The sequence below is a fragment of the Tachysurus vachellii genome, chromosome 2 (genome assembly GCF_030014155.1).
Source record: "Tachysurus vachellii isolate PV-2020 chromosome 2, HZAU_Pvac_v1, whole genome shotgun sequence".
Taxonomy (NCBI): domain Eukaryota; kingdom Metazoa; phylum Chordata; class Actinopteri; order Siluriformes; family Bagridae; genus Tachysurus; species Tachysurus vachellii.
Genome location: NC_083461.1, coordinates 21,550,248 through 21,622,336, shown reverse-complemented (window position 1 = coordinate 21,622,336; position 72,089 = coordinate 21,550,248). Strand labels below are relative to the sequence as shown.

General features: G+C 39.7%; 2 protein-coding genes across 3 annotated transcripts; both read left to right on the top strand.

The window, feature by feature from the left end:
• Window positions 1-7,759: 7,759 nt before the first annotated feature.
• On the top strand, window positions 7,760-22,859 carry med1 (mediator complex subunit 1). The gene is made up of 16 exons (XM_060863808.1): window positions 7,760-7,882; window positions 8,679-8,785; window positions 8,881-8,959; window positions 12,911-12,965; window positions 13,130-13,262; window positions 13,682-13,710; window positions 13,866-13,937; window positions 14,019-14,093; window positions 14,194-14,357; window positions 15,600-15,711; window positions 15,888-16,012; window positions 16,433-16,557; window positions 17,297-17,498; window positions 17,994-18,089; window positions 18,190-18,295; window positions 18,463-22,859. Exons 1-16 carry the CDS (start codon window positions 7,798-7,800, stop codon window positions 22,238-22,240), a joined length of 5,343 nt encoding a protein of 1,780 aa, XP_060719791.1. The 5' UTR covers window positions 7,760-7,797; the 3' UTR covers window positions 22,241-22,859.
• Window positions 22,860-30,324: 7,465 nt separating this feature from the next.
• On the top strand, window positions 30,325-66,058 carry LOC132860100 (SH3 and cysteine-rich domain-containing protein 2-like). Of its 2 annotated transcripts, XM_060891175.1 has the most exons (12): window positions 30,325-30,663; window positions 45,165-45,522; window positions 46,844-46,938; window positions 50,181-50,265; window positions 50,361-50,473; window positions 50,619-50,688; window positions 51,490-51,545; window positions 52,239-52,327; window positions 53,139-53,190; window positions 62,035-62,172; window positions 64,259-64,310; window positions 64,563-66,058. In XM_060891175.1, exons 1-12 carry the CDS (start codon window positions 30,574-30,576, stop codon window positions 64,778-64,780), a joined length of 1,416 nt encoding a protein of 471 aa, XP_060747158.1. In that variant the 5' UTR covers window positions 30,325-30,573; the 3' UTR covers window positions 64,781-66,058. The 2 variants fall into 2 exon arrangements, with proteins under 2 accessions (XP_060747158.1, XP_060747167.1); XM_060891184.1 differs by having other exon boundaries at window positions 64,259-64,652.
• Window positions 66,059-72,089: the final 6,031 nt, after the last annotated feature.

Here is a 72,089-nt window from a genome sequence, read left to right as displayed (position 1 = left end):
CTTAAAAAATCACAGGACATTGTAAGCACAATGCCATCAGTATTATAAAAAAAAATGTCCTTGCTCTGTTCCCGAATTGATTGTAAAATCATACTTCAAATGTCCTTTTCTACTTAAAAGTGAAAAAAGGTGAAGTGACTTTTTGTGGTGTAATTACATAAGTGCCATCCATTTTTCTAGTCAAGTTCTGTAATCATCTGCATTATTTAAAGTTTTACTGGAATAATGTTTCTTTTCTTTTTGTAAATTCTTAAAATGTGTTTTTAAGAATATTTGTATGAATGTTACATTAAAGAAAAAGGATTTATTTGCTTTTTTAATGTAAGAAAATTCCTTTGAATTGTGAGTAAAACACTAAGAATGAATGAAGTGTTCCATATAAAAAACTAAATATTTAATTTATTAGTTTTAAGTTAAAAACTGTGGCTTTTATTATAAAATACTCCAAAATACTTAATCAGTATTGTGTAGTGTTGCACGTATTAAAGTATTTATTTTATTATTATTGTCTCAGACACCCCCTCCAACTCACCCCCTCAGTTGTTTTCCCCCTTAATTGCTTATTAAAACGCTTTTAAAATGAACTTTTCCTGCCAACTTTCCAACACATTAATTAATTGTTGTAGCCAATTAAGTGGCGTCGCGCAAATGAGCTTCAGCGCAAAAGAGTCCTGCAGGGCCCTGTCTAAAATCAGACACACACACATACACACACATGTACACACATGCACACACACACACACACACACACACAAACAGTTTCCCAGAAGTCTCATCACCGTTAAAGAAGTTAGTGAACCTGTCAGCTTGGTCCATAGTATTCAGAAAAAATGATCATCAGCAAAACAGGTTTGTGTGTTTCATTAAATTTTTCAAGAAAGATCAAACACATCAAAAAATAACTAAATAAATATATATTTAAAAAAAAAAAACATGATGTTATACCCAAACAGTTCAATCATGATGCTTTACTGAAATCAATTGTTTTTATTTATGTGTAGATAATTGCTATACTTTGTTTACATCTTTAAAATAGCTTAACAAGTAATTAATTTAATTTTCAATTTTGTGCACTTTATCTTCTAGAATAATAATAATAATAATAATAATAATAATAATAATAATAATAATAATAATAATAATAAACGTATTAATTATTATTGTTGTTGTTATTATTATTATTATTATTATTATTATTATTATTAATTTTAGGGTATGTTTTTAAAGTATATGGGTGGAACTAGACAGGTAACATTCTAACAGGTAACATTTTAAAGCTAAGCTTTTTTAAATTTAAGATATCATACTTCAATAGGACAAAGTCATCTGGCATCTGATTACTGATTTCTGATTAAATGGTTTATAATAACAAAATTGTTTCTGTTATAAAATCGTAAAAACAAATAAAGAGTTCTGTTCTCTATTCCCAGACTTTCACTTGTATTCCAAATTCCTCATTTTCACTCACTGAGCATAATGAGGTCTGAACCACGGGATGTTACACCTGCACATCACAACATTTTACTCAACTCACTTTAGGTTTCTCAAGGCTAAGTTCGTTAGGAAAGCTGTGTTATTATTTTGCCAGATTTATACTTGGGTATAAAATTGAATACTTGAACAGTTAATTACATTTCCAAGAAATCCTTGGCATTTTATTTAGACCTTCAATGTGCAAACTATGATGGTGACTTCTTCTCTCACGCTACACTTCAGTCAAATGCACTCAAATTGGCTTCCGTTCAGGTTCATCAATGTAAAAAAATATACAGTATATATGAAAAATTGCACCATTTCTTCATCTACAAAATACAACATGTAGTGAATGCTATAGCTAGTCATGTACATCTGAATTTAATGAATCTACCAGACAGTGGTTTTGAACTTGAGGAGCTCAAACCTACCTCAGTAAAATGTTTTAATATGGCAGATAAGCCAGGAAAATCACTCCATTTTATATGAAATATCATGTTTTTTACTTAAATATAATTTCTCAGTATCTGTCTGTTGACATTTTGAGCTGCTAAATAAATACTACATTTTTCAGTCAAACTTTTTTTAGAATGTCAGTGGTTGAGTTTAGCAAAAAAAATATATAGTGAATGAAATGACATCAGACATCACATGACCTCTCATATTGAGCTTCTGAAAACTGATTGGATTGTAGATGCAGGTTGGATAAAGTACATGGGCTGAAGCAAAGTTGAATAAATTGAACTGGATGAGACTTGGTGGATGAAGCTTATGGAATGAGGTGTTTCATGTGGAATGAAGTGTATGAATGAAGGTTGTATGATAATGATTGTAGCGTGTTGGATGATATTTGTTGATTGAATTGTGTTGGATGAAGCACATTGGATGATATGAGTTGGATGAATCAAGCTGGATAATTATATTGGATGAATCTAGTTGGATGAATTATATTGGATAAATCTAGTTGGATGATACGAGTTGGATGAATCATTTTGGATGATCATTTCAAACCTGGTCATTCGTTTAGAAAAAATGTTAATCGTTGAAGACTTTATAGTCATTTGATAATCCAGAAGACCCTTTGAGAACAGCAGCTGTGTCCGTTCATGATTCAGTAGGGGTTAATCAGAACATAATGGTACCCATTCATAATGTTGACACTCTTCATTTAACATTTAGAACAAATATAGAAAATATAGTCCCATTGACACAGCCTGAAGCTATCCCATAGATATCATTCGATCACCGTCTGATCACACAGAACTTAATCAGGCAATTGATGACTTTTTTTTTTTACTAGAGACAAATCTAGCACTGATAAAGCAAACAAACCATAAAAACACAGTACTCAAAATGTAGAAAAGAAATGGCTTCAAACTAAATTGGTAGTATTTCAAACAGCATTGAAGGAATGTCTCCTGAGTTATAGAAGATAAACAATAATAATTCATTGTTTCTTATTTAATACTGTAAGATAACTATGTACTTAAATCTATTAAACCACTGTCAGCTATCCAACTATAGGTCAATATCACACCTCAAATCTCCAGGTGTTGCTTTACCTTTGCAACTTTTATACCTTTGAACTTATTATTCTTATTAATGGCCTACAAAATGTTAGTGTTAGGGGTACAGCCCTCTCCTAATCTTTATATTACTTCTACTCTAGATGTAAATGGTGGCTTTTTATCCATATCTAGTTCTATGCATACTTGGTGATCCACAAGGTTGTGTTTTAGGCCAACTGATTTTTCCTTAGATAAAAATAAGATAAGAAAGAAATTTGCAGATTCCAGCAGTGAGAATCTTAAATAGAACCAGAAGATAAAACCACATCATCTTTATCTTATCCACACTGCAATAGCCCCAGTCAAAATTTCCATTTACTATAAAATATTATTATATGATCGCTTGCGCAGTACCCGAGCAAACGTTTATGATCCACCATGTCTTCTATGATCAAAAGGTCCAAGCTATTTATGGATACATTGAAAATATTTAGCCATTTGTAAATATATTTTTGTAAGTAAAGACTCATATCTGGAGGGCTCATGGGTATAGGTTTTGGTGAAATTGTATGTTCAGTTGAGTTGCTGGCCGCTTTATGTCCCAGGAAGCTGTCATGTCTGTATCACCTTCTGGCTCTTCCTTTTAGTTATGCTGACATAGCTAGTCTTGCCAGAATCCATGTTAGTACACAACATACAGTGTCCTTAACCATTACATAATAATGAGCATAACTAATAATCTGTGTTTCTCTCTGTACACATACAATTCCTGAGATACCAGTAATCCTGGTCCATCCCAGTAATCCATCCTGATGCCCTACATCTTGAAACCACTTGGAAACCACTCACTGCTACTGAGCATGTCTCCACATGGACAGCCTAAAGATACATGAGTTTGCTGTGGATGGTAGCACTTAGAATCAATTTTGTTTAGGGAATTATTTATAATCACAGTTATTAGGTGGCACCCTGGTGAGGATGGGTTCCCTATTGGGTCTGGTTCCTCTCAAGGTTTCTTCCCCATGTCACGTCAGGAAAGTTTTCTTTGCCATCACCACCCCTGGCTTGCTTATTAGGGATACATTTCTAAATATAAAATTTATATCCATATTTCAATAAAGCTGCTTGTTGTCCATTGTTAAAAGAGATACAAATATTTGTGTTGGATGGAGGCATGATGTATGAAGCATGATGTTGGATGAAGCACACAAGATAAAGCATGCTGAATGAGGCATGTTGTAGGGTGAGACATGGTGAATGGTGTGTGTGTGATGTTAAATGGAACAGTGATTTATGCTGGAATCATGTTTGATGAAGAATGTTAGTTGAGGTGTGTTGGGTGAGGCTTATTGAATGGTAAATGAAGAGTGTTGGATGAAGGATAATTATGGTGGTGTGGATAATAAAACATAAAACAAAGTGCTCTCTCTCTCTCTCTCTCTCTCTCTCTCTCTCTCTCTCTCTCTCTCTCTCTGTCTCTCTCTCTCTCTGTCTCTGTCTCTCTGTGTGCGTTAAGATGAGGTCATGATGTTGCTCCACTGCAGAAACTAAAATTTCCACTCCGGTTCACACACAGACTGGGAAAAATAAACGCAGCAGAGCCAAAATGGCGGATTAACATTCACAATCAAGATGGCGGATTGATGGAGATCTTAATGGCACACAATCAAAGACATTCTGTGCCAACTGTATAGCGGGTAGGGGGCAAGTGAGGGTTATTTACCACCAGTGAACGTGCCCCACGTGCCCATGTGCCCCCTCACACACAGTCATGCCAGCAAGGGGGGGTGAAATGCCCTCTGATTGATGGCACGGCTTCAGTCCTCCTGTCTATGTCCCCTCCGTTTTACTCAACTCGCGCCAAGTCCTTCCCCTGCTAGCTCCCAGCAGACACATCAATTACACACACACACACACACACACACACACACACACACACACACCTTAGTCCACGCTACTCTTACTGATAATCAGTTTACCTTAGCTGTTACCTTAATTCATATTTTGCACACACAAGGTGTTTCCTTACACTCGTACTGTTTGAAATGTTTTCATTTTATTTTCCCCCACATTTTCTTTCTTCTATAAGCACATCCTAGATTTTTTCTTGCATGATAAAAAATGTATAAAATATAAAAAGGATAATAATGATTCACCACTCTTGCTGATATTTAAAACCCTGGCCTGTTGTAATAAATGTATTCGTCAATGGCGCCCTCTGGTAGTAATACATTGTTAGTACAACGACAAGCCATTGTTTCGTCCAGGATCCAGGTGGAACGAATATAAACGTAAACGCTATTTTGATTTATTTTTTCATTCATTCATTTATTCATTCATTCATTCATCTTCTACCGCTTATCCGAACTACCTCGGGTCACGGGGAGCCTGTGCCTTTCTCAGGCGTCATCGGGCATCAAGGCAGGATACACCCTGGACGGAGTTGATTTATTTTTTAATACAAAAAAAGTTTAATTATCCAGAAAAAAAATCTGTTAAATAATTAAATCTTAATAAATATGTTTACTGTAAGAGAAAACTACTGGGCATAACATGTAATATAAGGGATGAAAAAGTTCAACCTGGATGGGACACTGATCTTCACAGACCACCACCACACACACACACACACACACACACACACACACACACACACACACACACACACACACACACACACACACGTACAGAAATGTTTTTGCACAAAAAAAGAAACTTAAGGTTTGTTAAGGATCATCTGTCCTTTTGTGCAATTTGTGTAATCATCCGCTCATGATGCGTTGAAATAATAAGCAAATAATAATTAATAAGAAACAAATTTCGACCCATCAACTCTGGGTAATCTTCTCACCTACCAGTTCCTTTTCTATTTACAGCGTGGCATCAAATCACCATGGCCTGATTGGTGAACAGTACGTAAAATACACTTTTCTCCATTATCAAATCCATTAAAAGCAGTACGTAAGACAATACTTGGTTAAAATCTATAACCTTTACACAACTAATCTTTGTTTTGAGAAGGTGTTAGAGTTATCGCTCATATTATTAATGTTAGCTGGCTAGCATGTTGCTACGCTACTCACTAGGATTCATTTACATTTACATTTACATTTACAGCATTTGGCAGACGCCCTTATCCAGAGCGACGTACATAAGTGCTTAAATCTCTAACATTGAATACATTAATGCTGGATCACTAAGTTACATACTTAAGATACCATGAGTTTAAAACATTTGTTCAAAGTTACAATGAAAGTGTCAAAGGTGTGTTTTTTTTTTTTTTTTTTTTTTTTTTTTTTTTTTTTTTAAATGCAAAAGATAATGAAAGTGCTAGTTGAAGTGTTTCCTGAATAAGTAGGTCTTCAACCGCCGCTTGAAAATAGCCAGTGACTCAGCTGTCCGGACCTCTAGGGGAAGTTCGTTCCACCACCTTGGTGCCAGTACAGAGAAGAGTCTTGTAGTATATTTGCCTCTTACCCTGAGAGAGATTCACTGTTTTTGCTGTGCAGCAATTTCTGTCCAAAATGTTGGATACATGTTTAAAGTTCGGTGAAGTACAGTACAACAAAACCAATAGTCACTCAGGGTTGCATCTGTAAAAGTGCATATAAAGTAATGTGTATGAGTTATACACGTTCTCACCGGGCAAAACATGACATGCTTTCATGGATCCATGCTTTTTTGTTTCACTTCCCACAGCTAATGTGTCAAGGTGTGAAATTATGTTGATACCTCAGGCACCAAAAACGCAGTTTGTGTATGATTATTACTCTGTATAATTGCATGACTCACATCACATCATATGACAGGCTGCATGAAGATACAGTCTGGGCTAGAAAGAAGTCAGCCTCACTTCTTCATACCATTTTGTGTGTATTACCACTGGGTGGTGCTGCTGTGCTGGACACCTCTAAAATACAAAATAACCCATTTAAAGAAGTACATTAACAGTTAAATATGTGGCTTGTAGAAGCCAACATTCTGTTTTGCTTATTTTTCTTAAACAAAAATGTATTAATTGCTACTCCAGCTTTTTCAAAATCAGATATGTCGTAGAACATCGGTGTCCAATCTTATCCACAAAGGGCCGGTGTGGGTGCAGGTTTTCATTCCAACCAAGCAGAAGCCACACCTGATTCCACCTGTTTAATCAGTTGTTCTTGGCTTTTAGTAGACTCTGGTGTGGCTTCTGCTTGGTTGGAATGAAAACCTGCACCCACACCGGTGCTTTCCGGATTGGACACCGCTGTCGTAGACCCTGGTCTGAAGTTTGTTGCTATTATCCGAGTTCCGGTTCTCATGGTACCGGGTCTCAAAGTAGCCTTTTTTTTCCATAGTCACCCATTATAAACTTTAGAGGTTTATAACTCAGCAAAGTTTCGAGCTATCTACACCAAACTTCTTTAGGGTGATACTCTGGACAAAAGATGACATGTGACATCTAAAAACAAAGCACAGTGAAGGGAACCTCCTCACAGGTACTCGGGTGACGTGCGTGACATCACGTGCATCCCCGCCCCGCCCACCAAAATAAAAAATGACCACAAAATGGCCACGTGACATATCAAAACACTCAGCACAGTGAGGCGAATACTCGCCTCCGAAAGTATTGGCACCCTAGCATTACCACCGACGTCAAAGTTCGTCACGACGAACTTTACAAATCTCGTTAATTACATGTTGTGTGTAATAAGCTAGAAACCCCTGGTGTACTGTATTAAATGAAATATTCTCATGTTTATCTAGCGCGCGAGTCTACGTTCTGCAACGCGACATCGCGTTGCGTCATCAGAAACGCGCCGCTTTAACGGGGAAGATGGCGGCGGCGGCGGCGGCTCTAAGAAGCGGTAGTCCAGCGAGAGAACCTCTATTGGACCGGGTCAGAGTAGAGGAAGGCACCGGTATGGAGCATAGCCGATGTGTTTACAGCATACACTCATTCGACTGAATATAAATGCGAGTTTGTTAGGCGGCTGCGCGGTAAAACGATGCCTAGTTTACGTGAATGCTAACTAGCATTAGCCGGAGTGCTAGCTAGATTAGCATTAGCTGTTTTTGTTTTTGTTTGTATTTGTCGGACATAGAAAGAGCAGGGAGCCGAATCTAGAGTTATTATGTATAGGATATATTCGTTACACAGAGATAGAGTCGTTGTGCAAACAACTGTGTACTGCATTTTAATGGAAAGAAGAAAATAAGTGAAGGGAAATGAAGAGAACACTTTGGGACACTGGCTGTTTTGGATTGCAGTGCACTTTCTTTATTAGAATGTAACATACTGGGTATGAAGTCGACTATCTTACAAATGAAGGAGCTTTAAATGTTTTTGTATGTTAAGTCTTGCAGCTGAACACTTTGGGAAGACACCAGCGGAAACAGCATGAGAGATTAGGGAGATGGACAGAGAGAATAGTTTTTGTATTGGGCATCATTTCTATGCTTTATATAAACATCAGCTTTAGGACTTGACAGCTTGAGGAAGTTCAAACTTGACTCTTTAAATCCTCTAGCGTATTTCACTGTATAAAATGAAGGAACCTTTATTTTAATCCAAACCTAATCGTCAGACTGTTGGACGTGTAGGATATATAATAATCGTTGTAGTGTTTATCCAAATGTTAGTTGTACCTGTAGAGGATTAATGTATGGAGCAGCATGCAAGGTTTTCCACTTCTCTAAGTGAATGTGTGTTTGCAGAAGCGGAGAAGCAGAGTCGTGTTTCTGCTCTTCTGGAGAGGCTGCATGCCAAACACAACGCCTCTCGGCCATGGCAAGAAACCAGCAAAGTTGTCCGCACAGCCATGGTGTGTGTGCTGTGCTATACGTCATAATTGCACTGTTTAAGATATTTTCCATGATACCAGACTGAATATTAATAAAGGCATGTGTGTATGTATAGGAGAAGCGTGGTGTGATGAATTCAGCCGGTCACCAGATCCTGCTCAACGGTTTAGAGACGCTTCAGAGGGCACTTAAAGGTGAGAGCACTAAAACATCCAGTTGTCCTCCATTTATACAATAAAAGAGGACAGTTTACATTATCAAATTTTAAAGACTCTGTAATTGTTGGTGCAATGAACCTTTCTCTAAGGAAGTGTTTGTTTAACGTGGAAGGAAGGAGTCTTCAGTGTCAGTGCTTTGTAATAGATCAGGGGTGAAACTGTTGTTGAGGGAGCGATGATGGTTATAGATGCTATAGTGTACACGATAACAGGAAGTAACTTTTCTCGCTGACGTTCTGCAAAGTTGAACTATAAGTAGATACGTTTTTGTTTGGTTGTATAGATGCATTCTGTTCTGGTATTGTGTGGCCTGATACTGTTGATTCCCCCAGAATATTTATTGAAATTGGCTTTATAGGCAGGGTTGCCGATATTTGAGAAATGCTTCAGAAAACAGAGTCGGGAAGACAAACTAAAAATCAAAACAAACGTGTAGCCAATGAGCATAAAGGGACGGGTCTGGTCAATATGTGCAGAGAGAGTGTTCAGTGCGCATGTGTGACATTAGCAGAAAGCAGTTTTAACATTGACATGGAGGATAAAGACAAAGAAAGAAAGCAAAGAAAGGCTTACGATAAGGCAAGAAGTAGGACCCGTGTTAATATAGGATCAGCTTTCCAGCGCTGGAGAGAACTGAAGGAGCGGGAAGTTGGCCGCATATTCACAGATTCGAGTTTCCAGAGTCAATAACTCCTGAGCTATATGCTATTACTACACAAATAACACCTCTTCTCTATCATAGTAATGTAGAGATCAGTGTTGTATAAAGTATTAGAAAGCAATACTTGAGTAAATGTACAAGTATCGTACTAGAAAAAGACTTTGGTAGAAGTGAAAGTTGCCTTTTAGAATATTACTCAAGTAAAAGTCTTAAAGTATCTGATGTATACTTTACTTAAGTATCAAAAGTCATTTTCTGATATTTAATGTACTTAAGTATTTGAAGTAAAAAGTAAAATTTCAGTGATTTTCGGTAGGCATAAGAGCAGGGGCGGTTCTAGGATTTCATCTTTAGGGTGTTTAGCCCTCAGTGAGAATTTAAAACAAGAAGAGTTTTATATTATATATTATATGACTACATAGTAAGCCAAACGTTATGGTATTATTAAATGGCAAAAGTGGCCAGTGAATGCAGTCATTAATAAAAAATATTCACATGACAAAGACCAAATCTATATGTTATTTTTATTTAGTATTGAATGGATTGTTTGCATTAATATTTTGTTTGTACTATCAACTCTGGTAATAACAATAGTGAAATTTCACTGCTTTTGGTTGCCGTCTTTGCGGCTTTCCGCCGATTAACATTATAGATAAACGCCTCCCAGCTCTGACTGCGCGTGCCTGTGCTTCTCCGTAGAGCGTGCGGAACATAGCGTAATGCAATCTAGGAGCAGTGATTCGCCAAACCTCCCTTATTGCAGTCGCACACATTTCTTCTGATTTTATTTTGTAGTAACAAGTAACGAAGATGCTTAGTGGAAATATAGCGGAGTAAAAGTACACATTTTATCTAGGAAATGTAGTGGAGTAGAAGTGAAAGTTGACATAAATTTAAATAGCGAAGTAAAGTACAGATACGTGAAATTTCTACTTAAGTACAGTAACAAAGTATTTGTACTCTGTTACATTACAACACTGGAGAGAGGCAGCTACAACTGCGTTTTGTTAGTAACAGCGTTTAGCTCAGGAGTTATTGACTCGGGAAACTCCAATCTGTGAATATGCACACATGCACACTGAACACTCTGGGGGGGCCCCCCATATTGACAAGACCCGCCCCTTTCTGCTCATTGGCTACACGTTTGTTTTGATTTTTGTTTTGTTTGGTGGCCTAACGCAGTTTTCAGAAGCATTTCTCAAATATCGGAGACCCTACCTTTAATTTTTATAAGAAAGACTAGGATAATGCAGTGCATTTATGAAATATTTATGAATAGATTGAGAATTGTATTCAGTTCCTTTTGCTTTTATCTGGTTTTTTTTGTTTTGTTTTTACAAATTCAAACTGAAACATTAGGCCATCCTTAAATATATTCTTGTTTGCCGTAACCCGACCGACCCTGTCAATTTAGGACCGACTCAAATTTTTTTTTTTGCTTTAAGTCAGACCGACTTGCCGGTTGTAAATTCGCTTTAAGACCGACCAATTTTTTCCGACCAACTTCAAACAACTAATACAAAAGCAATAAAATAATATTAATTATATTTTAGTAAGTATTGTAAATATATAAATTGCCTAGGCCTACATACAAATGAAGGCTACGTTTTTTTCTTTTAAATAAAAACCCGTGACGTCATCTATGTTTACACTATTGGTTAAGGGATGTCACACCATGGCCTTTGCGTTCGCTTCATCTCATACTCTCATTCACTGTCAGAGTCAACGGTTCGAGCTTGGTAATGATGGCTGTGGCTGCAGTAAACAAAATGTTCGCGGTCACCGTTCAAACAAATTTGTTTGTGGTCTATATAGCCTGCATCAAAATGAGATTTGCAATGATGCGTCCAAAGGCACGGGTAGAAGACCCAGTCAGTGACGTCACGATATGCTAATTTGTTTACATTCATACCTACGTAATCACCATCACCAAAATTGTACTTTTTTACATTGAAAAATAATATAGACCTACCTACTGACCCTTTTTTTTTTTTTTTTTTTTTTTTTTTTTTAAACTGTTACTGCAAACCAAAATATTTTTAAGGATGGCCTTAACAGTAATCCATACCTGCAAACTAGTCGCTTTTCGGCGAAATTCGCCGTTTTTTAATCAAAATATGTCATTTGTGTGAATCGTGTAGATCCGAAGAGTTTTTAGTTGGGAGGGGGCTTCTTTCAGCTGCGTCCGAAACCGCTGACTTCCATCCAATAATTAGGCGAAGTAGTAATTAGGCGGCGGTTTTGGACGCAGCGTAGTATACCATCTATCAAGCTGATGCCTCACATCTTTACTTCTAATGACTTTTTATGGCGGATGGCAAACCAACTTTTGGTGCATTCACCGCCACCAACTGGACTGGAGTGTGCAGCACTAAGCAGAGGACACCTCACGTCTCAATCATCCTCGCGTCTTTTATATTTGTGTTCATCAATTTATTAAGGTTCCAAGCAGGGGCAATTTTAGGATTTCATCTTTAGGGGGGCTTTGCCCTCTGTGAGAATTTAAAACAAGAAGAGTTTTATATTATATATTATATGACAACTCTGGTAATAAAAATAGTGAAATTTCACTGCTTTTGGTTGCCGTCTTTGCGGCGATTAACATTATAGATAAACGCATCCAGCTCTGACTGTGCGTGCACACTGCGTGTACCTGTGCTTCTCCGGTCAAATAACGCACTTTTGAAAGACTACAACGCACGCACGTAAAAGCAAAGTAAAAAAATCGCTCCTGGATCAAACTGATAAATAATTTTCTTTCCCATCCACGACATGTCCTGCATTTTAACGTAATTTTTATTGTTTATTTATGAAAGTAAAAATGATACTTATAGTTTTAGGGTGGCTGAGATGACAGACAGGGGGCTGGAGCCACCCTAAAAAAGGTCTAGAACCGCCCCTGGTTCCAAGGCACTCAAATTGTACAGAGAAAAATTATTTCCAAGAAATTTTGGTAAAATTGCTTTTTTCACTTGAAGCAAATGTTGTCTTTTCCCTTTATGTTCTTGTCAGAGTGCTTCATTTTAAGCTCTCAATCCCCCCCGGGGGGGAGGGGGGGTGTATTTCGAACCTTGTCACCTTTTTCACCTCTTCTGATTTTGCAGGTATGAGTATCACAGTGAGGATTATGTCAATAATCAAGAAAGGTTGTCTCTTGTTTACTGCTGAAGGAGGACCGTCTTATGCTGATCTACTGCACCTGCTGCGTATATGTGTATTCTTATGAATATTGTCGCATATATCAGATTTTTTTTTTATTGTTACAGTGACCTCACTGGTGTCTATGACCGATCGTCTGGAGTCCATCGCCCGTCAGAACATGTGAGTGTCCCTGTGATGTACATCTCTGCTTATACTCCACCTTCAACAGCCGGTGATGTCACACGGCCCCATCTACCCTTCCTTTCTTATGAACCCATGACCCTTTCACACGATCCTTTCACCCATGATCACACAGTTTTTCTCTCGGTTTTTTGTTCTGGTAGGTTGGGGTCACACCTGAGTCCCTCAGAGACAGAGTGCTACATCACCTCTGACATGTTTTACGTCGAAGTTCAGCTGGACACCATGGGCCAACTGATCGATGTGAAAGTGGCTCATCATGGAGAAAACCCTGCGGTGAGAGAGCAAGACAGGGAGAAACAGGAGGAGAGTAACCAGAAAGAGATTAGAGGAGAGAGAGAGAAATGTATACAGGAATAGAGAAACAAGATGAATGATGGGAAGAGAGCGATGGGGTGAGAGACAACAAGAGAGAAAGGCAAAGAGATAAGGAGAAATTGAGAAAGAGACACCTTTTTTCTTCTTAAACTCTTATTAAAAACTTAGTTTGTGATGGTTAGTGTCTCTACCTCTGTAATAATTCCATCATTAGTATGCTTAATCTAAATTATATCCAACACATCCCCTAGGACAGAGCACCACCTTGTTTCCTTAAGGACTCTTATGTACTCATAAATGTAATACTCATGTCCAGACAGTCTGACAAAGAGTGTATGTCCATTACAATCACTAACTCTTACATTTCTCTCGTGTAGAGTTGTCCTGAGCTCATACAGCATCTGAGGTAAGGAGAAATAAACACTTCCACACATCATCACCCAGCTTAATAAAGTCAGTATAAACGCTGACCGAAGGTGTAACAGTTTAACTCATTGTTCATGTATCACACAGCGATGTCTTATTGCTTTATTGTCCTGTGTGTTTGTGTGTATCTCATAGAGAAAAAAACTTTGAGGAATTCTCCAAACACCTGAAGGGTCTCGTGAACCTGTACAAGCTTCCAGGAGACAAGTGGGTCATCAATAATATAAGAAATAGGGTTATTGAATGTTACAATTTTCTCATGAATGAAATATATTGTTTCTCACAAAGCAAACTGAAGACTAAAATGTACCTGGCCCTGCAGTCTCTGGAGCTGGACCTTACTAAGATGATGCACATGTTCAGGTGTGTGTGTGTGTGTGTGTGTGTGTGTGTGTGTGTGTGTGTGTGTGTGAGTGTGAGTGTGAACATTTCACCATTTATGTTCACATTTTTTTTCTTGCAGGATAGCCATGAAGGCAAACACAGTGGAGACGATCCTGCACGGCAGTGTTGGTCTGCTCACCCCAAGGAGCGGCGGCCATCTTATGTCCCTGCAGTGCTACGTCTCACCTTACGACACTTTTGAGGAGGGAACCGGTGCTCAGCTCAACTACACAGACACAACCAGTGAGCTTTGGCATTTATACATTAAATTCCAATGCTTTTATTTGCCATATTAAATACACTCATTAAACACACTCATACTAGAACACTCAGTTCACCATGCAACAAACACAACGTAACACAGAGTGCTAACACCTTTGCATTAAGACCATTTAATCTTGTTGATCTATACTTTGTTTTTCTTTTATGTACTTCTTTATTATGTAATATTTTTATATTTTGCACTCCTTATTCTTTGCTAAATTATTTTGTTTATTACATTATATTTAATGAAGCATTTTTATGCTATAAATATTGCTTAAAATGTAATGTTTTTGCAAGTGGTGGCTACAGACAATCGTCTGTCAGTCTCCTGACTGATTTTCCTCTAGTTTGGAAATTTTTAGTGTCCTTTCCACTACTTGTAGCATGAAGTAGTACCTGCAACCCAGTCAGGTTTGCAGCAGGACCACTATCTGCTCCTTTGTGCAAGGAGGAACAGCAGGAGCACTGCCAGAGGTCTATATAATGACCATATGCAGGCTACAGGTGTGCATGTTTCTGGCCAGACTTTCAGGTGGCAAGATTGCAGACATCCTCTAGTGGGATTTGTGCTCATAGCCCAGAATTGCCGGGTCCGCCATTGGCGCACTGTTCTCTTTACGGATGAGCGCAAGTTCACACTGAGCATGTGTGGCAGATGTGAAAGAGTCTGGGGATGCCATGAGGAACATAAGGCTGCCTGCAGCTTCATCCCGTTTGATTGGTTTGGTGGAGGGTAAATGATGGTCTGGGAAGGAATATCCTTGAGCTGCAGAGACCTCCACATGCTAGCCAGTGGGACCTTACTACTACTAGGTAGCAATATGAAATCCTCATTGTCATCAATAGACGTTACACTGGTGTAGTGTGCTCTGGGTTCCTTCTAGTGCAGACAATGTCTGGCCTCGTGTGGCCAGTGTGCAGGCAGTTTCTGTATGATGAAGACATTTATGCCGTTGACTGGCAATTACATTCCCCAGACCTGAACACATTTGAGAAGGTTTGAGGTGGTTTAAATTTTTGATTTTGAATCCAGCCTTCGAGTGGGTTGTTGATTTTGGTTCCACTGACCATTGTCACATCTTATTGTTCTCAATCAATTACACAGGGTATATAAGCAAGGGTTTCAACTTCAATATTTTGTCCAAATGTGTCCAAATTACTAACACATCTGTTACACGTGTGTGCATGTAATTTAAACTTTATTTATTTTTTTATTTTTAGTCCCTCGTTCTCTGGGGGTTGCTGTGTCTGTGACTGTGGAAGGAACATCATCTATCTACAAACTTCCCATCGCTCCTCTCATCACCGGGTCTCATCCAGTGGATAACAAAGGGTAAAATCGACTTTGATTTAAATCTGTTTCATGTGAACGTATACAGCATGTGTAATTAATTTCTATGGTTTAATATTTTGTTTACACTATAAACTGTCTTTCAGTAATAATTTGTAGAGAAAACCGGGAGTCTGTGTTGAATGTATAATTCTCCTCCCACACACTTTTTATTTTAGGACTCCAACATTTTCTCCTGCGTCAAACTCTAACTGTGTCGATTTGCCAGCGTGTTTCTTCTTAAAGATGAAGAAGCCCATGCCCTTTTCACTGCCCTTCATTCACAAAATGGGCAGTGTTACAGGTAAAAGAGAGACCTGGGTCTTGCGTATGAAATATCAACAATGGGCTAGTGGGTGGAGCTTACTACTTTGTAGCTGAAGCTGATTTATTACTCTCGATGTTGTAGTCAGTTTCATGAATCAGACACATCATTTGTCTGTCGTACTATTCACAGATTTCGCCTCTTGTTTCTTCCAAAAATTTGCCTTCTGTTAGCTAAAAAGTAATGCTTTTATAGCCACCAGTTGAGCATCACATGCTAATCATCACATAACACCTCTACCTGAGTCAGATGCTACTGTAGCGTAAAACCCATTCAAGGCACCAACAAACTGTGCTACTTCTTTCCTAGCTATGATTTTTTCATCATGTCTATTTGCAAATACAATGTGAGTCGTTTTGTATGTGCAGTTGAGTAGTCAAATGGTGTTTTTTGTTGTAGGTATCCCAGTGTTTGAGTCAGTTCCTGCCTTGTCCCCATTATATGACCTCATCATTACAAGTCAGTTCAGTGAAGAAGATGGCAGCACCGCTCCAGCATCAGCCCGGTTCATGAGATTTTATGCAGTAAGTAACATATGGGTAACATAAATATATATGAATGTAAGAATTCAGTCACAAATGATGTGCCAGAAGTTTGACTGACTGATTTGACATCCAACTGAAAATTTATGAAAAAACCTTGAGGAATTTGGACGTTTGGCCAAATTACTGTGATTACATATTAATGTTGCCCATATTTTGTCTCAAATATAGTTTCCTGTAGTATTGGTAAAAAAGCATTGTAATGATGAGGCCAGTGTTTTTTTTTATTTTATTATAGACATAAAGACAGTTGGGTTTAAGATGGTTCAGAATTTCATCTTATGTTTTTTCAATTACATCTCATGTCATTTTCAATTACATGTGGCAAACAACTTAGAACATGGTACAATTGGTGACAGACCACCCAAAAGTATTGGAAGGGATATTATTAAAGTTAATATTTGGTTTAATATACTTCTCTTGCAATAACTCTCTTAAGCCACAGATTTTGGGTCTTTTCTTCTTTGAAGCTTTGTGGGTCCAAACAAAAGGTTTCCATGTTTCAGGTTCTTTAACACATCTGTATGTAAATGCCAAGAAATGAAAGCTGAAATTCAGATCTATTGGCCCAGTTATTTAAATGTCGGGGTGCAAGCATCCCTGCTGTGACAGCCCATGTGACACATACCCTGGTGTTACAAGTGCACACAGCCTTTTGTACAACTATGCGTCTATGTACCATACGGTGTCATTGTCTAACCAATTAACCTTTTTCATTAAGTCTCTGCCAGGACAGCAGCATTGCTATTTTCTGAATGGTGATGCACCAGTACAGGATGGGAAATCTCTGCAGGGATCACTGGTTTCCAAAATCCCCTTTCGACACCCTGCTCATGTGCCCGCTCTGCTGGACATTATACGACACCAAGCAGCTTATAACACGCTGATTGGTAGCTGCGTAAAAAAAACCTATATAAAAGAAGGTGAGTCTGGGGCCTCCAATAATTCACTGAACAACTTGAATGTTTATTTAGAGCCAATGTAGTTAATCACCAAACTGTAAAATGCTTTAATGAAACTTGTGACTAATATAGTGTAGACACTAGGGAGGGAAGTGCATTTTCTCTGTTCTCGTTTATTGCAGAACAGAAGTGCTCTCAGGCAACAATTCACTGTTCCATGTTTGCGAATACCCTTGTGCTTGCAAGTCACAGTACCTTGCAGTCATTTTTAATGACCGTGCACTGCATCACTCCTTAGACACGGATGTCATTGTTGCAGATTATATGAACATATGAACATCGTTAGCAACAACTGTGAATGCTTCGGCTAATGTTCCCTATAACTCTGCATGTCGATGCTTCTATTATTTCCATGCTTATACATTGCACCTATTAAGTAATATCGTAGCATATGGCAGTAATGAGCCATAATTATATAATGACATGTTCTTATATGTGACACTGTCATTTCTATAGATGCCCCTGGGGTACTGCAGTTTGAGGTCTGTCCACTGACAGACTCTAGCTTCAGTGTTTCCTTCCAGCATCCTGTGAACGAGTCGCTCGTCTGTGGTGAGCATTCATTTAATCCAATTTCAGAGTCTGCAGTCAGAGTAACTGATCACCTTTTAAATTATTTTGATTGTTTTTTCTCTCCCTGTCTATTTCTCAGTTGTAATGGAGGTAATCGACTCACGGCAGGTTGCATGTAAGCTGTATAAGGGTTTGTCTGATGCTTTGATCTGCACAGATGAATTCATTACCAAGGTGGTTCAGCGGTAAGTGCAGCAACATGCTCATATTACATTTCAGAGTGATAACGTCTAATCAAGTAAATTACAAGCATGTTTGTATATACACATGATGTATTTGGAAAATGATCAGCTGGTCAACAGAAACATTAAATAGTTGTAAAGAAATTAATTTAGATTTTTTAATTCTTCAGATGCATGTCTATCCCTGTGACAATGCGAGCTATCCGTCGCAAGGCAGAGACGATTCAGGCAGACACCCCAGCCTTGTCCCTAATAGCTGAAACTGTGGAGATTATGGTGAAAAAGAACCTTCCACCTACAGGTAGCCCTGGTTACTTGGGTATGGGCACAGTACCTGATGGGAGCAACACTGTGGGCCTGCCTGGTGTAGGGGGTGCTACTACACCTACAGGAGGCAGTAGTGCTGGGAATTTGGCTGGAAGTGGTCCATTTCAAGGCCCAATGAGCTCCCTTTTCAACATGCACAACCAAGGAAGTTCAGCTGTGGACACCATGGGTCAGATAGGAGGTCAACAGCAGCAGCTTCCACCACAGAACATCCATGGTTCAGATGATTTTAGCAAGGTGACTCAGAACCCCATACTCACAAGCCTTCTCAAGATAACAGGAAATGTAGAGCCTAGTCCCAATCCCCAGGGATCTGCCAGCTCACAGCCTCACCAGACGCCACCATCAACTACATCACCTGCTAGCAATACTAAAAATCATCCCATGCTGATGAACTTGTTGAAGGACAACCCCTCACCAGACTTTGCTACCCTGTATGGTAGCAGCCCTTTGGAGAGACAAAACTCTTCTGGTTCACCTCGCACAGACAGCCAAGGACAGCCATGTCCTGGAGGAGGCACCAAAGGCAAGAAGAAGCGACCAAGGGGCACTGATAAGGGCTTGTTAGGAACAGGGGGAGGGATGGGAATGAAACAGCAGTCTCAGCACCAGCAATTGGGAAGTATAAGTCAGCAGCACCATCACACACACACCCCTACGGAAGATGATTTCCACCGTGAGCTCTTTTCCATGGATGTTGATGCTTCACAGAATCCCATTTTTGATGTCAATCTTCCAGGTGATGGGTTGGACACTCCTCATAGTATTACTCCAGCTCCAAGCCAGTGTGGGACTCCACCATCAGGTCCTGGAATGTCATACCACCAACAGTCACATGTCCAGCCTCAGACGCAAGCTCAGACGCAGCCACCGGGATCTATAACTCGCATGGTGCGCCTCTCTAGTTCTGAAAGTATTGGTCCTGACATTAATGACATTCTTTCTGATATTCCTGATTCAGCTACAAAAGGGAGTGGCATCAGCCATGGGCAGCATCACATGGGTGGGGAAGAAGGAGGCTCCCTAGACACTCCACTAAGGGATTCCTCTAGCTCAGGTCAGGGTAGTGCAGTTTTTGAGGCTGATCTGTTTAATGCCAACAGCAATGAAAACACCTACACTGATCCAGCAGATCTGATTGCAGAGGCAGCAACAGCAGCTACACCAAATAGTGATGCCTCTTCGAGTAATTTCTTCCCAGATACAGACTTCAACCCTGAGTTGCTGCCTGGTCAGGGAACCTTCTCACATCAAAATTACTTTGACAGTTCACCCAGTCCAGAGCCAGATCTTGACCTTGTGAAGAGCTTCAGTGGGGGAAGTCAGCAGAACACACCCTCAGGTACTCCTCAGAATCCAACTTCACATGGCCGTAGCACACCTGATGCCACCCTAAAGGACCCTTTTGATGTTAGTATGGTTTTTAACAGTGGAGGAGGAAAACCTTTGCTAGGCCCAGGGCCAGATTTGGGTGATTCACATTCTCATGTAGGTGGTGGACAGAGTCCACTCACGATGGGCATAGCGGGACTAATCAGTGACTTTAAAAGTAGTGAAGTAAAGGTCAAACAGCAGCAGATGAGGCCAAAGGAAGATAATGGAGTAGGTAACTCTGGGATGGTGATGGGAGGAACAGGCTCTGCTGAAGGAAAACAGATGAAGCGCAGTCGCACACCTTCTAGTGAGGGAAAATTGAAAGACAAACCACCCAAGCGTAAAAAGCTTGATCCAGAAGGCAAGTCTCCCTCACACAGCTCTGGAGGTCGGCCCTATACCCCTCCAAGTGGAAGTGCAGGTTCTGGAGGTTCAATGAGTGGAGGTGGATCCAAATCCCCAGGCAGCTCAGGTCGTTCTCAGACCCCGCCAGGAGGTGCCACACCACCCATACCTAAAATCACAATACAAATCCCCAAAACCTTAACTGGGGGAAAAACATCTTCTCATGGAGGTTATACATCAAGTAGTTCAGCAAGTGGAAGTACTGGTGGTGCCAGTGGCACAAGCAGCAGCAAAAGCCACCATTCCCACTCCTCTTCATCTTCAGGAAAAATAAAGACGAGCAAGATGGAAGCTTCCATGGGACAAGGTAACAGTTCTAAGCTAGCGTGTACTGGGGGAAGTGGAAGTGGCATGCCATCTCAGTCCAAAAGCTCTTCCCTCGGGATGGGTGCTGCCAAACCAGGCTCTTCTCCGATTACTAAGCATGGCATGTCAGGTTCAGGTAGCAGTGGAGCAGTTAGTGGGAATAAAATGAGGCCCCAAGGAGGCAAACCACCTGGATCACTGATGAATCCTAGCATTAAGCCTAACATCTCTCCTTCACACTCTCGGGCTGGAAGTTCTGACAAACTTTCCTCTCCAATGAAACTTCAGCAGGGACAGGTTCCAGGAACGCCACCATCTTCAAAAGCTAAGTCACCGATTGGTTCTGGAAGTGGGAGTTCAGGGGGGTCAAAGACCTCTTCTGGTGGTGGGCTGAGTTCCCAGAAGCAGTTAGGAAGTGGTTCTTCTTCTGGTTCTTCCTCCTCTTCCTCTGCTTTTGCTAGCTCTTCCTCCTCATCTGGCTCTATGTCATTTTCCTCTGGTGGTCAGTCACAATATGGAGGAAGTGGTGGTGCTGGTGGCGGAGGAGGTGGAGGAAGTGGTGGAGGTAGTGGGGGGAACAATCCTAATGCCAAAGGAAAGTCCCCTAGCCGAAACAAAAAGCCTTCTCTTACAGCAGTCATAGACAAGCTAAAGAGTGTCGGTAGTGGTGGTATTGGTGGGGAAGAGTGTGAAGGAGGTGTGGAAAGTGGTGGTCCTGGCAGCAATACAGGTAGTGGAGGTGGGGGGTTACCTCCAAATGTTGGTCCTCCAAAGCGAGAAAAGGTTGAAAAAGAAGGAAAATCCAAAGGATCTCTTTCAACTGGAAACTCAGGTGAGAAAAAGATGATGGACCCAAAAGGTAGTGGAGTGAGCAGCACTGGTGTGGCTAAGATTATCATAAGCAAACCTGATGGAGGTTCTCCAAGCATCAAGTCTAAAGTAACTCTCCAGAAACCTGGTGACGGATCAGCAGAAGGTTCCATGCGCCCACAGCATTCAGGCTTGAAAGCATCACCTCTTTTCAGTGGCTCAACACCAAAGCATGACCGTAGTTCCCCAAGCCACAGCCGCTCACCTGGAAATACACCTCTGTTTCTAGACAGTGAGAGCGAGTCTGGTAGCAGTTCAGTAGCTGAGAAGTCCCATCAGAACAGCCCCAGCTCTGATGATGATCAGAGCATGAGGCCATTACAACCACCGCAGGACTACATGTCAGTCAGTCTCGGAGAGAAACACAAGAAGCACAAAAAAGAAAAGAAAAAGCAGAAAGAAAGAGAGCGGGAGAGGGACCGAGAGCGGGACAGGGACAGGGATCGGGAAAAGGAGAAAAAGAAATCAGTAATGTCTTGTGGTCCCCCTTCAATTCCAATGAAGGCAGAAAGCTGGTCCAGGTCTCCTCTGTCTTCCTCAGAACCCCCTATATCTTTGCTCAGCTCTGACCGTGCCTCACGACCAAGTCCTGTGTACATGCACACTGAGGATGATGACCTGATGGACTCTGCTCTAACAGGCTCTAACTTAGAACCTTTCAAATAGAAATGATTCCACAGGTATATTTACCATCTTTTTTGCGCACAGTATTTTGGCACCTCTATGAAGGTTCTGTCATTTTAAATGTTGAATATTATGATCATTCTTTTTAAACTGTAAATTTTTTAATGATGTCATAAGGAAAGAATGAGTCCAGACATTTTTGAATAATGGGATGATGTATGCTTTATGCTTTGTACTTCACATATCTGCCACAGTACAGGTGATGGAATACACTGAAAATCACCATTGATAAACCTGTCTAAAAGAATCTAAATTATTTGTAATAACTCATACATTTTATGTTCTTTTTTTTAATGTTTAACACCTAAAGAAAATCTGTGCTGTATTTTTAAATGATGACAAAAAAAGTCTTTTCCTAAAAAGTCTTTTCCTAAAGAAAAGACTTTTTCCTAAAGAAAAGTGCTCATTGTTTGTTAAAACCATGTCTTTTATAAGCATTTTTTTTTTTTGTTGAAACATTTGACTACATTCTTTCTTCATTGTGTCATGTACTTTTAGGCTTTGTAGAGGAGTGTAATCAGGTGGATTTCAAGTAGCATTTCCTCTCTCATATGTTAATATGCAGGTCATTACACATGGTTGAAATAAACTTTAAGTACAAGTGTGGTGTGTTTGGGCATGTTTGACACCTCCACCAACAGAGGACACTATGGTGTTATATTTGTATCTTTTGGACAAACAATTTTAAAATAATGGCTAGAGAACAAAACATCTGAAAGCAAATCTCACCCTGAATAATTGATTCAGATTTCATTAAAAAAATTTTTTTTTATAAATAATAGGTTTCTCAGAATAAAGCCCATTATATTTCAGTGCGGCTTTATATTTATCACGGCTTAGAAATAATAAGAAATATTCAGTTTTTATTCGTAACTTTTCCATGGTATATGTTTATATCATTACTACATTTTTAGGAACAAACAATTACAAATATTATTGAAATATACCGATGTATTCAGAATCTTGGCAAAAACAAACTCAAATATGCAATATAAAATAGATGCTAGAACGTAAAGGTTCTTTACGTAAAATGCATAGACTGCTGAGTATTTCCTGCGTTCATTCTCACTTTCCTTCCAGAATCAATTATATCACTACATGAAGATTTATTATAAAAATGTTTTTACACCACCGCTGTGTTGTTATTAGCTGAGAGCAGCAGGGATTCACATTTGCTTTTAAATTATTCTTTTTTTCCACAGACTGTAAAATATAGAGACACACCGTAAAGAATGGAGCGCGTGATAGTCTAATGATCCTGTAATGAGCATTTAAAATGGAAAAAGTTACACCTTTAATACTTGTTTAACTTATAATTTCAGCTTTCTTTCTAAATCAGTACAGAAACAATGCAAAGTCAACGAAATAAAAAAGGGGCTTAAGCCTCAAGATGATAAAGATTTTAATTTGATTAATCTGTTGGTTAATTAATTAATGGATTATTACTCTGCATGGCCAGTGATGTCAACTCAATCCCACATCTAACTTGTACCCCCACCAGGGAAAATAAACACAACCATAGCCTGAAGACTTATTAAAAGACTTATTGCATTTCATCAGCATTTAATACATATGATTTATTTCATTTAATTATCACTATGCAGAAATGTCTTGCACAGAATGCACATCCTTTTTTATGCTCTGCCTTCCGTATACACCACTTCCTGGTTGCAAATATTTACTATTTTATATCACATTTCAATTTTTCATCCATATTAGCCTGATGGCTGTATTCTGCAGCGTAACAGGATGGAATTCATAACAGGATGGGATTTAATTTTTTCTCTCTCTCTCTCTCTTAAGCACATACACACATGCACACTTGAGAAGAGTTTATCAGCTTAGCAAGAGAAGCAGTCTTGTGTTAAGTCTGAAGCAGTCATATGTGTGTGTGGTGGTGGAGGATTAGGCTCCCAGCTCAGAACAGAAATCACCTGATCACTCCTTTTCTGTCAAATTTGAATAAATCCTTCATATCTCTCTCTCTCTCTCTCTCCTTCTTCTTTTTCCTCTTCTTCTTAATCTTTTTTAATCTCACTTTCTCTGTGTGTGTGCTAGTCTGTCTGTCAATTTCCCCATAGCTTTAGTATTTTAGTACCATTTCTGTCTGTCTGTCAGGAAGTGAGAACATGAAAAGGCAGAGCATTTCACATGATCCCACAATGTTGTTTGCTTTCTTGTTGTGGTCAAGTGTGTTCCACCTGAGAAACTTTATGCCTTTGCAGCAGTGGAATAAAGTGGGTCGTCCCTCCTGGTCTCTGAGAGGACATGGACTGTACTCAGTAACAGTAGCGATCAGTTTAATGCTGTGCTGGATTAACTCTGACCCTTCCCTCCAAACCTCACTAAACCCATCCATCACAGCCCTGTGTGGTGTCAAAGCCCATTCTGATTCGTGATGAGTTGCATGTGCTGAAAATAAACCTGATTAGCGTGACCCGTATACAAATGTTAAATTAATCAGATGGCATGTGAACAAACAGGCAATTCATCATGAAGAGCAGAAGTGCTACACATTTCAAAGACCCCTCTCAGCCCCATGAACCAAATCAGCATCTGAAATTTACATTTTAAATGAATGCTGCGTGTTGACGACACAAGCTGCTTGATTTATTTGTTTCATATTAACTCATTTATTTATTTACACTAGCATATTTTCTAACCGCAGATTAAGTACATTACGTCTTCTATCTTCTGCACTATCACTTTTTCGTTAATCCAGATGAGGAAAACACTTCACAATTCCAACATATCACTGGTTGTTCATTTACATTTACTTGCATATCCTATGCTTCCAGATCTCTTCCAGATCCCATGGGTGTTAATACTGGTACCTGCATTATGTGTTCAATCTTTTTAATAATGTAAATATGTGAATTCTATACCATTTTCTAGGGAATCATATCATGCAGGTTCCTGGAATTCTATTTTCCCAGGGCTTTGTGTAAACTCTCAAATAATTCTAATGCCTATAAATGTTTATTAAATAAGTATGGCTATTGAGTATCAGTGTAGCGGCACAATAATCTTAAAACCGCCAAGGAGCTGAGTGGGAAGCAATAAAATCGTGATATGTTAATTGTCCTGGCAGTTTGCTGTTTATTCTCCATCCATTTGAAGATTGTTTCAATATACTGTAGCAATGTATAACAGTGATTTGTTCAAGGTCAACAATACTGCTTCTCAATGAATATATTATTACTACACAGTGATTATATGGTCAACCAAAAAATATGTGCTCCTGCACTCACCCCTATGCTTCTAAAGCTACACACAGGTGTTTTAACCTTACATAATTACTAACGCCCCTATTCTCCCACGGTCACATGACATACACTTAACATGGCTCCTACAATCGGTCTACCCATTCCTTATCCATAATCCAGATCTCCCGTATCATACAACAGCTACAAGCACAATCTTCCTCTGAAATATGTAAAGCCAGACAAAATTGCTGCTTCACAGAGCAGGGTAATACACTCAGAGGAAAACTATCTTCTATCTGCTCTCTTCCACACACAGACTAATAATAGACACACATGATTGGCTAGTGTCACTGTGATTGACAGGGAAAGAGAGTATGCACCTCCCACCCAGAGAGCACTGCGATCTTGCTTCTTGTCTCTCAGCCAATGCTGGCTGTTATATCATCATGAGAGTATAGAGCTCTATAAACAAAGAATATTTGTGCAATATGGTTATTAGACACAGCAGGTCTTGCTAGATATCTTGATAGAAAATGGCTGCCATCCAGGTCTAACCCTAATTAGACATGAATTCTAGCATTTGAATGTGAGATAAACAAACAGCCATTCAGGGTTTTACTTTTCCTGTATAGTGAGTCTCTATATCCAAAGAAAAGTGATAGACGTATACAAGAACGTTTTTATGAACAAATTAAAATGACCAAGAAGACAGCAGTGAAAATTAAACAACCTGCCTCTTGGCTTTTATTAGCTCATGCGAGAGTAATTGGTATAATCACACACTCAAAGCCCATCTGAGTTTTTTCCACTGTGTGATATCTGAGAAAGGGTAATGAAACACGGCTTCCCTGCATCCTGTCACCGTATCAGTGTAAAATATATAATATATAAAAGAAAATATTTTCTTTAATATATATATATATATATATATATATATATATATATATATATATATATATATATGTACAACCTATATATATGTACATACACATACGTACACTAATGCCGTAAATGTATGATATTTAGAAAATATTATACAATGATTAGAAAATGATAGTGTGATTCTCTCTTATTAGATCTCTCCTGGAATTATTTACTCTTTTGTTCATGTATAGATTTAAAAACTAACCAATATTAAATGATGTCTCTCTATCTCTGAATGCTAAGAGTAGAGTTCACAATAAGCATTAAACTCATTTATCACCATACACCTCAGAGAAGCCAATTTGTCTCTCCATAAATATGCATCATAATATTCGAGACAAGATTCTCTCGTGTCGCATCGTAATCTTTAAATCGGACAGTGAAAAAAATGATGTAAGAACCGTCTAAAAGGAGGGCATGTGGTAGCTTAGTGATTAATGTATCAGGCTACCAGTCAGAAGGTTATGAGTTCAATCCCAGGTCCACCAAGCTGCCAGTGTTGAGCCATCATAATATTTGAGACAAGATTCTCTCCTGTCGTGTCATAATCATTAAATCCGTCTGTGAAAAAAAACATGTAAGAACCGTCTAAAAGGAGGGCATGTGGTATCTTAGTGTGTAATGTGTTGGGCTACCAATCGTAAGGTTATGAGTTCAATCCCTGGTCCACCAAGCTGCTACTGTTGGGCCCCTGAGCAAGGCCCTTAACCAGGGGCGGTTCTAGGCCTTTTTTAGGGTGGCTTCAGCCCCCCTGTCTATGATCTCAGCCACCCTAAAACTAAAAGTAAAAAATGTACGCAATAAAATTTTGTCGATGGAAAAGAAAATTATTTATCAGTTTGATCCAAGAGCGATTTTTTTTACTTTGCTTTTACTCGCGTGCGTTGTAGTCTTTCAAAAGTGCGTCATCAGCTGTCTGCTTTATTTGAACGGAGAAGCACAGGAACGTGCAGCGTGCACGCGCAGACAGAGCTGGAGGCATTTATCTATAACGTTAATCGGCGGAAAACCGCAACCAAAAGCAGTGAAATTTCAATTATCTTATTACCAGAGTTGATAGCACAAACAAAATATTAATTCAAACAATCCATTTAATATTAAATAAAAACGAATATTTATTTTTTTTATTATTAATGACTGCATTAATTGGACACACTGTTTGTAGAGAATGCACACATACATGAACTGATTTGATTCAAGACTGGCATCATTACATCATGCATAAAATTTTGGTGTCCACTTTTGCCATTTTAAATAATACCATAACTTTTGGCTTACTGTGTAGTCATATAATATATAATATAAAACTCTTCTTGTTTTAAATTCTCACTGAGGGCTAAACCCCCCTAAAGGTGAAATCCTAGAACCGCTCCTGCTCTTAACCCTCAATTGTATAAACATGAGATAATGTAAGTCTCTCTGGTATATAAGGGCGTCTGCTAAATGTAAAAGACCAGGGGTCGCATTTATAAAACTGTGCGTAGGATCCCTACTAAAAGTTTACGTACGCCAAAAAAAATTCCGATTTATAAAACCGTGCGTACGCACTCCTCTAAGCAATGTTCCCTTTATAAATCACAGATCACCCGCAGATGTGCGTACGTGAAATCCCGCCCTGTACACGCCCATTTTTAACCATAAATAGTCAATGCAAATCACTGCGCGGGCACGAGAGTGGACCTCGTTATAATGAGTTTCCTCTGGGCTCTGCGGGTTTAAAAATGGGGTGAGGAGCCAGCGTCTCAGGGGGGTAGCTACTGTCGCCTGCAGGTTATAATTATATTAAAAGCAACATTGTTATAATTATATTAAAACCAAAATAGTTACAGTTTCTACTTTTTAATATTGTTAAACTCACCAAGAAGCCAGCCATCACGTACTGCGCCTGCATTTAGTCTGTTCCCTACACTGCTATGTGTCAAGATAAAGGAATCGTGTTGAACCAGGCCAGCGTGGCACAATGTTTGTGAGGGTCATGTTGGAGTCACATATGATTTGCACATTAATAGAATGCACATGCTTTCTATTAACATAAGTAAATTAATTTTCAGATGTGAACTTATAGCAACATGAGCGCAGTCAATTGCGCCGATTACATTTGGGAAACCAGACATTGCTGCAAATTGCATTTTAATTTCGGCCTGTTCTCGCATAGTGTAGGGGAACCTGACGTATCGACTACCCATATTAAGTATACCATTCAAAACGACAGATATTATGGCACTCAGGGACGGCTGTGATATACCAGACCTATAGGGTGAGATGATAGATTCCAATAGAATTATTTCATATACAAAAAGGTCTTAGAGACAAAGTTGAGGATTACTTATAGTTTTTTTTATATAAATAATTTACCTGTCTGCCAATTCCCACTGGAAACAGCCGGTTGCCAAGAACCCCAGAGTGGTGATGACTTGTATTTGGACTGGGATGGCATGGTTCCGGCGTGTTGCCCTCTCTAATACTGGACCCAATTCAGCACATAGATCTAAGAGCACAGCTCTAGGGAATCTAAATCGGCTTATTAGCCAGTCATCATAATGGGCCAGGATATCATCATGGTCCCTGAAAACTCGTTCTCTCCTTATTCTGCCATTGGCGTAATCCTCCAACAGTGCCTGCAGTGCCATCATGAAGCATTACATACCCGGGTCACCGGAGCATTGATATGTTTCTAGCAATTAGACTGATCGTTAACACCTTGACAAAATCACAGAATTAATTTGTGGGCGAAAATTTAAGACGAAAATGTTGTAGTGAACACATGCTTCTTCATGACGGTTTTGAAATGAACACCGTAATAGTTAGGACCGATGATGAGTAGCGATTGTGCTTCATGACTGTATTTGCAGACTTTGACATTTTATGATATATGTACATTAAGGAAAATATTTCGTTTTTACATAAAAGGGTATTTCATGCTATTCTGTATCACATGTAGTCGCGCCGTCTCCTCCTGCGCTCCCGTTGTGGACAATGAGACTGTAAGGCAGCGCTGATTATTCATTCATTCATTCATTCATTCATCTTCTACCGCTTATCCGAACTACTCGGGTCACGGGGAGCCTGTGTCTATCCTCAGGCGTCATTGGGCATCAAGGCAGGATACACCCTGGACGGAGTAGCGCTGATTATTATTATTATTATTATTATTATTATTATTATTATTATTATTATTATTATTATTATTATTTTATTTTTAATACATTTTGAATTACGTTTGTATTTTACTAGATGTATATAGCCTAAAACAATCGGCACAAATAACACTGTTGGATTTAATCTTCATGATAATGTGGATATAACGTAAGAAATGGGGTGAAAATTAAATGTCATTAATTCTTATAATCGTTCTTCTCACATGTATTTTCTACAATCTAACTTCAGTTCACGACCTCACCATCTGTGTCGCCAATTCCCTTTGTCTCCAGAATGTGCGTACGCACGTCTCAAAGTTTGCTTAAAGGTGCGCACATTTTCCCGTCAAGTTGTTTTTTTATAGATCACAACCTTTGCGCGAAAACTGGCGTACGCACGTTTCCAGCCCCGTTTTGTGCGTACGCACGCTTTATAAATGAGACCCCAGGTGTTGGAGTGAAATTAGCCTGTTTAACAGTATAATTACATTGATCTATAGGGTATGAGTGTGACATAATAGTATGCTAGTTTTAGCAGATTAGCAAAACCCATGTTCATCAAGTAAATAAGTCCGTATTAAGATACACACTGTCATGATTTTTGTCTTTATTACATTAGCAGCCTGGTTTTGGACAGCAGTTATTGGTACCTCATCGTTATCCCCGCCCTATTTACCAACGTCACTACACTATTGCCGATCGTGTCCAATAGCGTTGAGGGTGCGTGCTGAAAGTTCTGAGAGCGCGAGAGCATCTGAGTGAGGCAGAGTGGACGCAGGTGTGCGCGCGTGTATGTGCGTGGACGTGTTTTACATCTTTAACGTGAAAGAACGTGACGTTTTGTCTGGTCAGAGGATGGACCGATAAAAAGAAAAAAGAAACGTAACCGTTGTTCTTTTGTTTTGGGTTCTTTTTAAGAAAAAAAAACAAAGAGTGTCTCGCGCACAGACCCGGTGGCTGGTGACGTTAGGAGGTGAAACTGCGTCAGAGCGCACGCGCGCGTCCTTTCTGTTACATAGATACTCTGTAGTCTCGCGTGGGGGAAAAAATGATGACAGAAAATGGCGAGAAAGAGAACGGGGATCACCGGGACCTGCAGCGTTCACCGGGTTCCGGTACAATCCGCCCCGAATCCAAGGTAAGGCAGTGCGCGAGCGCCACGCGCGTTTCGGTTAGAGCGGATGCGCGCGCGTTGCCAAAAATGTCTCTACTTTTTTGTTCAATTTTGTTTGTTTATTTTTTATTTAGCGTCAGAATATTAAACTAAAGACTGAACAAAAATATGCAAACGACCAGGCAAACTAGAACACTGAGGAGAATAATAAGAGTTTTTAATGACTGATCAAGATTACAGCCCAAAGTAGCAAAGAGTAAAAATAAAATGATATGAGTGTAGAGAAAAGAATGCAAAAGTATACAAAAGATCATGCACATAGTGATGGAGCCATAAACGCAGGACTGGAGCGAGAATCGAGAAGAACCTGCGATCAAGGGACTGAAGAACTGAAGGATAAAATGTGAATAAATCAGTGTTTCAGGAATAGAGTTTTTTTAAGTAGTAAAGAACGATGAAGATGTTTGAAAATGTTTCTGTGACATTTTATCGGTAAATTTCAGTGGAAAGTTTTGTGTTTTGGTGTTATGCGATTAAAGAAAATCACAGCCAATTTAAGAAGTAAACGAAAAAACTAAAAAAAAAAAAAAAGGAATTAAAGTTCAAATTATCCGTTTTCTTTTTCCCACAAAAATCCTATTTACCACACATTGTCAAGTGATCAAAAATATGAGCATGTCACTGACAGGTGTTTCATGTTGCCCAGGTGTGTCCTATTGGATTAATTGATTGATTGATTGATTCATTGATTGATTGATTCATTGATTGAGCTCTAGGGATTTACCTGCATTTGTTGTTAAAAAGTATAAACTGCCATAAAGATCAGAGAGCTGTCTATTAGAGAATCGCAAGCCATTGAGAAACTGAGAAAAGGAGGAAAATCAATTAAATCAATTGCATAAGTACAAATACAAAGATGAGCTACACAAGTCCTGCATCAAGTCCAGGACAAACCTCTGCCAAATCAAAGGAAAATCTAAAGTGAGGAGAAATAATGGATCTGTCCATGATCCAAATATACAAGCTCCTCAGTCAAGCATGATGGACATTGTGTCATGTCTTGAGCTTGCATGGATGCTTCTGGAACATTGTAACTGATCTTTGGTCATGATGATAACTTTATTGATGATGGTAGCAGCAAAATGATTTCAGAAGTCTACAGAAACATGTTGCATCCAATCTAATTGGGAGGAACGTCATTGTGCATCAAGACGATGATTCAAAACACACTGGCAACTAAACAAAGGACTTCATCAGAGAAAAAATGGAAGTGGTTTTACACTGGGCAAGTCAATCACCATACCTTTACCCAAATGTGCAGCATTTCACCTCCTGAAGAGAAGAATTAAGACCCGCAAAACAACATAATCAATTAAAGGGGCTGCAGTACAAACAAGGAAACGCATCACAACAAAAGAATGAAACATTTTTTGTGAAATTAGTGGGCTTTTGGTTTGGTGCAGATATTACAAGCTAGGCATCTGAAGCCAAATATTAAATGGTATTTTATTTACCTTCCATTTTGTTATAATACCTTTGCTTACCTAAAAATGGGGTAAGCTTTAAAGCTAAACTTTAAAAAGTTTAATTATTTGTACAGTGTAGTTACTACTGGCAATGGAATAAGTAAAAGATTAAACAGTTGATCTGCCAAATTCCTTTACTTTGTCATTTATTTTCAAATTATAATGGGGCCTACTTTAGTAAAAGGCTGTTGAACGTGTTTAGTTTCTGGAAAAACTCTTCCAATGGTTATATTTTCTCAGCTGAAAATTATGAAGACCCCAGCCTTTCCAAACTGCACATGTTTCTCTTTTGCATGTATATGTCTGATAACCTGTACAAGTCTGATAACCTGATGCCAATGTTGTTTTTTTGGTCTTATTTGTTGGTTACATTTATCTTTTTACTTTTGTACCAAGATAAAATACACAACACAACAGCTGTTGTACATCCACGACACAAACCCACATAATATCAATTATACATCTGTATATATAATACATAATACATATAGTACACTAATACATTCAATGCACAGCCATGGTTCACCAATGCCTACGATATTAACTTAACTAGCTCAACTCAGCTATAGGATCTACAAAATAAATTTAAAAGACCAAGTGGAAAAATCTGGAAATGGTCTGACAGCTTGCGGGTTTATGTAGCACTGTGGTCCTGGAGGAACATTATTATGTACTGCACTAACTATAAATGTCTGAAAGGACAAAAAAACAACTTGACAACTTTGATAACAAAGTCATTTGAATGCCTGATTCTCATATACCTGAGTACTGCCACTTGTTCCCTTTCAGTTTGGTTAACAGATCAGTGGATGCTACTGTAATTATGGGAGTGCAGTTTCTACAGTATCATCTGAACATCAGTGGCACATGTGCTAGAATTCACCTTGTGGTCTATAAGTCTATAACACAAATGAATGTTGACATGTAAATGGATATGCAACTTTTTGACTAATCATTAGCAGTATGTGTGAGTGATCTACCAGCCAGCCAGTTGATCATCATAGTGTCACCACGCTTATATATCTATTCAGGAAAGGGGAAAAGAGCAATTATCTGCAGGTAGTAGAATTTTTATGACCCAGAGTGTGGAAATAATAACCTAAGTACCCTCCTGCAATCTCCTCCCACCCCATTAGCCATCAAGTAAACAAGTGTTAATGTCATGACTCTAATCACAAAGATAGCACAGAAGCATATGCAATATGCACTTCTTTTAACAGCTACAGAAACTCAGCCTTTTATAGCGCATGCATACTTATACAGTAATCTCTGAAAGCTTCTGCTGCAGCATGTTATCCAATGTGCTGAAAGTCATTGGCTACAACCTACGACCCCTCACTAAATTACACCTCTCTAGAACAGTGAACTGATCCATGATGATTGCTACTGGTCCCACACCCCATGGATATCTTGTCATGGCTTTATCACTGTCAAGCAAGCAGATATATTTCACACACAGGCAATCTGCTGAAGTGATTGTTCACAAGACAAGACAATTTTGAGAGAAATACATTTTAATACAGCATCTTGTCTGGGCTCTAACTTCACAATAGTGAGGTCCCAGGCTAGGCTGTTTCATAAGAGCAGTGGGTAAAACCGTTCTGAGATGCAGTGACACATTTAGTGCCTCATGAGTGCCTCATGAGACACCATGCATAATGCTACAGTGTGCAATAATGGAGAAAGGGTAATACTTTAGTGCCAGACAATGGACTATGACTAAGAGTGCACACTATTTGAAGAAAAGAATTCACTTGAATTTCAACGTACTGTTCATGTGCTGTTGTGTCACAGTCCTTGGCATACACTTTCCTATGAGAACTATGGGTGTATGGTTATGGTTGCCAACTTGAGGCAATTGAGGTTGCTGAGGAGTAAGCTGACATTGCTGAAATCTCGTCAGTGTTGGCAAAATAACTTGAAATATACACAGAAGGCCATAAGACCAGTGCATCCTAATTAGCTCCATTCGAGAGCAGTCAATAGTGAGTTATTTTGCATTGGCAAAGAGCTCTACCTGTGCCTTGCCAAAGCTCCCAGGGCTGCGATACCACTTTCTTGGGCACATGCACTGTCTTGACAACATGTGTGCTGCACCACTGTGTGAGACACTCTCGGTGAGGCTAATTATGTTTGGATCAGCATGTGTTTCTTCTATGTCAGGCACCATCCAAACGTATGCCACCTTGGAGAATGATGTACTCGAACATCACAACATCACGTGAGCTAGAATATGGCAGCATCTCAAAATTGGCGGAAATCATTTGAGTGTTAAGAGACACTGGGGATGCATATGTAGTTAGAATAAGCAGTGTTCTCCAGTTTTCACCAGTTTATTTGTTATTGTTAATACGATAAAGCCGTATATGGAGTGATGGAACAACAGTGAGCGTTTGGTTAGCAGCACAATTTTTGACGCCGAATGATCTGGACAGCAGACGGAGAGGAATGGAGTGATATTTTCTGTTCCCCTGCAACTTGGTGACATTTTGCATCCTTTATGATGTTTTTCTTCATGTTGCAGGGTTTTTTTGTTTGTTTGTTTATTTTTATTATTTTTTTTAGGAATCTGGTGACAGTGATGTTGAAGAAATCAGACTACAGCGCCAGGGAAAATAAATCTAATCTAATCGAATCAGATGTCTGTTTATATTTACAGCTCTCTTTTTTGGGAAGTGGACTCATCTCCTTTATCTTTTCTCAGCTCTTCCCTTCACATGCAAGCTATGTAGTTAGGTAGAATTACTAAAACCTTTTTACTAATAACACATGATAATTAATGAATAACATTTTTAATAACAAAACTGTTTGAAGCTGATATCAATGATGCAGTAACTTTTGCTTGTTCTTTTCCCCTTTTCCCATTTTTTGTGCCAAAATATGCATTTCTTTCACTAATTTAAGATCATATTATCATAATACTAATAGCATGTTGAATGAGAGTGTGTGTGTGCCCTGCAATGGGTTGGCACTCCGTCCAGGGTGTATCCTGCCTTGATGCCCGATGACGCCTGAGATAGGCACAGGCTTCCCGTGACCCGAGGTAGTTCGGATAAGCGGTAGAAAATGAATGAATGAATGACGAATGAATAGTAGCATGTTCACCTTGTGGACAAATGGGAATACTAGTGTCTATATACTGTATATACATATACAGTGGTGTGAAAAAGTGTTTGCCCCTTCCTGATTTTATATTTTTTTGCACGTTTGTCACACTTAACTGTTTCAGATCATAAACAAATTTAAATATTAGTCAAAGATAACACAAGTTAACACAACATGTAGTATTTAAATGAAGGTTTTTATTGTTAAGGGAAAACAAAATCCAAACCCACATTTCCCTGTGTGAAAAAGTGTTTGCCCCCACCCTTAAAACATAACTTATCTGTGGTTTATCACACCTGAGTTCATTTCTCTAGCCACACCCAGGCCTGATTACTGCCACACCTGTTCACAATCAAGAAATCACTTAAATAAGACCTGACTGGCAAAGTGAAGTAGACCAGAAGATCCTCAAAAGCTACACATCATACCGAGATCCAAAGAAATTCAGGAACAAATGAGAAAGAAAATAATTGAGATCTGTCAGTCTGGAAAAGGTTATAAAGTCATTTCTAAAGCTTTGGGACCCCAGCGAGCCACAGTGAGAGCCATTATACACAAATGGCAAAAACATGGAACAGTGGTGAACCTTCCCAGGAGTGACCGGCCAACCAAAATTACCATAAGAGCACAGCGATGACTCATCCAAGATGTCACAAAAGACTCCACAACAACATCCAAAGAACTGCAGGCCTCACTTGCCTCATTTAAGGTCAGTGTTCATGACCCCACCATAAGAAAGGGACTGGGCGAAAAGGGCCTGCATGGCAGAGTTCCAAGAAAAAAACGCTGCTGATCAAAAAGAACATAAAGATTTGCCAGAAAACATCTTGATGATCCCCAAGACTCTGCGGACTGATGAGACAAAAGTTACAAATTTTGGAAGGTGTGTGTCCCATTACAAAAGAACATCATACCAACAGTAAAATATGGTGGTGGTAGTGTGATGGTCTGGGGCTGTTTTTCTGCTTCAGGACCTGGAAGACTTGCTGTGATAAATGAAACCATGATTTCTGCTGTCTACCAAAAATCCTGAAGGACAATGTGTGGCCATCTGTTTGTGACCTCAAGCTGAAGCGAACTTGGGTTCTGCAGCAGGACAATGATACAAAACACAACAGCAACTCCACCTGAATGGCTCAAAAGAAACAAAATGAAAACTTTGGAGTGGCCTAGTCAAAGTCCTGACCTGAATCCTATTGAGATGCTGTGGCAGGAATTAAAAAGACTCGAAAACCCCCCAATGTGGCTGAATAACATCACTTCTGCAAAGATGAGTAGACCAAAATTCCTCCACAGCGCTGTAACAGACTCACTGCAGGTTATCGCAAACGCTTGATTGCAGTTCTTGCTGCTAAGAGTGGACCAACCAGTTATTAGGTTTAGGGGGCAAGCACTTTTTCACACAGAGCCATGTAGGTTTGGATTTTGTTTTTCCTTAATAATAAAAACTTTCAACTAAAAACTGCATGTTGTGTTATCTTTGACTAATATTTAAATTTGTTTGCTTTGAAACATTAAAGTGTTAATTAACTAGCTTAATTTGTTCAATTAGTTTTTCTAGTTAAAAACCATTAAAGAAACAGAAGAGATAATAAAAAATAAATAAATAAATATTAAAATAAAAATAAAAGGAGAAGAGGAAATAAGAATAAAAATGAATACATACAATTAAAGTTTAAAATTAATTTAAAATTTCAAATACTATATATCTATCCTGAACCCTAATGAGCAAGCCGGAGGCGACGGCGGAAGAGATGATATGAGAAAGATCCTTTTGACGAACCAGGCTCAGAAGAGAACCCATTTGGGTGACACAGGACAGTAAATAATGTAAATGTAAATAATGTCCTTTCTACAACAGTTTATTATAGTACAACCAAGAGCTCCTGAGAAACTAGTGGGTCAACTCTGAGCTCACCATTGACCCAAAACTAATTCCTTCCTGTCAAAGTCTTCAAATGATTGCTGATAAAGACCAGACCATACAGCTGCCTGACACCACAATGGTTCAAAGAAGGCATGACAGTCACTGGCTGACCATGCAGATCAATGCCTGGCAGGGTGACCACCGGTGACAAGACTCCAGCCAGGGGTAGAACATCATAACGAAGTAGCTCTGTAAGAAGAGACGATCAGACTAGCGACAGAGAGAGAGAGGAGAAAATTGTTAGTAACAGTGGTATTGACCATTTACTAATATTACTAATATTACTAATTAACATTGACTGGTATTGACCATTTACTAATATATTTATTTACTCCGATTTTCATTATATTTAATAGATTTTGAGTACAAATGTGAATTTTCTTCAGACATTCACTTGTTTATCTCAGGATATAAAATCATCACTGGTACACTGATTCATATCAACCTTTAATCTTCCATGTTTTCAGATTTCAGGGAGCTTTTGTTCTCATATATTTATTTGTAGAGTAGAGCTTTGGACAAATTTGAGGTTGGTAGTTTGGACAAGTTATGGACAATGGTCGCCCTCCCTCTCTCTCTTTCTCTCTCTCTCTCTCTCTCTCTCTTACACACACACACACACACACACACACACATACAGCTCCTGCCAGCCTGAATAATTGTAACTGATGTTGATGTTTCAGCTGAGATGTAAGCAGCCCTGACAGAAACAGATAGAGTGATGACAGCCATTACACACTGATATTAATGTTCACCTGCCCCACAGGTCACTTTGTAGGTGTACATTTACAGACTTTAGCCCATTTGTAACACTACACAAAGTATTGGCACCCCTACCTTGTCCGTCCACAAAAAGGAAACAACACCGCTGTCATACCTGGATTATACTTATAGCCAGGGGCGGTTCTAGACCTTTTTAGGGTGGCTCCAGCCCCCGTCTGTGATCTCAGCCACCCTAAAACTATTTTATAATTAAGTATAATTTTTACTTTCATAAATAAACAATAAAAATTACGTTAAAATGCAGGACATGTCGTCGATGGGAAAGAAAATCGTTTATCAGTTTGATCCAAGAGCGAATTTTTTTACTTTGCTTTTACGCACGTGCGTTGTAGTCTTTCAAAAGTGCGTCATCAGCTGTCTGCTTTATTTGAACGGAGAAGCACAGGAACGTGCAGCGTGCACGCGCAGACAGAGCTGGAGGCATTTATCTATAACGTTAATCGGCGGATAGCCGCAAAGACGGCAACCAAAAGCAGTGAAATTTCACTATTTTTATTACCAGAGTTGATAGTACAAACAAAATATAAATGCAAACAATCCATTCAATACTAAATAAAAATAACATTTATTGATTTGGTCTTTGTCATGTGAATATTTTTTATTAATGACTGCATTAATTGGACACACTGTTTGTAGAGAATGCACACATACATGAACTGATTTGATTCAAGACTGGCATCATTACATCATGCATAAAATTTTGGTGTCCACTTTTGCCATTTTAAATAATACCATAACTTTTGGCTTACTGTGTAGTCATATAATATATAATATAAAACTCTTCTTGTTTTAAATTCTAACTGAGGGCTAAACACCCTAAAGATGAAATATGCCTATAGCTATACTGTAGCTGATCCACTTGAAACTGCAGACACACTCACACACAGTAACACACAGGTTACAAAGACCTATAGTAAGTAAATGGAGCATGATAAACATGTCCAGTGGTTTAGGTATAGGAATAAAACAGTCATTAACTGTACTAATTAAGTGTCCCATGCTCATTCTAGGAATGAACAACATGAACATCCTTTTCAACACTCTTGTAATGATTGTCTTCACAAAGTAATGTTTGTCTTCACTCTTCTACATCTGTATAACGTACTAATTCATAATCCTACTGTCCGGGTTCACCCTCAAGATAGAGAGGTTCCTTTCAAGGGTTCTTTCTTAGATGGTCTCAGGATGCTGTCAGATTGTACATTTGTCATAAGTTAAAGATATGTTTTTTTTTTGTTTACTTTAGACTAGCATTTCTGCTTCATTTGATGAGAGCAAAGAAAGAAAATGGACATGTTCAGTGCTTGATAAACAGAAGTGCACCCACGTGTGATAGCTCCTCTGCATGTTCGCTTAATTAACTGTGCCACTGCTTTTATGTGCTGTACAAATAAAACAGGATTAATAGTCTTATACTCTATCAGCACAATGTTAAATATTAATTTAGTTAGTTTTGTGCAGTGCAATAAATAACACGTTTGGGGCTTCCAGCTTATTTGGAGATATTTTCTTCAAGTTTATTTGGAGTATCATGGGTAATCAGTGTAGCTTAATTTAGCTGGCAACCTTAAAGGGATTGAATTTGCTCATTAAATTTCTACAGTGTAATTAATGTGCCCACATTATAAATTCTCCACGGAGGAGTTGCTGAGTGTTAGCGATAGAGTTGCTGTATGACATCACACATCACATGTCACTTTCATTGTGTGTCTGCTCTCAAGGGGTCTTTTGTTAGAGATCCTAAGAGATGCTTGTTTAAGGTAGAGAGAGAGAGAGAGACAGAGAGTGTGTGTGTGTGTGTGTGTGTGTGTGTGTGTGTGTGTGTGTGTGTGTGTGTTTGTTTAAGGGCTCACAACTTGATCTTCAAGGTGCAAAATTAAGTTCATGAAGAAACCCCCTGCTGTTTTTAGATTTCAGGATTCTAGACAAGGGTTAGTGTGCATTAAACCATCAGGTTATTATGACTCTTTTCACACAGTTCACTCTGTTTGTGTGCACATGTGCATGATTTTAAAAAGCCTGCCATGCTATCATTAATTATTCTGTGCATCTCCGACTATTTTTAGAGCCTATGCTTGAAAAGCAGCTGCAATAATAGCGTGTGTTTGTGTGTGTCATAGTTTTGGTTAAAGACAATCCACAATAATGAAACTGTGATTTGCAGCTAGTATTTCAGTTGTTTATCTCTATGTCTTTTTCTCTCAGTCTGTCACGTTGCAAGGGGAATTAGTGCCTAGGGTGCACTGGGACACAACAAACACACACATATGATATGCGCAGTACATAGACAATGGTGTCAGAATAAGCCTAAGACATTCTCACTTTGTCGCAATCTGTCTGTGGTGATTTGCACCAGTTATTGAAAGGTTGTTGTCTTCAGCATTTGCTGAAACATAGCTGTGTGTCATCAGCATAGTATTGAATGTTAACACCATATTTCTAATAATTGCTCCTAAAGGTACTGTGTATATATAGGGAGGAAAGAATAGGCTAAGAAAAGAACCATGTGGAAAACCAAATTTTATTTTTGTATACATAAACAGGTCACTGTTAACATTAACATGCTGATCAGTCTAGCAGAGGTGGGTAGAGTATCCAAAATCTGTACTCAAGTAAAAGTACAAGTATTTATGGAAATATTTACTCAAGTAAGAGTAAAAGTAACAATCTTAATAGTTACTTGAGTAAGAGTAAAAAAGTATCCAATGCAAAAACTACTCACGTAGTTAGTTACTAGTTACTTCTCATCTGATTGATATGAAGCAAAAACCCTGATTTTCAAACTACTTGGAGAGCTTTCACACACCTCCCTTAAAAGTGTCTTTATTCTGCTAATATAAAACACAGGTTGAAGTGTATATATAAAATGTGTTTAATGGTTTAATGATGTAAATGAATGATGTGCTGGGCTAACCTGCTCTTCCTTTTAAGATTAAATTACTTTATTCTTACATTTGTTACATTTTATAAGTAAGTACATGTATTCTTTAGGTAGGGATAAAACAAAATATAATCTCGTTTTTATTTTGTATATGTTCTACACTTTAGTGGAAAAAAAAACTTAGTCAAAAAAAACTTAAGTGAGATGTCAGGATTTGCGTATAAATGCAAAACATCTTACAGCATGCAATTCAATTTATTTTGTGGAGCATGGATATGAAAATGCAGACGCTTATAATGAACGTTTGTTGTTTGTAGGGTTCACAGGATTGCACGAGAGCGTATATGAGGGGAAAACATTCAGACAGTGTGTGAAATGTAGTATTACGTTAAGGTCAAAGTGCCCATAGTTACCAAATTACCATCAAATAGGCATAATTTTGACACTTACCGCTACGTGTTTTTTTAGGTTGGAGCTGGAATTCTTGTAAGCTGCAATGTCTGTTTGTTTTGGTGCACACAGAATGCATCGCATTATAAAGCTATTATTTTTTACTTCTTGAAGTGAAAATATAGAATTAATTTGAGGCCACAGGTGATCTGCCTTTGATAAAGAGCAAACGTCTTCCTCTGCTTCAGCCATCATCTTCCAACTAAAGGCGTGCTAAACTTCAGCGGGAGATGCTCAGCATACTCTCGCACAGCAGCCTCTCCAACGTCTCGCGAGACTTGTCATATAAACTAATTATTATTTATTAAATCTCATATTTATTAACATAGCGAAGTAAAAGTAGTTTTTCCACTAAAAATCTACTTGAGTAAGAGTAAAAGTACGCATCTTTAATTATACTCAAAAAGTACAAGTTACCCAAAAAATGTACTCAAGTAAATGTAACGAAGTAAATGTAATTCGTTACTACCCATCTCTGCAGTCTAGTAATTTTCTTTAAGCCCTTGGGTTTTGTAGGCTAGTAATTTAGTATGTTACCACATTGTGTTTTTGTATGGTGTCTGTAAGAAGGCATGGAGACACATCTTTCCATACGGAATTATTTTAGGTGCATTCCGGATATGAATACAACAACTGAGGACAGTAGGTGGGCAATGATACATCATGTCTACCTTTTAAATGAATAAAACCAAAAACCTTTTAACTGAGTTCAGCATCTGGGTTGAGACTTATGTGCCAGTTTACCACTGTATGCCCTGGCTTATAAAGTCACAACCTCTAATATATGTTCTCTTATTAGTGATGAAGCTATTATTAAGGGATTGACTAGATTTGGAAAATTGTGGACTGGACTAGAAAACTAATGGTCTAATTGTGTTTCTGGACCAGAGAATTGCCAGAGTGGTGAAAAATTGCTTGCTGGGTTGCAAAATACAACATTTACATGTTATCTTTCAGGAAACATGTTTACATGCTCTTGATCTGTCCCCTGACACACTAAACAGGTATTTTCACTTTGGTGTGTGCTAGTACAGAATGTTTGAGGTGTTTTGAATGCTGGGTTATCTGTAAAGCACAAACGCTCCACGTAAAGAGCATGTTGTTGATAAGCAAGGTCCACCTGTAGTTGGTGAAAACAGTTCAGAACAGGCAAATATAGAAATGGATTCCTGTCTAGTGAAGGTGCAGAATGATGCTAAGAACGAATGTTTATGAGATTTGGGGCAATGGTGGCTCAAGTGGTTAAGGCTCTGGGTTGTTGACTGAAAGGTCAGGGTTCAAACCCCAGCACTGCTACTGTTGGGTAATTGAGCAAGGCCCCTTAACCCTCACTGTTCCAGGGGTGCTGTATCATAGCTGCCCCTGTGCGCTGACCCCAACCTCTTCAGTTGGGATATGTAAAGAAAAGGATTCTGCTGTAATATACATGTGGTGATAAAGAATTGCCCCAATTTTCCTTGAATGCCCCAATTTTCCTTTCATTTCATAAAGAGAAGCCTGGTTGCAGTGATGTTGGTAAATTGTTAAGTCTGCTTTCTGACATAGAAGTTAAGATTAATGAAGAACAAAATGAAACGGACACACTTGGCAACTGAAGGAAAAACTACATTTTTAAGAGGCCGACTCAGTTACTGATGTGCAGCTGAAAGTTGTGACGGTGATCTATATACAGTTCACCAGATTAATGTTTTCTTAGATGAAACTCATGGAAAAAGTATTGAACTGGTTGAAAAATCACATCACAGCAATTAGGCACAGGGCAAAAACTGTCAGGGCTATATGGCAGGCTGTGAAAAGTAAAATTAAAAGAAGTGCACATGAGGTTATTTTCATTTTGTGTTTAGTCATGGGACCAAGCTAAATGCAGGAGTGACTGAATATAAAGATTTTTTCCGTTAAAGAGATAGTGGGGTGTCTGTTTATGGTCAGAGTCTCCAAACATTGGCAAGGAAAGAATCATTTTTGACATATTTCCTGCCCAAGTCAGTTGTAACCGTCATTCTTCATCTGCCACAGTTTAAGAAGAAGTAATAACACAGAGAAAAAAAGGTGTTAGACAATAGAGTCTCCTTAAAGTGGCAGCAGGAAGAGTTAAGTGCTGCACCTCTAAATCGATTTGATAATAGTAGCACACTGTGTAATAGATTGATAAATGCGTTTCTCAATGTGTTACACCTTTATTTTCTCCAATCATCGCCTCATTTACAGCACATGTTGTTTTGTAACAAACAAAGCTGCATAGTATTTAATTGCCAATTTAATACAATGTACATTCAGGTCTGATAGAACTTTTACTTCAGAACCTGTGGAGATGAGAAGAATAGCTGTTGATTTTTCCCTCAGCTCTTTATACGCTGAGGAATTTGCAGAAAGACAATGCTCAGATGACCTTAATAACAATGTGCCTGTGCTGGTTTAAAAACATAAAGTAGTTCTGGACTCTGAACTGACCTTTCTGGAACTTTCTACTGCAGTTCATCAGCAGTCCTTGGAGTTGATGGACTGTCTGTTGGGAGTTCTTGATGTGTTAATACACAAAGGTCAGTCACACAGTATAATTGGATAATTGTTTCTTGATACATGACATTTTAGATTACACTGGAGCATATTGTGTGTTGATGTGGGTCTCCTGTTTCTTGACCAGGAGAAATATTTTGACCATGTAGGCCATTGGTGTTTATTTGAGGCTATAGTGATTGTGATGGGTTTGATGACTATTTTTTATCACGGGTCAAATTTTTGCTTGTATGATGAAGTCAGTGAAGGGTTAAGTATTGAAATTCAGGGATCGGACGAGGTTGTCCAATGTCTGTTCAATTTCACAGTTTGGCAATAGAACCCTTGTATAAATGAGAATATAAAACTGTAACCTTTAATAAGCTTTTGGCTTGTGCAGATAATATCGCTCTTCATGGTATGGCAAAAAAACAGTATGTTAAATTTATGAGAAATGCTCTGAGGGTCTACAAGAGGGCCTCTTAAGCTAGACTAAGTTAGCAAAACTGAGAATTAATTGAGAATTGAGAATTTAATAGAGAATATTCATGCTAAGTTGAATAAATGGAAATATTTGCTACCAAAGATATCAAATAGGGGAAGAGTCCTGATCGGATAGGTCTTATTGCTTCAATGCTTTCTCATAAATGTATGGTTCTGGATCCATCAAGAAATTTCTTTACATTTTTTTATCAGCAGTACAGCACTGCTTTTATTTACTACCAACATCACCAGTACTTAGATGTGGCATGTGCCCAAGGAACCACAACTGTTCATCAAGGTTTCTGCAAGCAGTGTAGCAGATCCTGTCCTTCTCAAGGGAATGGGAGAGACCCAACTGGTGGTGATTTGAAGAGTGTTTGATTTTTAACCTGCTGATCTTGACAGAGCTGCAGTAGTCAACAAGCATTAGGTTTGAGTTGACAGATGAGGGATTCTTTAAGATGTATCTGAAGAGGGAATCATTTTGGCTACCAGCTGAGGAATTGGTTTTTAAGGTGGGATACAAACTGCAAAGTTAGCAATATGGTGTACAAAGCAAAAAAAAGTAGAAGTCTGTCCAGTCTTAACGGTGATGGGTTTTATAAAGAAGAGATTAACTCTAGGATTATGATTAATATAGTTTTTCTAAACGATGTGAATTTGAATTTTCAGGTGATAATCTTGATATGTGCCTGATAACAAGGGGTTTAGGCTAAATATCTGAAAGGGTTTTCTATTGATAAACTATCTTATAGTAAGTTGTTTGTATCAAATTAACAAAAGTCAAAATCAAAGTCTTTGTTCTCTCTCTCTCTCTCTCTCTCTCTCTCTCTCTCTCTCTCTCTCTCTTTCGCTCTCTCTCTTTTTTCACCAGCTCCAGAAACTGAAGCGCTCACTATCTCTCAAGTCAATGATGCGCAGCAAAAGCGTTGAGAACTTCTTCCAGCGGTCAAACTTTGAAGCCCTGCCCCCTGACAGTATAATCGCTACAGAGGCCCCACCCTCCATCATCGAGTCTCCCTTTTGTGATTGCCCTTTAACCCTTGAGAGGTCCCCATCCATCAGTCCGAACCTGTCTCTCTCTTCACGTTCACCTTCATCTAGCCCATCCCTGTCAATTAACTCCAACACCCCTCCCCCTGTTCAGCCACGCCCACAGAGAACACACTGCTTCTTGGAATATATGTTTCGTCGACCCACTGTCTGCCAGCAGTGCAAGCAAATCATAACAGGTATCCATGTTAATTTTTTGGAGTGTTTACAGATTATCCAGCAGTTAGTCATTAACCGTGAAGTTTAAAAGTGAATATGTGACTGACAGGAATTTCTCGTTGCTCAGGTGTGTCCTGTTAATTTAACAGGAATTTAGTTAGATTATTTATAAAGTCAATAGCTTTGAATGAATACTGTTGGTTTGATCGCTGAAGTTTGAAGACTGCATTTTTTTGTTACAAATGACAAATCAGTACAAATATCAGAAAGCTGTTTACAAGAGAAAAGCTAACTATTTAGCGAGAATCATTACACTAGCCTACATCAAATAGGTCGGCCAAGAAAGACAACAGCAGTTGTTGTTGACTGAAACATTGTGAGAGCTGTGAAGGAAAACCCCAAAAATGCAGTCAGTGACTTAACAAACAACCTGCACAAGTCAGGGGTGAATGTCTCACAATTTACCATTCGAAGAAGACTTTCAGAGCAGAAGTATACCAAAAGATACAAACCTCTCTTGAGCAGTAAGAATCAGTACAGAATGGAATATGCAACGTAATACAAAAGTCCTGGATCGAGGACAAACCTCTAGCAAAGTAATGGGAAGCCCAATGTGTGGTGAAAGAATGGGTCCGCTTAAGATCCAAAGCACGGTGGAGTTTGTGTCATGACTTGGGCTTGAATGGCTACATTCTCACTGTTTTTTAGTGACGATGGCACTTTATTGATGATGGTGGCAGCAGCAGAATGAATTCAGAAGTGAAAAGAAACATTCTGTTTGCCAATTTACAGAGAAAATGCATCCAATCTAATTGGGAGGAACTTCATCATGCAGCAAGACGATGATCTCAAAACTCAACAAAGGACTTCATCAGAGTAGAAAATGTAAAGTCTTTATGTTTGACCAAGTCAATCACCAGACTTTATCCCGACTGTGCATTTCTCTTGTTGAAAGGTATCAGTCAGGAGAGGTGTATAAATGAATTTATCCAGGTGTTGTGAATCATGAATAGCTCCAAAGAACAGTTAAATTGTTCTAAAGTTCATAAAAATTAATTTGTATATTAATATTATAATTAATCTGGTCAGCTCAGCTGTACATGTTCTAATATAACCAACCCAGAGCTGAAGGTATGTGTAGCTCTGTCACTTTGTTCTTTTACTGTGACATCATCATCATCATTATCATCATCATCCTCCTGCTTTTTATCTTCAGGATATTCAATTCCTTGTTTGGAATCACTGGTTTTTAATATTTTTATTTCACTTAAAATCTTAAACATAAAAATAGATGTAAACCCCACATTATCTCTCTCTCTCTCTCTCTCTCTCTTTTTTTAGGGAACTCAAAGCAGGGTCTGCGCTGCAAGACGTGCAAACTAGCAGCCCATCTGTGGTGCTCTTCTGAACTTTCACAGCAGGTTTGCAATGGAAAGGTAAGTCTCTCTCTCTCTCTCTCTCTCTCTCTCTCTCTCTCTCTCTCTCTCTCTCTCTCTCTCTCTCTTATTAACCATCACATTTACCCCAAACTACTTAGCCTCATGGACCATGAAACTAAATATTTTTACTCAATATATTAAATATTTCTTAAAAAAAAAAAAAAAAAACATCTTGAAGCATCTAGTGCTAGTTCATTGTTAAAAGTGTGTGAAATATTGATTTCTAGTGCAAAACAAGCATGAGACTCTGTATTCCTGCCTGGAATATTTAATATATCCTCCTTATGGGAACTTCCTTCATTCCCATACAAACGCTCGCTCTCTCTCTCTCTCTCTCTCTCTCTCTCTCTCTCTCTCTCTCTCTCTCTCTCTCTCTCTCTCTCTCTCTCTCTTTCTCACTCTTTTTCTCTTTCTCTCTGACCTTATCAGCATCTTCTCTGCTGTACGCTGACAGTGAATCATCCTCCAAAGTGGTTTACTCCGCGCACACACACACACACACACACACACACACACACACACACACACACACAAACACACACACTCAGTCATGCATTAAAGACTCTATTTTCCATGTCTCTTACGTTGATAATCCACCCTCTCCAAAAATAGCAGATTAATAACACCGTTCCTATTCCAAATCACACTGCTATTCTTGACTGCACTGGTGTTTTATTCGTTTTTAAAAAAAAAACAATTTGAACAGATGCTGCAATAACCAGCATGTGAGTCAGTGAGTGTCCTCGAAGATTTATCCGACATTTTAGGAGTCAGTGAAGGAAAACTGCTAAATTGTTAAACTATCTGTCTAACAAAGAAAATCAGACTGAAAACACTGTAACATCTGCATTCAAGTACAAGTACATTTTCAGTTCCCAGATGTTGCTGGATATGCCATAAAGATGATGTTACTACTGACAGAAAACACCACCTCCAATCAGTATCCAGAATTTATCAGCAATGTAGGCTGAAATGACCTGAATATTTGGTAGACACAGTTAGACATGGGTTTGCCGCAGAGAACAAATTCACAAATACTTTGGATTTTTATTTGTGACTGTGATATTTGTGTGTTTCTGAGCTCAAGGCCAGAACAGATTAGCTCAGGGCTGAACAGCACCAGAGCAACGGGTTCAGTTCAGTTTGCTTTGATTCAAAATACTGATTTTTTTTCCTGATAACACAAGACTAATGCTACCAAGAGGAAATGGCTGATGTCATTTCGTTTCTAGTGGTTATGTTAAAAGTATTTAATCGGTTTAGCAAAATCTGAGCAAGAGTGGCAGCAATTGAAAAGAAAAGGAATAAAATTATTGAAAATGTGTTTGTGTTGGAGAATGACAGACAGGTTCAGGTTGGACGACTGATAATGAGACTCAGTTTATCACCCCGAGCACTTCTTCCATCCCCCCACCATCTCTCTCTCTCTCTCTCTCTCTCTCTCTCTCTCTCTCTCTCTCTCTCTCTCTCTCTCTCTCTCTCTCTCTCTCTCTGTCCTTTCTCTCCTTGTCTCATTATCAGCACAGAGTGTCTCCACTATCGCTTGTAATTCACAGATGGCCCACATTCATAAATTAACATGTCCAATTGTATTAAATTAAATAAATGTGTTTATTCCCAAGGAGGCAATTAGTCGTGGAAGAGACATGCATAAAATTGACATCACACAACTGCAGCAGCTGCAGCAGCATCAGTAACGAGAAGAAATTGCATAGAAATGGTTTAAATACGCAGACATCTTGGCATACCCATGTCACAAACTACACAAAATTAGAGTTCATGGTCAGTGTTTGTTCGTTTTTTTTGTAACCAAATCTTTTTGAACAGCGTCTTTTCTTAAAGGTTAAACAGTGCAATGTGCCCTGAATTGAAATGAAATCGATTCTTTTGATTCACCGGTACATTTTATGAGTTCTGTTCGACTGGGTTGCCAGATACCCATAAAAATTGGTACATATCTGGTAAACATCTGCAAAACAAAGTCCTAATCTCTATACAGCTCAATGAAGCGTGAAATAATAACTGAAGTCAGAATAAAAGACGAGAGAAATATTAATTGTACATACTACATGGCTTTTGAACCCACAGTACACGACTAATTACCTGGACTGATGTTGCTTTCTCACAAATCTGCATGTGACGGCTGTTTATGGTGTGATTTTATGACTGGTCATTTCTGCATTAAGAGAAATAAGAGAGAAAAAAAAGAAGATTGAAATTGATTCTTTTGATTCGTTTGGTATTAGGCTCAGATTCCCACTGCACGTAGTTAAACAACACCCGTCTGCAGGGTCGTACAGGGCTGTAAACAATCCAGCGGGTCCTGTGATTGCAGCAGTTCCATGAGAGCTGCTGTTACAGCAAATTAATCGACACCTGCTTATGAAACAGTATCCAGCACTCGACAGCATCGTGCTATGTTTTGAATTGAGAATTCTTAACATTAATACTGCTTTTCTGTCAAATCGAGCGTGATTCTTTTATTTTTCATGCTGTTTAAGGACTGTAACAAGGGGCTGAGTAAAACCTGCTAGAAACAACTCCCTCACCCTGTCCTCTCTTTCTATCTCTCTCCTGCTTTTTCATACACTTTTTTCTGCCTCCTTCAGCAGTTATACACAGTTTCTCAGCTTTTTTTTGTGTGGGTGTGTTTTTATTTAACCTCTGTCCGTCATGGATTTTATGTATTTTAAACAAGAGACACTGAGCTCTACAGCTACATTCCATTATTAGTTATTGATGTTTGGACTTTTTTTTCTTCTCCCTCTCTCTCTCTCTCTTGATCACACCAAATCACTGTTTCACACTGTTTATAAGAGCTGCTGAGTAAGCATGTGCATGGGCTGATAATCCAGTGTGTGAGTGTGTGAGTGTTTCTAGATGAGTGTACACTGCTGTTGCTTCTCACCAGAGGTTTATTTCATTAATTTCATCTTTTTTTTTTTTTGGTCATGTCCCATTTTGCTCCAGCTTGACATTCCAGCTAGGAAAACATGTCCATGTTGAATGATAAGCTGTGAATTCCAAGTATATACATTTCATTACTGGCCAGTGTGGTCTTTTTTTAATGTGAACCATGAAAGTATTTTATTTATATCATATTCTTGTGTTCTGCTATAGCTACCTGAAAGTGTACATTGAGATAAAAACACATGCACTCCAAAAGATGTTTTATTCAATTTTCATGTCGTCACTTCTCATCCCTCGATACTCCTCTCTGTCCTGTATTCTCATGTCAGTCAGGGGCATTCAAGCGGAACTTCAGTTCTCCACTGCTCACTAACGAGCTGTTTACAGTCGTTAAGGAAGCCCTGCCCACTCAAGGTGAGAGATTTTCGTCTGCTGACATGGCTCTTCTTCATGCGTACGCAGATCTCTTGTGTATAGCAATATTCCTCTGTCTGTGTGTGTGTGTGTAGAACAGGGACAAGGCACAGTGGACCCCGTGTATGAAGCCCTACGATATGGAACGTCTCTCGCACAAATGAGCCGATCGACTTGCAACAGCATCTCAGAGTCGCCGTGTCAACAGGTGAGATTATCCTTCATGACGTGATCGCATACTTTAAATGTAACAGAAACATGGAAATATTTCGAGGATTTTATTTGTTTGTTTGGACCTAGATGAAGCATCCTGTACTGTAATGAGTGCGATTCTGTCTGTCTCCCTGCTCTAGAGTGAAGAAGGACAGGAGAAGTTGGACAGTGAATCTGTTGCTGAAGAAGAGTGTGGTGCTGAATCAGAAGGTAAGACGACCAAAAGGACTCACACTTGAAGTAACTTGAAGTCCTGAGTCTCTCTATACACCCGAGTAAAAGGAATCCTGGGTTATCTCCTTTCAGGTTTCACACTGCTCACACTTTAGCCCGGGATTTTGATTTTATAATTAAAATAATGTGACGTTTCAGCCTGTACGTTGTTGATGCTTGTCTGAATTATTAAGAAAAATTGAGGAAAAAAGACCAGGTCTGAAGTCCTGCAGTCCCAAACAGGCATCGTTATTTTTCACCGAGCTTCTGCAAATCTTTCAGTGAGTTCCTTATATATTCGGTTATTTCTGACTGCCTTCCAGTTTGTCCTGAGCAGACTCTCTTGAGCATAGCTCTAAAAATAAAGCTGTCTATTCTTCGCTACAAACGATGCCTTTTCCGTCACTGTATATGATATGTATATATAGCACAGGTTCTTCAGCATCTGATTGGCTGTCTGTTGCTGAGCATCGAGCCAAACAGAACACGTTGTACAATGCGGCGTCAACACTGTGAAGCGTTCTATTCTTGCCTCAGAGAACGGTTTTGTGACCCTGGGGTAAAAAGCCACAAAATACAAGTGTAAAACGTTTCTCCCAACCGGAGCTAAAAGCGGGGTAGAGGAGCAACAATGACCCCGGGGTTAAAATCAGTGTGAACATGTTCTTGTGACTCTAATGTGATCCACTCACACACAAACTTCTTTAACACACTCAACCAATTTAACACACTGTCTGTCATTTTTCTATTTCATGTCAATCTCTCTCTCTCTCTCTCTCTCTCTTTCTCTCTCTGTAGTGGTGTCTCTGGCCGAGAGCGAGAAGAGTGAATTGGATGACAAGCTCAGTGTACAGGTGAGAGATTTCTTGCATGAATTTCAGTCTGGAAAAACACTGGTGTGAAATTGAAGGCCATTAACACAATAGGACAAATTGTAAATAAACCTGAGACACTTCTATTAAAATGAACATGTTGATCAGCTCATTAGAACACATATCTATGGGTGAATTCACACATTGTTCAGGTTTATCAAAATATTTTATAAACACCAGCACGTCTTCTGGCAAGTTCTGTTTGACTGGGTTGCCAGGTATTCATAAATATCAGTCCATGTCTGCCACCACAGTCCTAATGTCTACACAGCTCACTAAAATAATACATTTGTACAGTCAAAATAAATATTAATGGTATTAATTACCAGGAAAGATGCTGCCTTCTCACAAATCTGCACATGATGGCTGTTTCTGGTGTGATTTTGGGACTGGTCATGATTAACCAGATTCAGGGATCTGCTGCACGTGAGAGGAGATGAGTCTGAGTTGCTCGTCATAAAGGTGCAAACATGCTTGAAAATATCTGAGCATCTGAGACACCTCAAAGACAGTGTAACTCATGTTGCTGACCATCAACGGCGGAACACAGAGATTTGTCGTCGAGCTGTAGGGAGTGTTGTTTATTCAGCTACAAGGAAATTACACGCTTACAGTAGTGTTGTAGGGTGCACTTTACATCTGACTCAAGCTGTGTGTGTGTATGTGTGTTTCCAGCCACCCAGGCGTATTGAGCTTCACGCCATTCACACCTATGTGGTGTTGTACAAGTTCCTGCCTCAGGAGAAAAACGACCTTGAGCTTCAGTAAGTAACACTGTGTGTGTGTTTGTGTGTGTGTCTGTCCTTGTGTATTTAGTTTTTCACCCTTTGTTACACACACACACACACACACACACACACACACACAATCATTATCAGGTCTCACTGCAGTATAAAATTTTGATGAGGAGATAAAAAGTGATCTTCTGCATTTTTACTCTGAGGTTGGAAGAGAGACTTATATACAAATACATGTAGATCAGCCATAACAATAAAACCACAGACAAGTGAATAATGGTTATTATCAACATTGTTACTGTGGCATGTGTCATCGGGTGAATAACGTTGATAATTAGGAGTGTTACTTTGGCATGTGTCATGGGGTGGAATATATTAGGCAGCATGTGAACAGTCAGTTATTGTAGTCGATGTGTGGGAAGCAGGAAAAATGGCGTGCGAAAGGATCTGAGTGTCTTTGACATGGGCTGAATTGTGCTGGGTAGACAACTGGGTCAGAACATCTCCAGATCAAGAGGTTTTTTGGGATGTTCAGTGGATAGTACCTAACCAAAGAAGTACTAGGAAGAACAACCAGTATCGTGGTCATGGACATCCTAAAGCTCACTGATGTTTGAAGGCTAGTCTGTCTGGAGAGGTGAATATATTCTGCCTCTGGACAGATACCAATGTGCAGGTTAATCTCATGATCTGTCAGTGGATTTAATGTCATGGCTGATCAGTTTGGAGGTTTTATTAAAGGTTTTATTAAACCTTTGCTGTGATGTTTAACAGATGATGTAGTGTATCATTTCGTTGATTTGTTTTGCTCCTCCTTTCCCTCTGTGTTTGTCTTAAGGCCCGGTGACCGTGTTCAGGTAATCGACGACTCAAACGAGGACTGGTGGAAGGTGAGAGCAGCTCATTTCAAAATAACATCATGATTTAAATAAAATTTTAATGAAAAAAAACAACAACAACACAGAGGTATTATGGGTCGTGGGTCTTAAATTGTTTCATTTTCTGTCCAATGCCACTATCGGAAATCTTGAGGGTGTTAAAAGCACTACTGATTCATTAATAGTATCATTCCTTTAAAGGCTATAAAGGTTTTTTCCCCACGGAGGTGATCAGAGGAGACACATCTTACTCAAAGACATTGCTTATATCATGGAGTATGTTTTTGATGGATTGAAATGAATAAAGAGAGATGTACTGTAAGCATAGCAGATGAGTGACTGGTCAGCTTAGCGTTTAAACCGTGTACAGGTTTTCTTTCATGGAATCGAATTAGCTCTAGACTGTATTTCTGAATAAAACCTCTTACAGTGTCAAAACTTTCTGCAGCAAAATAAGATCATGTTGGTCTCTCAGGATTTACTATACAGTGAAGAGATCATTTCTGTCCTACAACTTTTTTAAAGGTCTCACAGCTGTCTAGGGGCTACGTGAAGTGAAGAAAGGAAAATAAGCTGCTCAGTCTCACTCCCTGAAGCACCATCTTTCTGCTTTCAAGTCTTTTCGAATCCCTTCCATGTTCGCAATCATTCACACGTCACAGATCCAAGAGCAGCTCTTTTTGTCACGACTCCATAATCTGCGTCACCTACGTATCATCCCTGTGGACGTAGATGAGAAGGATTAGAACGGCTCACTAAAATATAACATAAAACATTCATACAGTAAGAAAAAAAATAAATAAAGAGGTTAATATCTAAAATAAAAAAGTTTAAAATGCAGCACATTTGTTTTAGAATGCAAGTGCAGATTCAGTTTACTTACTTTTAAAACGCACAAACACAAAAGATACGGACATTGATGTATCAAAATGTGATACATGGGACAAGAAGATGATCACAACTTCTCCTAGATGGAATACAACATGACTACAAAAGATAAAATGAGTGCTAAACAAAATGTGACATAAACACTAGTGCTCATTAAACATAAACATGAATCAGGTGCAAACAGTCACGTGACTCAATTGTCATGATCATGTGGCTTCACCTAGTTGATGGGAGTTGTAATCCTGTGGGTATTGGGTGCAACCCACAGTTTTCAGTGATGTAATTCGTCAACATCAAACAATGGCTTGGCCACTAAGCCCTTCGACACTCAAGATCCAAGTCTGTATATTTTGCTCTTTCCTGCTCACTGGCCTTCTCTGTCCTCTTTTCCCATGGGACATTCAGCTACAACCACCTGTCTTGATGTTTCTGACACTGTGCTCATTCTGTTTTCTAGAAACCTCAGCTAATGTTATAGCAGTGAGGAGAAACACGAGTTGGTCCACTTTTAATTTCCAGACATATCTTCACAGCATACCAACTGATACTGGACTGGGTATTGGCCAGCCAGAGCGCAGACCATGAACTTCTAATCCATTGTATTCTGTCTAATTGTTAAATTGGAAGGTTGGGGGTTCAAATCCCAGCATTGCTAAGCTGAAACTTTTGGTCCTTAACCCTTTCTGCTCTATGAGTTCAGTATTATGGCTGACCCTACACTCCAATCCCGCCTGATAAGCATTTCTCTGTTATGTATACAGGTATGTGACAAATAAGAGGTTCTTCTTCTTCACTGCTGGTTTCCTGCTTGTCTAACTCTGCCTTCCTGTTGGCCTGCACATTCTCTCAAGCAGGCAAAAGATTAAGAAAAGAAAGAAATAATACTCCCTGCTGTTCATATCCAGAGTGCGAGCCTTTGTTTCTTCACTTATGCTCCATCACTGCTGCAGTTTGAGTCCTCATTCATGATGAAAGAACATAAAGGACTAAAATAGCAGCTTTATGAAAATTGAATGAAGTTTTGTCCCCTTTCAGTGGGGACTCTCACTGGAACAAACAGCACACTGAGTTGTTTCCTCCCACTGCATCACTCACAACATAATTTTCTTATAACATCTGACACAGTCTCCCGCTATTACTTGAGAGTCTGCTTTTGAGAAGCATCAGGTTCACAGCAGAGTTACATCATATTTTGAGTGATATCTTTTCTCATTATAACAATGTTCATAGGTTACAGTACTGAAAAATGTGTGTAATTCATTACACTCCATCATATTAAAACCGCATAGCAGACTGTTCCAGACAGTTTGACTGGCAGGTCTACAGTACATCACTGACAGTGAAAAAACAATCAGGACAGTACAGGTGCTTTATTTTTGGCCAAGCTCTAGCGTGAGGATTGGAAAATGTACGATATTGAATGTACTGTAAGGAGTCTTATTAATGATTCAGTAGAAGAGGGAAAAAACGAAAGGTTCAAACAGACGTTTCATTTGCATTTCATTTTGGCTTCCACAAACATGCATGATTATGGGAGAAGATAAATGTAATTTCAGATATGTGTGGAATTAGCATGTTGTAATTAGCATTTAAATGTAAATAAAGTCTGGCATATTCTGGCATATGTTGGGCTAGAGGAATGAATGAATGATTGCGTACACTTTGCCCCGGAGAGAAATCTCTCTCTCTCTCTCTCTTTCTCTCTCTCTCTCTCTCTCTCTGTATGTGACTCTCTGTGTCTCTGTCGGTCTTGATTCTTTGGCCACATGACAGAAGGTTGGAAGACACAACTAATAATGTTCTGCCACACACACACAAACACACACACACTCAAGCAACATAAAAAGACTACCGAAATGCATTTCATTCAATGTTGAATGAATGAAAAATTAAATGCTTAGACAAAATATCACATGAATGCATCTTCTTCACAAGTGAACTAAAGGAGCATCTCATCAGAATCCTAAAAGATGCCTTAGATGTGCCATAGGTGCCCTGATGGAAGTGTAAGAAGAATGGCAGATGAAATGAGAAAGGTTGCAGTAGACCATGTGCACAAATATGGATGTTTCCTTTGTATGAGACATCAACGAACCTGCAAACTCGACTGTGCTTTTTTTCATATTCTTAATTCTGGGTAGGAATGAATTCAATTTTATTTAGATAACAATGCTTGGCAATGGACATTGACACACACAGAGTGGCTTTACAATCTATAAATCTATATATCTGGGTGTAAACTATACAATTTAAATGTAACATTATTCCTAATGACAAGCCAGAGGCACTGTTGGTGAGGGATGTGGTACTGTAGCACAGTGGTTTAGGTGTTGGTCAGTAGATTGGTAGGTTGCAAGTATGAATCCTAGGTCCACCAAGTTGCCAGTGCTAGGCCCCTGTGCAAAGCCCTTGTATAAAATGAGATTAAAATTAAAAAGTTTCTCTGGATAAGGGTGTCTGCCAAATGCTGTAAAATGTAAATGGTGAGGAGAATATATACATATATGTGTGTGTGGAATAAGAGACTCAAAAGGGAGTGTATCTTCATCTGAGTGGCATCTGAGAATATGATTAAAAATTATTTCCCTTCTGAGAGTGTGTACTATATGGTCAAAAATTATTTCTAGTGTAACCAGGAAATTCATTCTAAGTTTAATGTAAAGTCAGTCTTGTTGAAGTTCCATGTTGGAGACCTGAGTGCAAAATGTACCAATTGCAGTTCAAAGTCATCTACATTTTTTCTTAGTGCCACTATTCTAGTGCATGTAACTCCAGACTGTCCTTGCAAATTCAGAGAGCCAACAAAATACAAATCAAATGCAAATCAGAATTAGGGCATCAGGATGGATCAAGCAGGTCCAGAGAGCAGGAGGAGTCAGGATAACTGGGATGTCAGGAGAAGCTGTTCCTTCGGGATGCAGTGTGAGATAAAACAAGGAGGTCCTGTCACAGTTTGACTCTAGAACATCTGTTATTTATTTCGAGTGTGAATTAACATGAGGGATAATCAGTGTATGGGGGCACGGTGGCTTAGTGGTTAACATGTTCGCCTCACACCTCCAGGGTTGGGGGTTCGATTCCCGCCTCCGCCTTGTGTGTCTGGAGTTTGCATGTTCTCCCCGTGCCTCGGGGGTTTCCTCCGGGTACTCCGGTTTCCTCCCCCGAACCAAAGACATGCATGGTAGGTTGATTGGCATCTCTGGAAAATTGTCCGTAGTGTGTGATTGCATGAGTGAATGAGAGTGTGTGTGTGCCCTGCGATGGGTTGGCACTCCGTCCAGGGTGTATCCTGCCTTGATGCCCGATGACGCCTGAGATAGGCACAGGCTCCCCGTGACCCGAGGTAGTTCGGATAAGCGGTAGAAGATGAATGAATGAATGAATGAATGAATGAATGATAATCAGTGTTTAGAGATGAATGAAGTAATGCACTTCATAACAAGCAGGAAAACATTCAAGCATTCAGCCATAGTCCAGCTGTATAAATGTCCATCCTCTGATCAAGTGAATACGAATGTTTTGTGGCAGGACTGTGGCTAGACATACAGCGGAGAACAAGTGGCTTTAAATACTTCTTGAGAACAAGACTGTGAAGTCCACCAACAATCTGAACACCTTGATGGTGAGACACGTCCCAAACCTAGAAAGACACTAATTCGCGAGATCTAGAGGGGAGGAATAGATTTTTTTCTGAAATGAACAACACTGGATATGATTCCTGTTTTGTACTGATGCACTCTTAATAAAAGAGATTGTTTGGGGTTCTGTACTTGGCTATTACTTTTCCTTTTCAAAAAACAAAATGGTTCTAGGTTGAACCCTTAGAGAGCAATAAGCCTTTTATCTATAATTGAAAGAACAAGTAAGGTGAATTCAATGATATTCTGCCATTGACAAGACTGGTTCCTTTGGGTTCTGTGTAGAAAGCTGGGCAATAATTGAACAATGTAATTGAACAATATCATTATATATATATATATATATATATATATATATATATATATATATATATATATATATATATATATATATATGTTACTGATAATATATATGTTACAGTAAAGGACAATAAAGTGTGTGTGTGTGATGATATATGTTACAGTAAAGGACTGACATGGACAAGTACCATGAATGGGATATAGCAAACCGTATCAGATCAATGTATGAAGGGAATTTTTTGTTTTCTCAGTCAGACCTGAGAGTCTGGTTCTCTCTTTTGAACATAACAAACATGGTGGTCTGGTTTTATGAAAAGGCTCCTGGAGGCTTACAGTACAAACCCCCCACAGAGTAGTGATCATCAGTTAACATCATCATACATATCGATGGCTATAGTACTATCAGCTCCACTCTAGATACAGCCTGCATGGTGAAGATGAAATGCCTAGTTTACTGATTCCCAAGATGTGACAGACCAACAGTGAGGTTCATTATACTCTGATTTTTAGGGTTCAAGCGCGAAGCACTGGAAACCTATTGTTTTTGTTAGGATTTTTATTATTATTATTATTATTATTATTATTATTATTATTATTATTATTCCGCCCTAGAAACGGTCGTGCTGCCCAAACCGTAAGGCCTAGAGAGCTCAAACTTGGTCAGATGGTAGTACTGGTCACAGTTACTCAGGGCCAAAATCTCAGTGGAATCGGACAATTTGGGGCGCTTCAGAGACCCAAAACGTGTTTGTCCCCATAACCCCTAAACCCCTGAAACCCCTATGTCCAAATCTCAAGTGCTTTATATCATTGGAATCCTTGGCTCGTGACTTAAAAAACGTATATCTCCAATTTCATTTGCGCCATTAAATTTTTTCGCTATCGCGCATTTTATCCAAAACCTACTTTTGCTAACTAGTCCTAGGATTTTCGCCTGATCAAGACCAATCCAGTGCAGTAATATTCTCTGGAGTCTCAAAGACAATAATTTTCGAAAAAAAGTCGAAATTTTGATTCAGGGTCCTTAAGGGGCCCCAAAATGTTTGGACTGTGAGGAGCCAGTTTTACTAAAATGTCAATAACTCAAGAATTAAATGAGCTATCAACACCAAACTTGGGACACATGTGAAAGAGGTCAAACTGAGGTCACAGTTTAAAAATCGTGGCGATTGGCCATTTCGTGGCGCTATAACAGAAAAATCACTAAAAACAGCCATTTTTTAAAAAAAGCCCTCTAGCGCCCCAAACAGTCCAAAAACCCAATTTTGTGCTGACTTGTAAGGCAAAGATTCTGATTCTGGTTCTGACTCGGAGTGGGTGGGGCCTAACCAGGAAGTAGGCGGGGCTTGTCTTGAAGTGGGCATGGCTTTAACCGGTAATAATTAATTTGTAATATTTATAACACTAGCTTACTACCTTTAATTTTTTATGAAATACAGCAAAAACGTGTCAGACACACAGTGTCTGGTTACTGGTTAGAGACAGCTGAAGGTTTAAAAAAGAAAAAAATCTCCGACAGACAGAGACGCAATGCGAGTCGCATTCTACCAAGCAAGCACCACGTCTGAACGAACTCACGTTTACCAGAACTCTACTGGTTAGTAAGTACGTATTATTAACGTTACAACCCGAAGTAAAAAGCTGAAGAAACCCTAAACGTTAACGGAAAAGACCTGCGAACCCGAGTGACTGAGGGAGAGACAGAGAGCTGTTCTGTGTGTGACTGTGAGTGAGCAGAGCGAGAGACAGCAACACAATACATCTGTATGTGTATAGGGGAGGGGCGCTGTGACTAGCCTATCACTGTAGGGGAGGGGCGCTGTGATTAGCCTATCACTGTAGGGGAGGGGTGCTGTGACTAGCCTATCACTGTAGGGGAGGGGCACTGTGACTAGCCTATCACTGTAGGGGAGGGGCGCTGTGACTAGCCTATCACTGTAGGGGAGGGGCGCTGTGACTAGCCTATCACTGTAGGGGAGGGGCGCTGTGACTAGCCTATCACAGAACGCTGACACAATCAGCTAGCCAATGATGATTTTCATACAATCCGAGCACAGATATTGACTCGTATTACTCGTATAATACTCGTACTCGGCAGAAATGCTTTATCCGTACCGGATACTCGTTTCAGCCAAGTATCCGGCTCATCTCTAATGGATATGACTTTGTTTATTTTAGGGAAAACTGGACGGGTGAGTACTTCACATGACATATGTTGTGGCACCCTCTGTAGCATGACATATGTAGCATGACATGACATATATTGTCATGTCAATCCAAAGGCCTTAAACGCTTGAACCCGGGAAATGCTGCTTGCAGCTTTAATTTTCTTTTATTTTCTTTCTTTTTTTTTTCTTTCTTGGAAACTGGTTCATTTTTGGGCCAAAATACACAGCTGCCCAGAAAGAAAAGATCACTTTCCATAATTTTCTAGTTAGCCCTGCCAGACTGGCCACCTGGCTCACATGGAGAAAGGAAATGAAAGGCAGTCGGACACTAAATCTCAAACTAACATTAAAATTACTAATACCTTTCAGACCAAGAACTGAATTAGCATATTTCTTATTTTAATCTGAGGCACACTGCAGGACGTCTGAAAGGTTTGTGGACTGGATGGGGTTTTGTTTGACTTGTCATTCATAAAATCCTATTTTTTAACAGAAGTACTCATTCTTTAATAAATTAAATTGAATAGAAAGAAGGAAGATTATTGTCATTTTGTGTAAATTTCTGTAATGAAATTATTTGCTTCTGGTAGGGAACTTCCAAAACACACTCACTGATGTTGGAATGCATTGTTTATTATTTAGATTTAAATGTAATTGAATATCTCTATCATATTTTACAGGCTTTAAGCTAATCCAAGTATTTCATCTTGTAAAAACACTAGTATATCTAATATTATACACAGTAAGGAGGTAACAATATGTACTGAAAAGAAATAAGGAATACAGATACAAATTAAAGGTGCAACATTTGTTTTTGTTTGTTTGCTTGTTTTGGTTGGTATCGGTTGGCTTGTGGGAAGTTTTTACCTTCATGTGGGCCTGGGCCAAATCATGAAAATAGTTTGTTTTGTTTTTGTTTGTTTCTCTTTTTTTTGGTTTGGTTTAAATCGATTTGCTTTGTTTTGTTTTGTTTGATTATGGTTTGATTTGGATTGGTTTTGGTTTGGTTTGGTTTGGTTTGGTTTGGTTTGGTTTGGTTTGGTTTGGAGGGATCCTTGAAACCTTTAAAACCTTTTCTCTAGAGAATCTTTTAGGGCTACCAAATATGATATGAAGCCCCTAATAAAACCCTTCAAGGTTCTAGAGAAAAGCTTTTCTTCTGAGTGTTACTAACAAAATAAATCTACAGATGTATTTCAAAAGGCTCAATAAAACTGCATTTCCTGGGATTGGAGTTGACTTTTAGCTCTACATCCCTGACCCAGCATGCTGAGTTTCCTATTATCAACCCAATTTGGGTCACATCGACCTGACGTCCTGAGCCGGCCAGCAAACTAAACCTAGCACCTGAGCTCTAAAAACAAAAAAAGTGTTTTTAGAGTGGAGCTACAATGAGACTCTGCTGTATTAAAATGTATGATTCTTTAAAGCAGTAATCATCAGTTGGCTTGTCTAGATTCTTGGATAAAATGATGGTTGTATGTGTTTTAAAGACCTTTTAATCAGAGCCATTTGGAAAACTTTTCTGCAGTTTGTATTCCTGCTGATTAATTGTTATTATGTATTTAAATTTGATGCGAGTTTTTGTTCACATAACTCAAATGATGAGTCTAATGCTGCCTAATGCTGCCTAATGCCTGCTTGTGTTAGCCATTCCGAAAGAAAAATATCAAAAGGAAACACACAGGGAATAGGCATAAAAGATGAAACTGATCTTTTCACAATTTTGATGCATATTTAATTTGATGAAGTGTGTGTGACTCATACAATGTAGAGAACAAAGCTGGTGGCTGGTGGTGGTTGCTATGGTGACTGTCTCACTTGATCGTGTGTGTTTATGTGTGTGCGTGTGTGTGCATCAGGGGAAGAGTCGAGACAGAGTCGGATTTTTCCCTGCTAACTTCGTGCAGCGTGTGCGTCCTGGAGAACAAGTATGGAAGGTCACTCAGGGTTTCCATGGCAACCGTGAGAAAGGTCAAATGACTGTAAAAGAGTTACAGGTGAGCTAACACATGCAAAAAAAAATTTTTTTAATACTTTTAATACTTTTTTTTGTTATTGTTTGTTTTATGCACTTGAGCTTCTAGATTTTTCTGTTTTATCCAACACTGAAAAAAATGAAAACTTTAGATTTCTTTGCTGTTTGATTTGCTGTAGGTTTCACATGGAATATAATATTTAAAGAAAATGGTGGCTGATAAGTATGTAGTGCTGAAAGCCTCCTTGTAATATGGTGATAGAAAATGGTCAAAATAATCAAATAAATAATAAAATATTAATAATAATAATAATAAAAAAAAACATTTCTAGAAAAAAAACAAAAAACGAATAGCCGGGAGTCTCAAGTGTTCAAGCAATTGATTTCTTGCCATCGCCGGTGGGGATGAGTTATTTCAAATATTTCAAATATTATTTAAAACAATGATTTTTTTTTCCCTAATCACGTATCAGTTAATTAAAAATATATCATTATGGTCAGACATTATGGTCTTCTTCCATTATGGAGAATCTACAGTCATTCCAGCATATTTAGGAAGCTTGCCATTATAGTCTCAAGCCAATCAAATCTCTAGTCCACCATCTCGAAGACATTATGCCATTACCGTGGAGACGTCCGTCTGTCTTACTGCCAATGAAACCGGACACCCGTTCAAGACCCGCTCTGTTTCCTCTGATATTAGCCTTGATCATAGGAAACACCATGTGCTCGGATATGATGTACAGTACGTCTAATCCTGCATTTCACCATCTGAGTGCTTCAGATTTCTTTTTAAAGCTACAAAACTTAGGAATAGATGTAACATCATCCTGTCAGGTGTAAACATGTAAAATGAACATGTCTCCATTGCGCAGATTAATTAACATTTATTGCACATCCAGTGAATGGACTTCAGGGTTTTTAAATTAGATTTTTGGCACAGGGTTTATACCAGATACCCTTCCTGAAGCAACCCTCCCATTTTCTCCAGGCTTGAGACCAGCACTGAGAGTTAACCTCTCAGTGGATGGGTTGTATCCTTGCCTAGGAATAAAACCCCAGCTGCAGTGGTGAGAGAGCAGGATCCTGCTGCTGTATGCCTACAGTATTGTGTCTACAACCAGCAGTGTGATGATACTCTACTTAGTACAGTAGCACACAATTTGTGTTATGGCCTATTTGTGTGCTATTGAGTGGTGGGTCAAGCGGTTAAGGCTCTGGGTTGTTGCCTGGAGGATCTGGGTTCAAGCCACAGCACTGCCAAGCTGCGAGTGTTGGGTCCTTGAGTTAGGCCCTTAACTCTCACTGCTCCAGCGGCACCGTGCTCTGATCCCAACCTGTATATGTGACAGAATAAAGGCTTATATCTATCTATAATATAACTTTATTCAACACATCAGCGTGACTTTCACAAGAAAGTAACTAAGAAGAATTATAGAGTTATTAAGAAAACAGCTCTTGTAGTATGGCTCAGTTCTCAGTATACAAACCATACTGTGAACTAGCTAGATACAATATAATGTCCAATATAATTAAAGGAAGGAACTGTTGATCTTCTCTGCACCTCACTTCACATTAAAGTGAAACTGATTTTCATCCCTTCCCACAATCCTTCCTGCTGAGCCTCAGTTTCTCAAAAGACGCTTGTTTATTTTTGGATTTTTGCCTTTTTAGGTTAGTCATTTTCGAGCACCAATGTGAGAATTTGGATTTTGCTTGCAATTTGAAAATGAAAACAAAAACCTGCATGAAAATGTTAGACTTGTGTTTGTTGGACATATATACCACACTCCTTTCTCTCTATTTAGAAATGATGAATTCAGCTAGATTTTTATGATGATGTCACCTAGTTATCATACAATAAGGAGCTTATGTACATAAAACAGCTTTTTCTGCATTTTACAATCAGCAATCTCAGATATCGTAATGAGTTTGAGACAGTGATCTAAGCTGAGCTGATAAATTATCAGAGAGATTACAACAAGAAAAAAGGACAAGGCAAAAAGTGGAGGAGGAAGAGAAGGAGGGTTAGGTAGGGATTGGCTAGGGAGGTATGCTAAAAAATAATAAAGAACATCAGGGCTATAATTGAACTTGTTCTGTTTCAGATCTGCATCGGGAAAGCAGAGGAAACCGACGGCTTTTTGAAGCTGACCAGCGGTAAGAAGAGAGGACTCGTACCCTCCAGTTGTGTAGTGGAGATATGAATAACCTTGCCAGACACAGACACACATACATACATACATACATTCATACATACATACATACATACATACATACACGACGGCAGGGACACACTCACATACACCAGCAAGCAGCCTGAAAAGGAAGTGCTCTCGACTTCGCTCACTTCATTTCACCGAGACATGAAAGAAGCACGTCTGACCCTCTGATTCTGACCTCTGACCTCAGGTACACGTGACCAGTGGAACAGTTTTGGTTCGGATGATGCAGTAACTGTCTGTGCGTGTGTGCGTGGACTCAAACATTACAGTAGCAAGCAGGAGATGCAACAAATTCCACGTGTGATTGAGAAAAAAAAACCTGTAGGACAAGTGTCCCATCATTCCCATGATGCACCAGCAAGCTTGGAGGAGACCCATCATGGAGAACACGAGCTAAACAAATAAACAGCTGTATAAGTGTTGGGATCATTATTGAAGTAGTTTAGAGAAAATCTTACTTTATATTTATATAACTGTCTGTAATACCTGAGTGCTTATTACTGAGGTTTCTGGGGACAGTAATACTATTCATGTTTCACTGGAGAATTAGGAAAGGAGAAGGACTTGGGTTTGAATTTTGAAATCAGACTGTAGATATCTGGAGCACTGAACACACACATATAACAGAGTCATTGTGTTAAACCCCTTCAGTTTAGTCACAAAAGTCATAAATCCCGAGGAGTAACGTCGCTGTTCAATGTATAATTTATATATTTAATATAAAGATAACCAAAATAATCATCACCATCACTGCTGTTGACATTAACACACTTAAAGAGGGTTTTTCTCCATGACTATATAGTGAACACTTTTCAGTGTGAGATCACTAAGTGAGATTTGAGACATGTTATTAATTGAAATGTATGAAAAACTTTGGAGGGGTGGGAAAGAAAAAAGAAAGCATACAGATTTTACACCAAGATGTCCAAGATAAAGGATTATTGAATCAGGCCTGTGAGGAATAGAATACAGCGGTCCACAATTAACATCAGTTCCAGCCTGAATACAGTTTTTTTTTAACATCAAGAATAACTTTAAGCACAAGAGCATGAAAGTTATCCTCAGGTATAAACACCTAATATGCTCAAACAAAACAATTGAACTCAAAAGTTATACACTGTAGGTAAACATATACACATTAACATTAACTGTATAGATATTTCAAGAAATGTAGTGAGGCATGAATAGGGATTTGCTATTCAGGCTCAGGGCTACAAAAGTGATTGACAAATGTAAAATGTCTGTTATGGCAAATATGAGTAGTGTCAGTGAAACATGAATGACCTGAAATTAAAAAAATACTAATAATATATTTTTTTTAAACTGGTCTCTGTTTTGCTACTATTTCTCAGAAGCTTGTAGTGTAACTAGCTACTGTAGCTAGCTAGCTGCATAACTTACAAGTAATTATTATTATTATTATTATTATTATTATTCCAAATATAACAGCACAGCCTCAAGAGTTTGATTTCTCTTATACAACCATTAAATTAAAAAAATATCTTGTGTTATATTGCATCTTGTGGAATGTCTGAAAAACCTAGTTCCCATTCTTGCTAATGTTATAAACAATCATTCAGTCCTCAGACATTTTATTTCTCTCTCTTGAAGTTGCTAAGATAATTAATTAAGTTAAAACATTATGTATCTGCGCTAGCATCAGACCTACTCGAACCCTAGAAACCTGATCTGACCAGTTAGACTTAATGATTGACGAAGGAAAATGTATAAGAAGTGATTGGTTTGATCCTGGAGTCAGACTTTTGGATCTCATTGTTTAAGAATTTTTTAAAAATTTGAAGTTGATATGTCAACAGCGGGAATGTTTTTACTGTTTTACTTTACTGTTTTAACTGTTTCAAGAAAAATCAGAAGAGCTTACATGTTCAGGTGGTTTTTATATATGAGAAAATCTCTGAATTCCTGAATGTCTGTTCTGTAAACTTCTACACTGGAACATGGTGAAATAAAATAAAAGTAAGAAAATACACTGCACCTACATATGATGTTATTTACTCCCTAATGTGTGTGTTTATGCAAATCATTTATTTATTCATTCATCCCTCCGTTTTCATTTTACTGCTGGCTGAGATGTGAGATCTTGAGTCATGGGTCTGCCCAAGGGATACAGGTCTAGGATACAGATGAGTTACTCTGTAAGATGGCAAAATGCCTTCAGATGGCACCCAGAGATGATAGAGCAGGTTATTTGGATGCCCTTCCATAGCACCCTATCCAGGAGTCCAGCAGCCTGGGGGAAGGACCTTGTGTCTGTGTCTTACATACACACACACACACACACACACACACACACACACACACACACACACACACATACTGTACACTGCTATTTTATTTCTGTGCTTTGTGATGTATAAATTGTTCAGCACAGAACAAGATGGTGTAAAAATGAAAAAGGGCACGTCAGACTAAGGCAGAGATGCAGCTGTGAACAGAGAACACTCCAGATTTAGATGAACAGAAAAAGCATTAGCATTAAAGAAAATAAAATCCACATTTTTATATTAATAGCATGTTAATTAATGTATTTAAATCTGTGACAGAAGCTCTTCACTGCTGAGTCATTCATGACGGGCAGAAAAGAACTATGCTATGGATTTACACTTATTATCACATCAGCCTGCTACACCCACTTCATTCAGTAATCAGTGACTCCACCCACTTCTCCTAGCCATCAGTTGCTCCATCCACTTCACTTAGCCATCAGTTGCTCCAAATACTTCACTTTGCCATCAGTATCAGTTGCTCCACCCACTTCACCTAGCCATCAGTTGCTCCACCCACTTCACTTAGCCATCAGTTGCTCCACCCACTTCACTTATCCATCACTTGGCTCCACCTACCTCATAGACATCACTAGGCCCTGCCCACATAACTAAGTAGCCTTATATCTTTATTTCTTTCTTTTCTGTATGCTATTGAAATGCTATGTAATTTATGTAATGGATTTTTTTCCATCCATCCATTCATCCATTCATTTTCTACCGCTTATCCGGGGCCGGGTCGCGGGGGCAGCAGTCTAAGCAAGGACGCCCAGACTTCCCTCTCCCCAGACACTTCCTCCAGCTCTTCCGGGGGAATACCGAGGCGTTCCCAGGCTAGCCGAGAGACATAGTCCCTCCAGCGTGTCCTAGGTCTTCCCCGGGGCCTCCTCCCGGTTGGACATGCCTGGAACACCTCCCCAGGGAGGCGTCCAGGAGGCATCCGGAACAGATGCCCGAGCCACCTTAGCTGACTCCTCTCGATGTGGAGGAGCAGCGGCTCTACTCTGAGCTCCTCCCGGGTGACCGAGCTCCTCACCCTGTCTCTAATGGAGTGCCCAGCCACCCTGCGGAGGAAACTCATTTCGGCCGCCTGTATCCGGGATCTTGTCCTTTCGGTCATGACCCAAAGCTCATGACCATAGGTGAGGGTAGGAACGTAGATCGACTGGTAAATAGAGAGCTTCGCCTTGCGGCTCAGCTCTTTCTTCACCACAACAGACCGGTACATCGACCGCATCACTGCAGAAGATGCACCAATCCGCTTGTCGATCTCCCGCTCCATCTTTCCCTCACTCGTGAACAAGACCCCAAGATACTTAAACTCCTCCACTTGAGGCAGGAGCTCTCCACCAACCTGAAGGGGGCAAGCCACCCTTTTCCGGTTGAGAACCATGGCCTCAGACTTGGAGGTGCTGATTCTCATCCCCGCCACTTCACACTCGGCTGCAAACCGTCCCAGTGCACGCTGAAGGTGCTGATTTGAGGAAGCCAACAGGACAACATCATCTGCAAAAAGCATAGACGAAATCCTGTGGTCCCCAAACCAGACTCCCTCCGGCCCCCGACTGCGCCTAGAAATCCTGTCCATATAGATAATGAACAGGACCGGTGACAAAGGGCAGCCCTGCCGGAGTCCAACATGCACCGGGAACAAGTCTGACTTACTGCCGGCAATGCGAACCAAACTCCTGCTCCGGTCATATAGGGACCGGACAGCCCTTAGCAGAGGGCCCCGGACCCCATACTCCCAGAGCACCCCCCACAAGTCACCACGAGGGACACAGTCGAATGCCTTCTCCAGATCCACAAAGCACATGTGGACTGGTTGGGCAAACTCCCATGAACCCTCCAGCAACCTGGCGAGGGTATAGAGATGGTCCAGTGTTCCACGACCGGGACGAAACCCGCATTGTTCCTCCTGAATCCGAGGTTCGACTATCGGCCGAATTCTCCTCTCCAGTACCCTGGCATAGACTTTTCCGGGGAGGCTGAGGAGTGTGATCCCCCTGTAGTTGGAACACACCCTCCGGTCCCCCTTCTTAAACAGAGGGACCACCACCCCAGTCTGCCAGTCCAGAGGCACTGTCCCCAGCCTCCATGCGACATTGCAGAGGCGTGTCAACCAAGACAGCCCCACAACATCCAGAGACTTGAGGTACTCAGGACGGATCTCATCCACCCCCGGTGCCTTGCCACTGAGGAGCTTCTCAACTACCTCAGTGACCTCAGCTTGGGGGATCGATGAGTCCACAACTGAGCCCTCAGCCTCTGCTTCCTCAATGGAAGACATGTCGGTGGGGTTGAGGAGAACCTCGAAGTACTCCTTCCACCGTCCGAGGATGTCCCCAGTCGAAGTCAGCAGATTCCCACTCCCACTGTAAACAGTGTGAGCAGGGCACTGCTTCCCCCTCCTGAGGCGCCGGACGGTTTGCCAGAATTTCTTCGAGGCCAACCGATAGTCCTTCTCCATGGCCTCACCGAACTCCTCCCAGACCCGAGTTTTTGCCTCCGCAACCACCCGGGCTGAAGCTCACTTGGCCCTCCGGTACCTAGCAGCTGCCTCCAGAGTCCCCCGAGCCAACCAGGCTCGATAGGACTCCTTCTTCAGCTTGACGGCATCCCTTACTTCCGGGGTCCACCACCGGGTTCGGGGATTGCCGCCACGACAGGCACCGGAGACCTTACGGCCACAGCTCCGAGTGGCTGCATCGACAATGGAGGTGGAGAACATGGTCCACTCGGACTCAATGTCTCCAACCTCCCTCGGGATCTGGTTGAAGCTCTGCCGGAGGTGGGAGTTGAAGTTCTCTCTGACTGGAGACTCTGTCAAACGTTCCCAGCAGACCCTCACAGAACGTTTGTGTCTGCCAAGTCTGTCCAACTTCCTCCCCCGCCATCGGATCCAACTCACCACCAGGTGGTGATCAGTTGACAGCTCCCCCCCTCTCTTCACCCGAGTGTCCAAGACATACGGCCGGAGGTCAGATGAAACAACCACAAAGTCGATCATCGACCTCCGACCTAGGGTGTCCTGGTACCATGTGTACTGATGGACACCCTTATGCTTGAACATGGTGTTCGTTATGGACAAACTGTGACTAGCACAGAAGTCCAATAACAGAACACCACTCGGGTTCAGGTCGGGGGGGCCGTTCCTCCCAATCTTGCCCCTCCAGGTGTCACTGTCGCTGCCCACATGAGCGTTGAAGTCCCCCAGTAGAACGATGGAGTCCCCGGTTGGAGCGCTTTCCAGCACCCCTTCCAGAGACGCCAAGAAGGTCGGGTACTCTACACTGCCATTTGGCCCGTAAGCACAAATAACAGTGAGAGACCTATCCCCGACCCGCAGGCGCAGGGAAACGACCCTCTCGTTCACTGGGGTGAACTCCAACACATGGCTGCTGAGCTGGGGGGCTATGAGCAAGCCCACACCAGCCCGCCGCCTCTCACCGCGGGCAACTCCAGAGTAGTAGAGAGTCCAGCCTCTCTCAAGGAGTTGGGTTCCAGAGCCCAAGCTGTGCGTGGAGGCAAGCCCAACTATCTTTAGTCGGTATCTCTCAACCTCCCGCACCAGCTCAGGCTCCTTTCCCCCCAGCGTGGTGACATTCCATGTCCCTAGAGCCAGATTCCGTGTCCGGGGATTGGGTCGCCGAGGTCCCCGCCTTCGACTGCCACCCATTGCACCAGCCCCTTACGGTCCCTCCTGCAGGTGGTGGGCCCACAGGAGATCGGCCCCACGTCGCTCCTTCGGGCTGAGCCCAGCCGGGCCCCGTGGGGTAAGACCCGGCCACCAGGCGCTCGAGCCCCAACCCCGGGCCTGGCTCCAGAGTGGGGCCCCGGTTGCGCCATACCGGGCGACGTCATGGACCTCATTATTAAATTACTCATAAGGGGTATTTGAACCGCTCTTAGTCTGGCCTGTCACCCAGGACCTGTTTGCCTTGGGAGACCCTACCAGGGGCAGAAAGCCCCAGACAACATAGCTCCTAGGATCATTCAGGCACGCAAACCCCTCCACCACAATAAGGTGGCGGTTCGAGGAGGGGATGGAATTTTTTTTTTTTTTTTTTTTTTTTTTGGATTTTGGATTTTGGAATGGATTTTTTTAATTTGCTGAAATATCCCATGAACACACACAACAACACACACACACACACACACACACACAAATGCTGACTCTCCTGTTCTGTGTGGAAAATGAGAAACTTTGCAAGTCAGTATGAGATTTATGTTAAATTCTAATTATAATAAAATCCCTGTATTTAGTGAGCAGCTTCATGTTGAGTAGTAAACCCATGTGCACCTCTTTACACAGTCAATGTTCTGATAACACATTGTTCTGAGAACACACACACTGCCACTATAAAACAACTGACCAGCCTGATATAAAATTGGTTTTAAACAGAACATCTGGCTGCTATAAAACCTCGACCACACAGAGAGACACAGCACGTCCTCACACACTAATCCATAAATAACACACTTATCCAATACAAATTCATTTTAAAAAAACATTAATATGTTTATAAAGCCGACGCTCGTACACTGTGTGTCTCTCTCCCAGGAATAACTCTTATTTACGGGCAGAGCACAGATCAAAAGCTCCCAAGCACATCCAAAAACCACAGAAACTATTTTAAATACAGAAAAATAAAACATGACATTAAATGGTGCTGGGTTTGTTTAGATTAAACCAATTAGGACCATTTTATGAAGCTGAATACCATGTTTCTGCTGTGGAGTTCTTAAATCTGATTGGTCAGTAGGTGTTGATTAACATTAACTTAAAAAAATGTTTTTTTTTGTTTTTATTTAACAACAACGCAAAGGAGTTTTCTGTAAGGAGTCTCCAGTGGCAGAGCTTTGGAACAGCTTTTTGTACTGTAAGAGAAAGAAAAAAGAGGTTAGGGAAGGACTGTTTATAGCTGCTAGAACGTAAGTGACAACACAAACGTAAGGGACGTGAACAAACACAAGGGACGTGAAATCAAGTGAGAACACATTTGTATAGCACTTTTCACAATTCACATTTAGTATGGAAGCAGAAAAAAATGTAAAGTTTAAAATGAAGTTACTAAATATTTCTAACAATTTTCCCAAATGAACAAGCCAAAGGCAACGGTGGCAAGGAAAATCTCCCTGAGATGATTGAGGAGGAAATATGGAGAACCCATCCTCATCTGGGGGATAACAGTCAGTAAATAATGTAAATGTAAATAATTAATGTCTTTTTTACAGTAGATTACAATACAATACAGTGGATTTCACCATTCCAAAAGTGCTATACTGTATATGCATTTTGTTTTTGTGATTGCAGAAGCATAGAAAGCTGTTGCGGTTGTCCTTCAGCTACTCTCGATCATCCCATCCATATACCATGATTTGCACAGGTTTTACAATGGATGCCCTTTGGACTTTCACTGAGATTT

What these genes read in the sequence shown, in the direction of transcription:
- med1 (XM_060863808.1), top strand. Translation starts at nt 7,798, where the DNA reads ATGGCGGCGGCGGCGGCGGCTCTAAGAAGCGGTAGTCCAGCGAGAGAA. An exon ending in GGTTCATGAGATTTTATGCA is followed by an intron (nt 16,558 to 17,296) that starts GTAAGTAACATA and finishes TTTTTCATTAAG; the next exon opens with TCTCTGCCAGGACAGCAGCA. An exon ending in ATTACCAAGGTGGTTCAGCG is followed by an intron (nt 18,296 to 18,462) that starts GTAAGTGCAGCA and finishes TTAATTCTTCAG; the next exon opens with ATGCATGTCTATCCCTGTGA.
- LOC132860100 (XM_060891175.1), top strand. Translation starts at nt 30,574, where the DNA reads ATGATGACAGAAAATGGCGAGAAAGAGAACGGGGATCACCGGGACCTG. An exon ending in AGCAGGTTTGCAATGGAAAG is followed by an intron (nt 46,939 to 50,180) that starts GTAAGTCTCTCT and finishes TTCTCATGTCAG; the next exon opens with TCAGGGGCATTCAAGCGGAA. An exon ending in CAGAGTCGCCGTGTCAACAG is followed by an intron (nt 50,474 to 50,618) that starts GTGAGATTATCC and finishes TCCCTGCTCTAG; the next exon opens with AGTGAAGAAGGACAGGAGAA.